The sequence below is a fragment of the Dipodomys ordii genome, unplaced genomic scaffold (assembly GCF_000151885.1).
Source record: "Dipodomys ordii isolate 6190 unplaced genomic scaffold, Dord_2.0 Scaffold46, whole genome shotgun sequence".
In the NCBI taxonomy this organism is placed as follows: domain Eukaryota; kingdom Metazoa; phylum Chordata; class Mammalia; order Rodentia; family Heteromyidae; genus Dipodomys; species Dipodomys ordii.
This window is the reverse complement of record NW_012267262.1, coordinates 3,358,534-3,430,622: the sequence shown is the minus strand read 5'-3', so window position 1 is coordinate 3,430,622 and position 72,089 is coordinate 3,358,534. Positions and strand designations below refer to the sequence as shown.

At 36.4% G+C, this 72,089-nt stretch overlaps 1 protein-coding gene across 1 annotated transcript; it reads right to left on the bottom strand.

Moving 5' to 3' along the window:
- Nucleotides 1-28,473: 28,473 nt before the first annotated feature.
- Nucleotides 28,474-70,060, bottom strand: Slc17a6 (solute carrier family 17 (vesicular glutamate transporter), member 6). Its single transcript, XM_013019599.1, has 12 exons — nt 69,817-70,060; nt 66,922-67,174; nt 65,359-65,477; nt 45,869-45,983; nt 44,683-44,770; nt 43,191-43,277; nt 39,957-40,099; nt 37,034-37,183; nt 30,819-30,951; nt 30,274-30,384; nt 29,738-29,865; nt 28,474-28,925 (listed from the first exon to the last, which is right to left on the bottom strand). The coding sequence occupies exons 1-12, from the start codon at nt 69,900-69,902 to the stop codon at nt 28,590-28,592; spliced, it is 1,749 nt and encodes a 582-aa protein (XP_012875053.1). The 5' UTR covers nt 69,903-70,060; the 3' UTR covers nt 28,474-28,589.
- Between the last annotated feature and the right edge of the window lie 2,029 nt (nt 70,061-72,089).

The window sequence follows — 72,089 nt, the reverse complement described above, 5'->3', positions numbered from 1 at the left end:
GCAGCATGCTCCAGACTTGCTCAAAGAAATCTTAATTTCTACAATTTCCAGCCTCAAATTCACTGTATTCCTATCCTGTAGCCTCTAATACAAGTAGTAACTTTTTTCCATCAAAAGGAACAATAAGTAAAAATTACATTGTTTTATTCAGCTGGTAATTACGATGTTGATGTTTCCAAACAGTGAATACAAAGTTTGACATAAATACATAAGATTCATATTCTTCCTTTATAATAATCTTTCGAATATTGACTTACAGCATTCACACAGTGCTCATTCACGAAACTGATGCCTAATTTGAAACATATTTTCCATTAGAGAAACGATTACAGTATGGGAAGGAAATAACTTCTTTAGTCCCTCTGTGAATATCAAAAGAGAAATCTGGAGCCATTATATAGTTTATGTTGAAGATTTTGATTAAAAGATACAATGAAAATCCCATGATAACTCAGTCCAAGGTAGAAGGATTTTAACCGAACATATTGAGAAAAGATCAGGTACCCAAATACCCGTTTTAAGTATCATTTCTTACAGAACTATGTAATAAACAATCACATGAATGTAAAAAGCAGCAACTTCCTGAATAACAGCCACATCTGTTTTCCAGTCAAACATAAATCCCCTATCAGTGAATTTGGTGAATGATTCCATTTTTTTTGAGCTGGAAAGAAATTTACTCTAGTTCTCTGATATTACCTATGAAAATTAGTCCAATTCTCTGATATTATATATGAGGAAGCTGAGGTACAGAGACTTCTTAATAATCCCTACTAATCCTCCCGGTCTTATCTTAAGAAGGACTCTTAGGGGAAGCCTCTCCTTCTTACTACCCTAAAAAAAATAAAAATGATGTCCCTCTCTTACTTATTCAAGCATTTGTCTACATTCTTTCCTTCATAATACTTAATGTAACTTTTGAGTATGTAATTAGTAGTACTGATTGTTTGCTGGGGGAGGGGAGCTGTTACTGGGATTTGAACTCTGGACCTCATTCTTTTGCTTGCCTTTTTTCAGTCAGGTCTGTTGCTGCACCACTTGAGCCACCTCTCTGCTTCTAGCTCTTTGCTGGCAATTGGAGATAAGATTTGAATGGAGTTGCCTGTTGGCGTGGTTTCAGACCTTGATCCCCAGATGTCAGCCTTCTGAGTAGCGAGGATTGTAGGCATGAGCGACAAGTGCCAGAGAGGAGTCTTGATTTTTTTTGCTTCCGAGTTTGTTGCCGAGAACTGAATTCTTACATTCTAACACGTGCCAAGCATGCATAAAGTAATGAATAAATATTTAATAAATTGATGCTTTAGCAACATGCAATGACACACATATGCATTACTTCCTATATAAAATAAAACATTATGCCAGGTGTCATCCTAGCTACTCAGGAGGTTGAAATCTGAGGATCAAAGCCAGCCCTAGCAGAAAAGTCCAAGTGACTTTTATCTCCAATGGGCCACTAGAAAACTGGAAATGGCACTGTGGCTCAAACTGGTAGAGCACTAGCCAGGAGCAGAGGATCCCAGGGACAGCATGCAGTCTCTGAGTTCAAGCTCCATAAGCTACAAAAATAAAAACTAAAAAATTAAATTTTATACCAATTCAGAAAGAATTTATGAATGTTTGCTAAATAAGATATTTCTCCTGTAACCTCAAAAATATCAGACCATGTTTCTAATGTTTCTAGTCTTGTTTCTCTGCTTAATGTTTAATGACTTAACTATGTTCCATCAAACATTTGAAAGTACATTAAGAGGGAGATATGGTGAAGGTATCTGAAAAGCTTGCTGTCCTTGATGTCACTTATGAGGCTTGACACTTCAGAGACTTAGGGTAAGGCCGTGTTTGATTTGTGTGAATTGCAAATCAGGGGGCAAGCACTCTTCTGTGATAGTGCTGAAGAAACAAATGTAATTGTCATTTTGAGAAGGATGCACATGTTCCCAGGTAGAATCATTCTGAAGCAAGCTCCTGAATAGAGATGCAGCTGAGATACGAACAAATATCACTTTCATTTATTACCTCCAGAGCAGCTTGATTTATTAGCAACAAAAGAAAGCTGAATAATTTGATTCTTGTTAGCATAGACTGCTGTAGGAAGGTGGATGGAAGAGAAATTAGGATTGTTTTAATCTACTTTGCCTTACCCTTCTTCAGGCAAGGCTGCAGGCTTCTCTTGCATTAAAAAAAAGTTTATTGGATTTTAGGTCATAATTTTTCTGCCTAACACCTCCTATTCTGTGAATCTCTCATGAAGAATGAACATTTTTTTGAATTAAGAGATGAATAAGACTGAGAGAATGGTGAAAATTGGACTGACTTCTTGAAACACACACACAAAAAGTAAGAAAAGTAAACAATTTGGAGCTAAATATGGCCTTGTACTATGCAGAGCCCAGATTAGAAAGGATATTTATGTTATGGTCTTCAAGCTAAATTTATACAGTTTGGCAACAATCAGGAAATATTAATTTTAAAAGGGATACATATTTGATATTTTAAAGGTGTTTCTGCCCTGATCAAAGAGCTATTACTCAGAATTGATAATATTAACCAAGCGTTCTTTAGTCCGTAAACTGATAAACTACAGGATAATACTTGGGTTTATCATGGACCAAGACAAAAACACCTAATTCTATCTGATGTTAGCTGAAGTGCTATTTGGTCAAACCCATTACATTTACTATGTCAGTCTTTTCATAGGATCCAGTTATCAGGATGACATCCATCTTCTTTCCTTCCTTCCTTCCTTCCTTCCTTCCTTCCTTCCTTCGTTCCTTCCTTCCTTCTTCCTTCCTTCCTTCCTCCCTTCCTTCCTTCCCTCCTTCCTTGCTTCCTTGCTTGCTTGCTTCCTTCCTTCCTTGCTTTCTTCCTTCCTTCCTTTTTTTTGTGTGTGGGGGGTCCGGTCGTGGGGCCTGAACTCTGGGCCTGGGCGCTGTCCCTCAGCTCTTCAGCTCAAGGCTAGCGCTCTACCACTTGAGCCACAGTGCCACTTCTGGCTTTTTTCTTTTTGCTCATGTGGTGCTGAGGACTCAAACCCAGGGCCTCATGTATGCAAGGCAAGTGCTCTACCACTGAGCCACCTTCCCAGCCCCTCTTTCTTTCTCTTTCTTTCTTTCTTCCTTCCTTTCTTTCTTTCTTCCTTCCCTTCTTTCTTTCTTCCCTTCTTTCTTTCTTTGTTTTTCTTTCTTGCTTGCTTGCATGCTTGCATTTCCTAACACACTTGAATTTTCAGAGTATCATTTTTAGAACCTTTCAAATTCCAGGCACTGTAATAGGAACTAAGATTATAATAAGGTCCAAATACAATAAAATAATTAGGACTTTCAGAGCCCTTGCTATTTGTGGTGGTTAATTTTATGCCAACTTGCTGTATAGTTGTTTAGTTCAACACCACTCTAGGTATAGCTGTGAAGACATTGTGCAGATATGATTTTATGTTTACAATCTAGTAACATTAAATGAAGGAGATTTTCCTCCATAAGAGCAAAATCTGAAGTTTATATTGAGAAGGAATTGTGTCTCAAAATTACAACATAAAGGTACTACCTGAGTTTCCAGCTTATCAGCATGGACTACAGATAGACTGCAATATGTTTTCCTTTATCTATTGGCTATTTTATGGTTGAGTTAAAAAAGTATATTTAGGTCTCTTGTCCATTTTTAATGAGTCTATTTGTTTTGTTTTGGTTTTGATATTGAGTTAGATGAGCTTCTTTTATGTTTCAGATATTAAACACTTGCCAGGTATGTTGTTTAAAATCATTTTCTATAATGCTTCATTTTGTGAATTATTTCCTTTGACTTTCAGAAGTTTCTATTTAATGAAATCTCCTTGTTTATATTTACTTTTGTAGTCAGAATCTCTGTTCAAAAAAATTGTCAAGGAGTTTCCCTCAAGTGTTGTCTGCTAGTTGTTTTGAAGTTCCATGTCTAAAATTAGGTTTGTATGGCCAGGCAAAGGGAGCTCACTTCTGGAATCCGAGCTATGGAGCAGTATGGGTTCTAGAAGATTGAAGTCCAAAGTCAGGCAACAAGAAAAGTCTGTGAGATTCCATCCATCCTCAAAATAGATAACATAGAATCAGGCTAGAGATATGGCTTAAATGATAGAGTGCCAACAAAGTGAGCAAGTGTAGACTTTGAGTTCAAATCCAGGTACCAGCAAGAGAAAAAAAAGGTATTTCATCTGTTTTGAATAAATTTCATGCATGGAACAAGATGATGGTCCAATTACATGGCTGTATTGTTCACCTTACACCATCCAAGAGACTATGTTATCTCTTTTGTATTCATGATATCTTTATCAAATATGATTGACTTATTTGTGCTTATTTCTGTTCTGTTACTTTAGTTTATGTGTCTGTTCTCATAACAGCACAGTACTGTTTTGATTTCTACAGTTTTGTAAAAGAGTTTGAAATTAAGAAAAATGATGTCGCCAGGCATTGGGAGCTCACGCTTGTAATCCTAGCTTCTCAGGAGGCTGAGATCTGAAGATCACAGTTAAAAGCCAGCCCAAGCAGGGAAGTCCGTGAGACTCACTAAAAAACCAAAAGAGTCACTGTGGCTCAAGTGGTAGAGCATTAGCTTTGAACTGAAGAGCTGAGGGACAGCGCCCAGGCCCAGAGTTCAAGCAAGCAAGCAAAGGAAGGAAGGAAGGAAGGAAGGAAGGAAGGAAGGAAGGAAGGAAGGAAGGAAGGAAGGAAGGAAGGAAGGGAAGTCATTACCTTACTTTCTCCCACTTTGCCTCCCCTACAGTCACCCTCAAACCCTCACTCCAAGTTGTACAGATCTTTTGTGTTTATACATGATGAAAAAACCTCATCATCATTAACCATCAGATAAACAAATAAAAACCACAATGTGATACTACCACACAGTTCTTATGATGGTTATAATCAAAAAGAAAAGAAAAGACAGTTGTTGATGAAGGTGTGGGGCAAAAGAGAGCATTTCCAGGTTGGGGAAATGTAAATGCATACAACCATGACAAACGGCATGAAGGCTTTCAGAAATTAAAAACAGACCTACTAAGCTATCAAGGGACCCTAAAAATCAGGCTCCTCAGAAACTGGGCCACTTTCAAGATGACTGAGGCCAGCGCAGACTCATCTTCCAAGAGAAAAATTATCTGTGTAATTACCTGTGAAGTTCTTAGTTTTTGCTTCAATTTTTCTAAAAGTTACAACACTGCTACAGGTATGATGAGGACAAAACAAGAATCCCTTTCCTTACTCTCAACCAAAACTCTGCTATTTCTGTACACATTATATCTTAGTGTGGGTGAACATTTCGATCTATAGCCAGGCTTTTCAGGCAGGGCTCTGGTATCAAGAGGACCCAGCAGTCCCTTTCTGCATATTTAGCCAAAGGAAATGAAATAACACTTCATAGAGAGATTAAAAATGTCCTGTTCATGGCCACATTATTCATAATTATCAAACAAGGAAATGTCTATTGAAGAATGGATAGGAAAATTGTGGCATCTTTATACAACCTGGCTGAAAGTGGACCACATTAGGCTAAGTGAAATAAGCCAGACAAAGAAAGAATACTGAATGATCTTCTTAAAGAAAAATTCACGACAGGAGTGTGAAACTGGGTCCTTGGGGGCAGAAACCAGATGGAGCAGGAAAAATGAAGGAAAGGGTGAAGGTGGTTATGACTGCAATCCTTTATATGTATGCATAAAAATATAATAATAAATAATAATAAATGGAGGAAAGGGTGAAGGTGATTATGACTGCAGTCCTTTATATGTATGTATAAAAATATAATAATAAATGAAGGAAAGGGTGAAGGCGATAATGACTGCAGTCCTTTATATGTATGTATAAAAATATAATAATAAAAGTCATTAAAATTTCAAGAGAGGAGGGATAAGAAGAAATAATAGAAAGGGTGAGTTTGACTCAAGTGTGTTAAATGCATAAATAGAAAAACCACAATGACCCTAGCCATAAAAGAAATGCAAATCTAAACAACATTGAGATTCTACCTCACCTCAGTTAGAATGGCTAGAATCAAGAACTCTGAAAACAACAGATGCTGGAGGGGATGTGGACAGAAAGGAAACTTACTGCATTGTTGGTAGGAGTGTAAACTTGTTAAATCACTTTGGAAAGTAGTATGGAGGTTCCTCAAAAGACTCCACATAGAGCTCCCCTATGACCCAGCAATCCCACTTTTGGACATTTACCCAAATGTTCACAAACAAGACCATACTAAAGCTACCAGCACAACTATGTTTATTACCGCATTATTTACCATAGCTAAGGTATGGAACCAACCCAGATGCCCCTCAGTAGATCAATGGTTCAAGAAAATGTGGTATATACACAATGGAATTCTATTCCTCCATCAGAAAGAATGGCATTGCCCCATTTGTTAGGAAATGGAAAGACTTGAAAAATATTATATTAAGTGAAGTAAGCCAGGCCCAAAGAAACATAGGTCCCATGGTTTCTCTTATTTGCAATAACTAGTATATGTCTGAGACAAACAGAAACTGTCAGACAAGATGATGTTAGGCAAAATGAACCCCAAGATAAGGATTCAAATGTTTTTTTCTTTCTTGCGATTGTTTCCAACATATTTATAAGATTATTTCTTTGTTGCTTTGTATGTACCTTCCCCAGGGTATAAGCCCTGCTTTCACTGTATTTGATGTTGGTATAATTTGTGGAGGGGAAGGGAAAAAACAAACTTTAAATAAGGTTACAGGTGGACCCATTACAACAATGAAATGTACAAGTCATTATGTCGAAAAACGGACTTTACAACTTTGGTGGGGTGGGGGGTGAAGAGGGTAGGGGTTTGAGGGGGTAGGGGGTGAGAGGGGAAGGGATGGTATGGGGAAACAAAGGAGGAGGCAACAATGCTTGATAAGAAATGTACTCATTATCTTGCCCAGGGAATTGTAACCCCTCTGTATGGTATTTTCACAATAATAAAAAAAAGAAAAGAAAAACCACAATGAAACTCTTTGTGCAACTGATAAGCAATTTCAAAAAAGTAAAGAGTTTAAGCTATTAGTAGGTTTCCTCACCAATCACAACTTTTCTCTCTCAATAATTACTTGATGAATAAATGATTGGATGAACAAATGAATATGCATGCATTCACATAGATCATGAATATCTTTCTTTTGTTTTCTTCCAGTTACCAAAACAAATATACATTTTGACAATTTGATGAAGAAAGATATATTGGCCACTGGAATCATCTAGCATGTTAAATAACAAAATTGGGTCATACAAACATTCATTATCAAACTCTAATTGGAAAGTCTTAGGTCAATTCAGGCTTGGTCCATTTCTTAATTTTTCAGTCACCTAAGAGGCATAGAATGCATCTGTTCAAGAAAAACATGCTATCAGAGTCTCCCCATACCATTTTTAGAATTGTAGCATCAGTTCTTTTTAAATTCTACTGAGATCTGTAGGTTTAGGTTGGATGAACACAGCCGAAGGTTATGAAAAAGCAGCATCCATTTGTGAAAGGTACTTTTTAGCATTAGAGGTGTGATATTTTATTCTCTGTTGGAAAAAGGATAATATAGACACAGGAAGCAGAATTATATCAAAGCGATGTGACCTAAAACATCTAAAGAATTCCTATCTTTGAGTTCTGTTCTGGGCTTTCGTGTTCAAGAAAGTATTGCTTGCAAACTCTGTCTGTCCTAAAGGCTAGAGGAAGAGAGGAATGAGCTGCTCCTCACCTTACCAGAGTGCAAAATTCTTGCTTTCATCAAAGAAAAGTCAGATTCATGTCTGGTGGATAAAAGATACTAAGCTAAATGCCCATAATGACCAACATTAACAGCTCAAACTCTGAGTAGGCCAGTCTTCATTGTACTTTGACTATGCATGGTGTTAACTGATACTCAAGCAAATTATGTAGCTATTTCCTCAACTGTGTCAATCTTAAATAAAGGTTGTATCTAAGTTTTGTGCCTGACATATATTTGCATCAGAAATATGTAATTTTAGCTAATACTTTAAAGACCAATGAACTGGACTGCTACTCTACCTGTCCTCTCCTCCTAAAAAACTCTCCTCCATCAGCAGTCATTCAAAAGGCACAGCATTCTTACACCTTCTGACCTCGGTTGATGCTATGGGCTGAGATTCTGGCCAACCCCTTTTCTAAGTTATTTTAGAAGTGGAAATGAAGAGGGAAATCTCTTTGAGTAACTAATGGTTAAAGATCTAAAAGTCAAAAACCAACCTGTAGAGAGGCCAAGATTTTCTACTGGAGCACAAAGCTGGTATCAATGAGAGAAGACAACCCATACATGCAAATAGAAATAACTATAAAAAGCAGTAGCATCCTGATGGTATTTGAGTCTCTTGATATCCCTTGATCCAGGGAACTAGCTATGGCTTCATGACCGCCATGTTTCAATAACCACCCTATCCATTGTTCGCTAGATTTCCTAACTGTGTATATCTATGAATAGAAACAATGGTATGTATCACTTTGCGTGTACTAGTTCATTTACTTTCCAGTTAATGATGAAAGATGACTATTATCCATATTTTACCTTATGAGGGAACTGGCTTCAAAATGGTAAGTGGTTGTCCAAGGTCAGTCCACTAATAACTGGGAGAATCAGGATAAATAAGGATATTATAGGAGCACTCTCTCTCTCTCTCTTCTCTCTCTCTCTCTCTCTCTCTCTCAATTCTTCCTTCTATCTACCATGCACTCTTCATTCTATCTATCATGTATTTTCCTTTTTTCCTTCACCTAACTTTCATGAAACTTTTCAGATCAACCTACAACTATGACTTAGGAAGTTTTTCTTTTTCTTTTTTTATTGTGAAAATACTGTACAGAAGGGTTACAATTACATGGACAAGATAATGAGTACATTTCTTATCAAGCATTGTAGCCTCCTCCTTTGTTTCCTCTTCCCATCCCATCCCCCCCACTCCCTACCCAACCCTTCCCCCCCCCACCAAAGTTGTAAAGTTCGTTTTCGACATAACGACTTGTACATCTCATTGTTGCGATGGGTCCACCTGTATAGTAAGTTTTTCTTGACTCCAAGGATTAGCTACATGTTTCTGTTCTATATTTCATAGCTTTTCTGGTTTTTCCTTATTACATATTTTTTATGTTCCACTATCTGAAGACCATAGAGCATCTTTCCCATCTCTGGTGCTGACCTGGCTAAAGTACACCCCTTATACATGTGCTTTGAAGTAAATGAATAAAGCATACTTTTAGAAGAGGTAAAAGGGGATTTCTTCATGTCTCCCAGATCATGAAACTGAGAAGGGGCACTCACATTCTCATACAATGGATTAGCCCACCATGCAGACTTTCTTTTCCTGGGCTTGATTCAACTGTCCTTTAAAATAATACATTATTCATGACTTTACTTCAATGTTTAAATTATCTTTATTTCACTTGTTTATCTCACTCTTGGTCCTCATAACAGCAGTGTTGTTAAAACTGAGAGTGGTCAGGGGGCTTTAAACCAAAGTCATGCCAATTTACTAGTATTTATTTAATAAATACCTTAGGCAAAAAATGTTCATAAATTCTGATGTCTTTCCTTGATCTCTCCAGGAATAAATACTATTTTAATTGATTTTTCCCTGCAAACATTGAAAAATATTTAATTTTGTGTTTTAAATACATACAAGAGGTCTGTGTAAGAATGAATACATATATTTTAAATAAAATAATTTAAAGATACCATAACAAAAATGTTGTCCAAGTTTTCCAAAATTAAATAAATGCAAAGAAGTAAGTTTTTAAAAAAAATATTTTAAAAGATACACTGTGATGAAATTATTTTTAAATTAAAAATAAATATCACCTACATTTTTAATATAAAATGAAGGTTTGCATCATATATAACCCAAACGTGTATGTATTACACCTTTTTATTTTGGTGAGTAAAACCATTTTACTTTCCTAGTAATTTTTTAAACACATAATGCATTGTCAATAACAACAATCACCATGTTTTGCATAGTGTAACAACCACCATCTTGAATATTTGATATTATCCTTTCTCCTGCCCTCAATTCTTTTGAAATCTTGTAATTGTCATTTTCTTCTTCTGAGTCTATGACAATTTATTAATGTACATACAAGTGAGAGCATAGGTATTTATTTCACATAATATTCTTTAGTATGACTCATTGCTACAAACGACAGAATTAATGAGGCTGAATACTGTCTTTGTGTATATTTATATGTATGCATGTATGAATATGAATCTCAGTGTATGTATACTATTTTATCTAGTCAATAAAGTCAATTCCATCGTATCTTAGCTACCATATATCTTAGCTATTAAATCGTACAACAAACAAGAGATTAAAAAATGTCCATTTGATGTGCTAATTTCATTTCATTTTTACACATATCTAATGGTGAGATTCCTGCAAAAATAAATAACTTTCAATTGCACTTATAATATGAGTATAAGTTATAATTTTTAATTATTACTTTACAATTATAGTACATTATAAATAATCATTGCTAAAATATCACTATCAATTTTTAAAGAACCTCTATATTACTTCCCATAATGACTTACTAATTAAAATTCCTACACTAGTCTGTACATTATTCCTAACACTAGCTAGATTTCATCTTTATTATAGTACCACTCTAAGAATTGTGTCTTTATTTTGCATTTTTCTGGTGATTTGTGACACTAAGCAGTTTTTTGTATTCATGTCATCTATTTGTATAGTCTTCTTTCGGAAATGTCTTTTTAGTCTCCTTGTCCATTTCTCATTTACTTTTAGGATCTTTGACACTTCTTTATAGGGTCTTTGCCCATTTCCTATTTTTCTACTATGTTAATTATGTGGTCTCCTTCTAATAATATATTGTACATAACTTTTGGAAATTAACCCCTTATCAGACATAAAGTTAAAAATATTTTAACACTCTATGTGTTTGTTCCCTCTAATGAATCCATAGTGCATCTCATTCCTTATAGGCTGTCTCTTCGTTCTATTGTTTCCTTGGCTGTGCACAAGCTTTCCAGTAGGATGTAATCCCATATGGCTCTCTTTGTTTTTGTTCTATTTGTTTGGAGTTATATCCAAAAACAAAACGAAAAAACAAAACATTATTTAAAGCAGTGTTATATAAAATTCTTTCTTTGTTTTCTGCTGGTAGTTTTGCAATTTCAGTATATTATTATCTTTAATATATTTGTACTCAATTTTGATGTGATGCTATCCTGGACCTTATTTTATGCTTCTGAATTGTGTGTTCTACTTTATCAACATTAGTTATCAATAACACTGTCCTTTTCCTATTGTATCTTCATAGAAAATTTGCTGACAATAACTTCAATGGAAATTTGTGCAATTATTTCTGCTCTCCATTCTATTCCTTTACCTACGTATGCAGTCCTACATGATCATTATACTTTCGTAGCAGATTTGGGAGACATATGACCACCTAATCTTCAATAAGGGAGGCAAACAAAATGGAAGAAAGATAGCCTCTTCAGTAAATGGTGCTGGCAAAATTAGTTTTACACCTGTAAAAAACTGAAGTTAGATCCTTATATATCACTCTGCACCAGAATCAACTCCAAATGCATTGAAAAAGGAGGAGGGGGAGGAAGGGGGGAAGAAGAGGAGGAGGAGAAGAAGGAGGAGGAGGAGGAGGATGCTACTTACTTACTCTCCTGACTTGATGGTTGGTGGAGCAGAGAAAATACTGAGGTTTTGAACTGAGGGCCTCTTGCTTGGTATGATGGAACACCAAACACTACCTTCAGTAATGAAATGCTCCCGACTTTCATAGGTTGGTTCTGTTTCCTTCAACTTTTCTGAAGTAATTTATTTGTTTTAACCTTTTTTTTCCATGGAGTCTTTAGGGGTTTTCTATATGTGAGATTATGTCATCTATAAACAGGGACAATTTAGCTTCTTCCTTTGCTATAGAGATACTTTTTTACTTCTTTCTCTGCTTGCTTGGACTAGATGATTACCAATACAACATTAACTAAAATGTTAAGAACGGGCCTCTTACTTGTGTTATTAAAGCTTCAATTTTTTTAACATCAAGTATGGTGTTAGGTATAACTTGTAGTATATGATTTTTATTGCTATTTTCTTTCTATACCCAATTTGTTGAGTGCTTTTCAGTCATGAACAAATATTGAATATTGTCGTGTGCTTTTTCTGCATCTATTGATTTGAACTTATAGATTTAATTGTTATTCTGTGAATATTGACAATGCTTTGCATATATTGAACCATTCTTGGATTGCAGATATAAATTCCAATAGAACAAAGTGAGTGATCCGGTGCATGTGCTACTGGATTCAATATGCTTGAATTTTGCTGAGAACATTAGTGTATATATTTATCAAGGATAAATATCTTTTCTTTGACTTTGAATGCTATGGAATAGACTAACCCCATAATACCTTCTTAAGTGTTACTTCTTTAATTTTTTTGGAAGAGTTTAAGGACTGGCTTTAGTTTCTTGTGTGAAGCTATCTTATGGGGCTTTGTTTGATGGGAGACTTTCTATTATTGATTGAATCTCCTTACTGGTTTATTTGTACTTCTTCTTGATTTGTTTCATTGCTTTTAATTTCCCATGAGTCAGTTATGGCAAGTTGTATATGTGTGTGTTTATAGGTAGCAAGTAGTTCCTTTCTTCTAGATTATAAAATTTCTTGGCCAGAACTCATTTTAATAGTCTGTAATTTTTGTATTCCTCTGGTATCTGTTATAATGTCTCCTCTTTTGTTTCTAATGTTGAATTCTGAAATATTATATGTCCGAGGAAATACTCCATTTACATTTCAGAAGAATGTGTTTTCTGATGCTGTTGAATAGAAATTTTTGCACATGTGCAAATTCCATTGGCCTAAAGTCTATGTTAAGTCCAATGCTTCCTTAGTTATTTTAATATCTATCTATCTATCTATCTATCTATCTATCTATCTATCTATCTATCTATCTATCTATTGTTCAGGATGATCTGCCTATTGCTGAAAAAAGGAAGTATAAATCTCATATGTTATTGTGCTCATTCTCTCTGTCTCTTTCTCTCTGAATCTATTTAGATTTAGATTTTCAGTGTGTGTATTTATTTATAATTGTTACAACTTTTTCAAACTTTATCCCTTTATTATTATATAATAAATCTCTTTCTCATTTTGCAGTGTCAAAGTCTATTTTGTCTAAATATAACTACTCGTGTGCTCATTCATTTCAGTGTGCTTAAAAGTTCTGTTTCTAGTCTTTCACCTTAATTTTATTCCTATCCTTAAAGATATGTCCCATGTATGCATTACCTCTTGTTCTGTTCCTTGTATTTTATTTTTGGATTGAAAAGTTAAATTCCAAGGTAATTACTAGTGTGTCAGGACACACTACTGTTACTTTATTCATTGTTTGCAAACTTTTAAAAATTAACTTCTTTTCTCACTGCCTTTCTTTGTAATAAAGTGATATTTTTCCTAGTAGTGTGTTTTGATACCTTACTTTAAATATATTTGTATATCCATCACATATTTTTGGTTTATACTTGCCAGAAGGCTTACATAAAATACATTCACTGTTTGGTCAGTCTATTTTAACCTGATAACAATTATGGTCATGTTTAAAGAACTCAATATTTTACACCACTCTCCTACTTTTATTTTTTTGATGTCATAATTTATACCTAATTATACTACATTTCACTCAAGAAGTTAAGTATAAGCATTACTATTTTGAGTAGGTTTTGTTTTTGACATTAGTACAAAGAAACAAATGATTTACACATCATTGTTATTATATTATAATATAGTCTGAATGTTTCCTGTGTAAATACTAAAACAATGAATTGTATACTTTAAGATAAATTTTTAATGAGTGTAGTGTGCACTTAATCAAACGTTTTTTTTTTCAAAGAAAATTTTCTCAGGCAATGGAAGAGCCATTGGTACCTGTGCTACAAAAGAGCTATCAGGTAGGATCATTTTTCTGTGTGTGCATTTCAGTTAGTGAGCCTGGCTTCACAGCTTGATAGAGAAGAAAGCATGCCTTTTTGTAGGGAGAGCATCCCAAAATTATTTTTGAATTATTAGGACTTGTGGTTAAAAAAATGCCTCTTTTAGCTTGGAGAACTGATCGGAAGCTGTGAATCTATCACTATCCTTATTAAATAAAATCCTGAAAGACCAAATCCTCCTATGGCTTAGAACCAGGTTCAAACAGCTGCTACACAGTAAGGGGTCTGCTTTGTCACCAATAGCTATCAAGGTGTTCTTTGAAAGTATTGTCTCCTAAGCAAATGGAAGAAAGGTACAAGAGCTCTCCAGCCCTACCAAGGACATGGCCAAACAAAAAGCTATGTAGGATGAGTGCTTTTAAAGTAGTACAGCTTCACTCAGGGACACTGAGACGTGTTGCCTGTCTCTTGTGGGGTGGGGCACGGGGAGGCACATAGTCAATTAACAGAATTAAACCAAGGCTTTCATAATGTGAGAAATCAAATTCACTAAAAAGAATATATTCTTCTATCACCCCCAATCATGTTTTCCACAAGAATATATTTTCAGTGCTCAGGCTTACAAGATTGTTTATACTGAAAACTTCCTACACGCTGTATTCACCTTCCATGTGTCTTTTTTCTTTCTAACCAAAAGTTGCTATTTCTAATTTTTAATGTGTTAAGAAGAATCTGTTCAATGGTAGCTCGTCGTTTGTTGATTCTATGAGGAAATGGTGGGTGTTTTACAGATTCAATTTATCAGAAAGGTGCTAACTCCAAGAGACAAATTAAACTGGTATTTGTATTTATTACCCTGAAGATGAAAAGAGTTACTTGGAAATAAGCTGCAAACCTGCTCCAATCAGAATGCAAGTGAAAATCAATAATTCATCCTCATATATCTTCCTGGACTTTGCTGGCAATTGCAGACAAAATTAACAGCAAGTCTGACAGCCAAAAGGAATGACTCTATGATTCCCCAGGGATAGAGGTAACACCATTTCAATCTCGGTGACATATTGTCCCCGTTTTCCACAGTCTCTGAACCTGTGGGTTTAGATATTTCTTGTGGCTTTGCTTAGTTTATTATTTGAGCAATTATTATTTTCATGTAACCCAAAATAACATGTTGATTCTTCTTGCAAGAAACAGTCATTTATTGGGTATCAAGTACAAAATTTCAATATGATCAAATTAGTAAAGGCTAATTATGAGCTGTGGGAAGAGGCATCAATATTTTACAGTGATTGTGCACAATGGGAGAAGAGAGATCATCACGTGTCATCCTCAGGAATTGTCTCATTTCCAGGAAACAAAACCTTGATGTCACTAATCTAGACAAAACAGAGTTTACAGTAAGGATACAGAAGCAATAAACATCTCATAAACATTTAGAATGAGAAATGTAATATATCCAAGCAATATAAATTATATGAACTCTCTTTCCCTCTTTCCCTCTGTCCCTCCCTTCCTCTGTTCCCACCTCCTTCTCTCTTTCTGTCTTTCTGTCTTTGTCTCTCTGTCTCCCTCCCTCCCTACCTCTGCACCTCTTTACTAAAAACTGGACCTTCTATCCAAATATTGGCTTAGACTTTGAGAATAATAATGTTATAGTTATGTATGAGGAGATTGAGAAGATGCGTTTTTCACAAAATTGAGCATTTTGACAAAAGTAGATAGCTTCTTCAACACTTCCAAAATGACATGAGATGCCAAGGGGTTAAGGGACCTCCAGGGTTTCTCATGGGTTGAGTGTTGCTAAGTGAGAGTTCTCAGAAAGTTTTCAACTTCCCACCAGTGTCAAGGGAAGGGAATTCTGGGCTTCCTTATCAACTTGCTAAAATGTGTAACAGGAAAGAAAGCAGAAGTTCATACAATTTCTTACATTTATTCTCTCTTATTGAGTCCAAATACCCTGTGGTTTGAGGGGTAAATACTTTCTATTAACTTTTCTGAAGGCCTGCTACCTCTGCAGTCTCTCTTTTTTTTCTGTGTATCTTGTAGGTCTTGGTTAATGTTGGCAAATGCTCTTATCTTGTAACTGTAATGCCTATCACCATGACTACAGATCTGTATATATTCTGCACTGTAAAAAGAAAAGGGAAAGGGAAAAATAAAGAAGCAAGAAGAGAAAATTAATCCTATGTTTGTATTTCTCCTGGGCAATATGTTCATAATGGACTATGTGGGTCTATTCCCCTGCTAAGCTCATGTAGTCTAAATATAGCCACTCAAGTACTAAAGGTCCTGTGGTTGAGGTCAGAGCCAGATCAAGTTGAAGAATCATTGTATGGACTTTGGTCAAAGAAAGTAGATAGCCTGGATATTTGGTCAACAAAGGACACAACAAATCGTTTAACTAGGGATACAGGTGGACCCATTGCAACAATAAAATGTACAAGTCGTTATGAGGAAAAACGAACTTTACAACTTTGGTGGGGGGTGGGGGGAGTTCGGGTGGGGGGAGGGGGGAGTATGGAAAGGGATGGGAAGGGGAAACAAAGAGGAGGCAACAATGCTTGATAAGAAATGTACTCGTTATCTTGCCCATGTAATTGTAACCCCTCTGTACGGTATTCTCACAATAAAATAATAATAATAATAATAATTGTATGCCAATCATAATGTGCTGCAATAATTTAGCATACAGGTAAAGGGATGATCATTGACTGCTAGTCTTAAAAAAGAAAAACTCTTGGGTAGCCTTCAGATTCTAACTTCAAGTGCCAGGACCAGCACAAAAGAAGCAGATTTGAACTAAAAATGTAAAATGCTAACACTTATTAACATGGACATATTAACATTGCATATGATTAAGGTATAAAGTTTGGTATATAGATATAGATAAAGATATATATTGGATAATGAATACTATACTCTAGATAATTATTCTAAATATTACATCTCTGTTGTTATTGTTTACGTATGATGGCAAGGTTTATTTTAAAGTCTATCTTTTTAGCAAATTCCAAGTATGGAATGCAACATCTTTAACTCTTTCCCTAATGTTATCTATGCATAAGAACGCCAGCACTTGCTCATCTGGCAGAAGTGACATTTTTAGGACCCCGCTCTGCCATCGCAAATTCCTGTCAATTTGTCAATAAAAATACATTCGGATTAAATAAAGTACAGTATATAAGTGCTTGCTTTGTGACTAACCACTCTACTGTTTAAGCTATGTTTACTTAATTCTTCTGTATTTTTTTCTATAAACTATAACTTCAACATGCTAAATAGACCTATACAAATGTATTGAACTACTTTAATGTCAGCCATTTGTAGCATTTCCTCGTCAGAATCTGGCTCTGTAATACACATATGAGCATGTATTTTACATCTATTTGCCTAATACCAGGAAATGTTCATTTGTTTTTCACATTATGTGAGATGAGCTAAAATTTCAACTGATTATTAAATTTTAATCTAATTTCATTGTCATTATAAAGGTGATGTACAAAGTGGTTACAGTTACATAAATCAGGTAAAGAGCACATTTCTTTTTTGGAAAATGTCATCCATTCCCTTGCTCTCCCCAGTTTTTCCCTCCCATCCCTGCCCATAATTTTTATAATTTATTAATTATTCTTATTCACAGCAATCAAATTGTAAGCATTGTTATGGTTATCCTTGACATCTGAAGGGATTAAATCCTATTATGTAAATGTCATTGGGTTAATCAGAGCCACTATTCCTAACATTACAGGTGGTTAGATATTACATCATTTATTTTCTCTTTATTATATTTCTTTTATTATGTTTCTTTATTATATTTTCTCTTATATTTCTCTTTATTATATTGAATATCTTATTTATAGACTATTTTTAACTAACTTTGTTTTCTACACACTCAAAGATTAGATTCAAAGAATATAGGAAGAACTGAATTAGTGAATTTCATTATTTCTGATAGTGTCTGCAGACATACCTTTGCAAAACTAAAATGCGAAGACAAGAAAGTGAAGAACAACACTGTCATATCCAACTTCTCATTGGCCTTCAGCAACACTGTTATTTTGACAAAGTCTTCTCAACTGGAACTCTCTCCTTCTCCCACAGCCTAACCATTTCTCATCTTTTAACAAAACCTATACTCAGAAATCTTATTTTCATTTAAGTTTTATGAACTGAACTTGAAACCCCATCTGAAACACTTTATTCCAAGACCCTTCTCTGTGCAGTTGAATCCACTTTGTACTGGCTCCTCAAAGATCCTCAAACCCAAGAATCATGTCATGAGTCAATAGATCCCCATTTTATACCATTAGCCCTCATTTATTGAGTATCCCATTTATTGAGTACCTACTGTGTGCCAGGCCCCATCCTTCACCTTTTTATACATAGCCTTAAATTGAATCTTCACGTTCCTATGAGATGTGTGCTTTTTTTCTCATTATGGTTTTATGGATGAGATTTTTTAAACACTTTGACAGAGCTTTGAAGTGGTCGACTCAATAGGAAATGATGTTGCATTATACACTTAAGTTCTGGATTGGCATTAGATGTTCAGGGCATCCTTGTTTAAAACATAACTTTAATATCAGGATAGTCTTAGAAAATATTCTCTGTCTCACCAGGCCTAGATTTCTATTTTCCATTCTAATTTTCTTCACAAGAAGAGAGCAATAATTGTGTGAGGCTACAGATGAATTGTGAAATTTCTCTTGATCATTATTTTACAGGCAATACCATTCACACCAAGTAGATTTGAAAAATGACTGAACTTTAAACTGTCTGTCTTAATCAAATCTTTATTTAAGTATACACTCTTCTCTTGTATTTAAAGAGCACAATCTCTGTGGTCCTTAAGCTTATCAAAAGGTCACAGTAAGATAAATTATAAGAGGAGAAACGTGGCAAGGAAAAGGAGTGGAGATTTGTAGCAAAGGAAAATAGCAAATCCAGCTACTGAAGAAACTTGAATCAGTCAGGGTTGATGAATGTAAAAAGGAAAGTAATCTAATTCCTGTACAGGCAGGTCCCGTTTCACAGTCCAGTTTTCAATAGGTAGTGATGTCCTGCAGACTTCCTTCACTCACTTATGACTTTGAAAGTTACCAAATGTACACTATGGACAAATTTTAGAAGCATCAATTTTTTTTGGGGGGGTCCAGTCATGGGGCCTGAACTCTGGGCCTGGGCGCTGTCCCTCAGCTCTTCAGCTCAAGGCTAGGGCTCCACCACTTGAGCCACAGTGCCACTTCCGGCTTTTTTTTTTCGGCTTATGTGGTGCTGAGGAATCGAACCCAGGGCCTCATGCATGCAAGGCAAGCGCTCTACCACTGAGCCACCTTCTCAGCCCAGAAGCATCAATTTTTAATATCCAATTAGCTATAAATAATATATAGTGACAGTTTGCTTTCAACTTTTTTCTTCCCTTTGCCTACTGTTTATTCCTGTCCTATCTGATTGTTTCTGTTTATCCTTTTCTGCTTTACTAATTGCCCAGAACCCTTCTGTGCTTAGGATGTGATCCTAGATAATTCCTAAAGCTCATTTGTCTACTTTTATAAAAAAATAGATATTATCAACTCTGTATATGGCCATCAAGGTAAACATTGTGTATGATGTATTTATGTATCAAATGATGGACTACTAACAGAACAATGTCTTTAACCATTTGGATCTTGTCTTTTCCTTCAAAGCTGGAATATGAGAGTGAAGGAACAGCATCTGTGGATATGTACTCATTCAAGACAGAAGGATAGAAAATGAATAAGCATTGTTGCCTCCTCCTTTGTTTATCCCCTACCATCCCTTCCCTCCCACCTCCACAACTGCAGGAAATTGACTCATTACCTTGCTCATGTAACTGTAATCCCTTTGTACAGCATTTTTACAATAAAATACGTACAGAAAGAAAGAAAGAAAGAAAGAAAGAAAGAAAGAAAGAAAGAAAGAAAGAAAGAAAGAAAGAAAGAAAGAAAGAAAGTGAATGAGTCCTCTGTTTTCTCAAATCACTCTGCTAGCCTTGGACTCCCTTGAAGGAAATGAGAAAGATGCAAATGTTGATCTTGGGTAAGCCATAGAAGGCATTCCGCTTGGATTTTCACAAGCAAGCCCGCAATGTAAGTGCGGTACTAGACATTTTTCCACTGGATTTGTCACTCTGTATCACAGAATCCTTAACTACAAATTAAGTTATTGATTTTTAACTGCCTAAAGGATGTGCATTAGATTTGTCGCCCTGCCCCCATATTTAAATAGGCTTCTCTTCATTTCAAAGCACTACTGGAATCTGTTTCAAATGTATGAAATCAACTTTAAAAAAAATCATATACCTTCTGGGAAAGCAGCTTAAAGATATAAAAGTTCTATAGATATCCAAATGGAGATCCTTTGGCAGAGAATTTTCTTTTTTTTTAATTGTGAAAATACTGTACAGAGGGGTTACAATTACATGAGCAAGGTAATGAGTATATCGCTTATCAAGCATTGTTGCCTCCTCCTTTGTTTCCCCTTCTCATCCCTTCCCATCTCCATCCCCCGCCCCGTCCAGTCCCCACCCCCACCCCCACACCAAAGTTGTAAAGTTCGTTTTTCTACATAACATCTTGTACATCTCATTATTTCAATGGGTCCACCTGTATTAGCAGAGAATTTTCTTGTATCATCTCCTTTTAACTCAGTCATCTTGTTCATGTTCTATGCTTCAGAAACTAAACAATCTAACAAACTTCTCACTCAACTTTTTCTGAACTATTATGTATAGACATTAGTCTGTTTTCCTTTTAGAAATTGTTTTAAATCCCAGAAAAAAAACTTTTAATTAAAATTCTTCTTAGGAGAGGAACAGAAAGGCACAGTGCCTGCATGCATCTGATCATCCAAAATAATATTTCTCAAAATGAACTCCAGAAAATGGAAACAACAGGTTTCATTTTTTTCCTTTTCTCTGTTTTTTTTTTCTTTTTTTTTTTTGTTCTGCTTGTTTATTTTTAGGTCTTTGGGAGTGTAAGAGGAAGCACCCAAATGGAGGGACAAGGGGTGAACAAATGCAGCAGTGGTAATCACTGGGCATTATTGAAAGTAAACTATACAACTTGTGGGTGTGGTGGAAAACCTGTGGGTAGGTGGATAAAACTGTGAGAGAGCAAAGGAAAGGGTGGCATTATCCATAATGAAATACACTCTTTACCTGACTTATGTAACTGCAACGCCTTTGTACATTACCATCACAGTAACAATTAGAATTTTAAACAAAAAAATGAGAGAGCACATTAGGAAAAATAAAATAAAATTAGATGAAATTGCAATAATATGAGACCTTGGGTCAATCATTTATAATACTTTTGTTTATATATTCTTGTTTTACTTCCAATTTTGTTCCAAGTTAATGTGATGTGTAGGATTTTACATTCAGTGAGCAGCTTTACATTGTGTCCTATTCAGGCATGTTCAGTGCCACATAACAAAGGAGTCTCCTTCACATGATAGTTAAATATGCTTTAATAGAGACATGCACTGCCTTCAGCCGTGACTCAGGATCCTCTCAACAGGGGTTATGTCATCCTGGGTTCTTTCAAACTCCTATGATAGATCTTGCCAATAAGTAGGACCTGAGTTAATATGAAGGCCTTAATTTCATAAGAGATTGTTTTCTTTATTGAGATTAAGTAATTACATAAAATACATAAATTTCACAGTATGGGGGTGATAGTGATAGTTAAAGTCACAAACATATTTTTACCTTCATAAGGCACCTTGTCATTATCATGGTCTATAAAGCTTATGAGCTTCCATTGCATGTTGGTCTCTTCCCTTCTTGCGGGGTTCATTTGCATGGAAGATCATCCTCTGTCCCTTTATTCAGAGTTTTTTTTATATGTTCTTTTTATTGTAAATATACTGTACAGAGGGCTTACAGTTACATGAATAAGTTAATGAGTACATTTCCTTCAAGCATTGTTACCTTCTCCTTTGTTTTATCTTTAGCTGTTAGATGAGTCTCTTGGAGACAACAAATAGATGGGTCTTCTTTTCTGATCCATGCTACAGTTCTTTTTCTTTTGATTGGTGAATTGAGTCCATTCATGTTTATGTTTATAGAAACATGTGTTGTGTTTCCTATCATTTTCTTGCTTTCTTGAGTTTTGCTTCTTTGTTTCTCCTACTAAATTGATCTCCTAGTGATATCTATCTGATGTGGTTCCTTGATCTTGATTGTTTTCTTGAGACTTTTAATTTTTTTTGGAATACTGGTTTATTGTTTATGAACTCATTTACTTTTTCTTTTTTGTTGCTGTTGTTTCTTTTTTAATTTTTAATATATATATTTTATTGTAAAAATACTGTACAGAGGGGTTACAACTGCATGAGTAGGGTAATGAGTACATTTCTTACAGAGCATTGTTACCTCCTCCTTTGTTTTTCCCCTACCATCACTTCCCTCCCCACTTCCCCAACTCCTCCCTCCCCCCACCCCGATATTGTAAAGTTAATTTTCAACAGAGTGTCCTGTACATCGCATCATCACAATGGGTCATCCTGCATCCCCATTTAAGCATTCCACTCTACCCCTTCCCCTTCCCAAATTACAAAAATGTATATACAAGATGCAGAATACTAGAATCAAATACAGTGAAAACAGGGGTTGTACTGTGGAGGAAGAACATACAAAAGAAACAAAAGAATCACATAGTGCATTATAAGTACATTAAAAACAATAGGAAAAAAGTAAAAACCACTTGTGTCCTGTCTTGGGGTACTTTTCTACCTCTTACTTTTTCTTTACTATTAAAAATGTTAGTTTCTGTGTCAAATGTGGATGCTAGCTTTGCTGGATATACCAGTCTGGGTTGGCAGTTGTTTGTTCTCAGGGCATTGGTGGTACTTTTCCAGGCTCTCCTTGCACTGGGGGTTTGTGTGGGAAGGTGTGCAGTGATTCTGATTTCCTTTCCATTGTAGTATAGCTCTTTCTTTAATTTTGCGGTGTGTAAGATCATCTCTTTGTTACTTAAGTCTAGTGTTTTTACTATGATGTCAGAAGAGATTTTGAAGAGGAAGGCTCAAATGTGATTCCTATAACTTCTATCTACAACACTTTTACCACAATGCAGTTACATTGGGATACCTAACTGCAAGCCTGAAGGACAAATTTTTGCCTTCACAAGATTTTACTCTGCTTGCATTAAGTTTTCTTTATGTTTGACCACACATAACAACAAAAAAAGATACTTCATATAGGAAATGTACGTCATTTCCACATGAGCAAAGTCTGCTGGGATTTTGGTGATGATGCCTTACTTTGGCTGATCAGTGTATTTTTCATATTCTCCTTCTGAAGTAAATGGTCTCCTTCCTTTGCACAAATGCTTGGTTTCTACAGGTTGTTGTGTTTGAAGTCCCCAGAGTGACCAGCTGAAAAATGTTTTTATAATCCTAGAATCTTTCCACAAAATACCTTTGCTAAGAACTTTAGCTTATCTTGATCTGTGCTATGAGCGTTTAAAGGAAAGAATGAAGTATCCTATACCTCAGTGAACGATTAAAGTAAAACCTCCCTGTACCAAGAGGCCAGATTAAAAGATCCATCAGGGTGAAAATTCAGCCAGAACTCTGTGTACCAAGGAACGTGACCTAGAATGATGCAGCTTCACCCAGAAGGAAGGGCTATGCTTTCAAAACTCATTTGCTTCTTTGTTATTCATTGTCCAATGGCCAAATATAGAAGCTGTGGCCATGGGACAGCAACACCAAGGAGGCCATCCTCTTAAATCAGGAAGAATGCCTGCAGGTGCTCTTAGTGTCACCAGAGGCAGTGGTTTGAAGGTGAATTGGCTTTCCAACACCTCATACAGCAGAGGCCTGGTAAGTAATCCTACTAGTCATGGAAGTCTAAGGTAAGCTCTTCAAGAAGAAAGCTGGTGACAGAAGTGGACCTTCCAGTGTGATTGTGAAGTGCCATCAGTAGTATTAGAACCTAAGTGGTTCTTAACATACTTTGATGATCTCATACTGAGGTACACACAATTATTTATTTTCTTTTAAATATTAAGGATGAATCTCAGGACCTTCTGTTTGCCAGGCAGGGGCTCCATCACTTGAACCATAGGCTCCAACTATTTTTGAGTAGGAATGTGACCACTGCACCCAGTCATTGTGTTTTCCCTGTTCTTGAGATAACAGACACTTGACATTGCACTCAAAAGTTAGTTGAGATGGAGTCTCATATACTTCTTGTTCTCAGGGCTGCCCTTGAACCACAATGCCCATATCTCCACCCAGTAGTGATGAGGATACTCTTGAGCTGCCAGACCTGGCTTTAATAGCTGCTGTTTACAAATAAATGCATTACTAAAAATATTTTTAAAAAAAGTTCTACCTTCTATATGGACTGAAGTTGTTATTATATTGAATTCTCTGAGTGATGTTAAACATCGACCACAGAGGAAATAAAAATCACCAAGTGAACAAAATCAGACTTCTGAATGATTTGGAAATCCAGTCACACTGCCAAGTACACTTGTTTTATGCCCTTGACTCCAGTGCTCATTTTATTTCTTGCCCTTTGCTACAGGAGTTCTGCCTTCTGATCCTTGGAGGAATTGACAGCGTGTCTTGTCGGACAGACTTCTTGTCAACACAGTGGCAGTCCAGAGTCTTTGTGACATCTTCCTCACTATCAGGAATCTGTGCTCATTTTTCCATTGCTTTTGCTGGCATTCCGGCAAAAGCAATGTTTATGGGGTAGAGGAATTGTATGACCACATTCCTTCATCGTTTAAAGACAATGCCAGGAAACCAAGGCACACACTAATCCAAGCCTAAGAAGCATGATCAAATTACCCATAATAAAAGAGAGTAAGGGAGAGGCTAACATTAAGAGCAAACATGTTGTGGTCACAAATTGCATAAAATCTTAAAAGCTAAGAGCCTGATAGATTCTCTAAGACCAGAGAAAAGCTATTATGTACTACATTGTATCTTCCAAAAATTTATGTTGAAATTCTAACCCTTTGTAACTTTAGTGCATGAGTTTTTTGGGTTTTTTTTTCCTGGAAAAGGGTCATTGTAGGTAGGCTTGGTTAAGATGAGGTTATACTAGAGTTGGTTGGGACCAATAATGATACCATTTTAAAAAAGAAAGTCATGTGAAGAGACAGACATGTCCACAGAGAGATTTCTGTCAGTACTGATTATGCTACCATTGAACAAGGTAGCATCCTTATGAAATTTCAGAAATGTTTGTTTATCTCTAGACAGCAGAATGATTGATTATCTTTATTAGTGGAGCACTGATTTTTACCTAGTGAAATCCCCAGTCAAGAAGTAACTTTCAATTAGATGGGTAATAATGGGATTTAAAAGTAAAAGAAACAGAAAGTACTTTTTCATCAAGGCCCCATAGTCTGTATTCTGCTTCATCCTTGCCTAGAGAACCTTTAGGAAGTTAAAATATACTCTCATAGACCTGGCCTCCTTATGTAAAGAATAGAATTTCTAATAATAAAATGTAGGCTTTCAATTTTACAAGGCAGATATGAAAGCTAAATGAGATAATGTATGGGTAAGTATGTTGTGAACTATAAAATTCTAGATGTATATGATAATAAAGATTAAGTGAGGAAAACGTAGGATGGGAGGAATGAGAAAAAGCAATGTAATTACTGTAGGATTAGGGAATGCTATGGAATTGGGAAAACAGTGCATTAGTTGTGACATTTTCACTCTTGCCTTCCTCCTTACACAGAGGAGGATAGGAAGGGAAATACATCCCCTCTCTTTCCACCAAACAAAACTCTGGGACTGGGCTGGGAATGTGGCTTAGTGGTACAGTGCTTGCCTAGCATGCATGAAGCCCTGGGTTCAGTTCCTCAGTACCATAAAAACAAACAAAAAAGCTGGAAGTGGTTCTGTGGCTCAAATGGTAGAGCAGTAACCTTAAGCAAAAACAAAAACAAAAAAACAAAGAAGCTCAGGGACAGTGTCCACGTGACAAAAACAAAAAAAAACTGGGGCTTATTTTAGTGGGATATGGAGATAGTGATTGGAGCAATAAATACCTGTTTAAAGTGATCCTACTTTAGTAATAACCTGATATATAACCATCTAGTTCTTCATCACGTCATTTTCTATATTGACCTTCAGTGTCATCTGCTGTAAGTAATGTCAACAAAATTAGCCCAAAAGTCCTTTGAGCAGCACAGTTTCACAAATCTCAGATTCTATAAATGCTACATGTACAGAATATATAAATCATATAATAGTTACATAGTTCTCTTGCTGCACACATGTAGAAGGACCAGAGGCTATTTGATCACCTTTCTAGTGACAAAGCTATCCTATTGGGTGTTCAGCTTGCTGCTCATTGTTTTAATTAACATGTTTTAATATAGTACCACTATACTATTGTATTTTGGCAAAGTCATTTGAAGTCTAAATTTCCCTTTTTCATTTGTAACCTGGAAATTAATGGATGTCTACCTCAGGGGGTCATTATGAAGCCTCATAAGATACTGTACAAAAAATATACCTGCCAATAACCGGCATAGGCTAAGTGTACAGTGAAAGTTAAATCATGGTACTGATCTGAGAACTTCAGGTTTATTTCACAATATTCCTCTAAATTTAGCCTCAGCAAAGATGGAGCTCAACTCAGAGAACTACTGCTTAGCTTAAAACTCTCACTACAGAGCTACACCTCACACAATCTAGAAAATATCATGTTCTTCCATTAAATCCCAAGAGGCTAAAGTGGCTGTTACTCTTGAGCTTAAATTTAGCTTCATTGGCACATCCACAGGAAAATTCACACTAAAGCTACAAACTAAACAAAAACAAATTAAGCCCAAGTTAATGTGTGTTTTTTTAACAAAAGGATAAATAGAGCATTTTATTAACACTTTTTGATGCCACAAAATGACAGTCCACATATTTTTATTCAACACAACAAAGTTATGGTCACATGATATCACTTTGAGACACAAAGCATAAAGTATTTTTTATTTTCTTGAAGTTGAGAAGAATTTGCATTTTAAAAAAAAACAAACTTTATGTTTCATATTTGCAGTAGCAGGGTCTCCAGTCACTACTAGCACAATACAAGAAACAGACCAAATATCCAAAACAGACAATTAAATACACCTATAATATTTTGTGTTGACTTGGGAAATGCATTAGTATTTTTTAGAATATTATAAAGAAATCTGATGTTAGCTTTTTTTTTCAAAGAAAATAGTCATTCCAACCACCCAAACAGCTACGATGAGCAAAATGAAGTTACTATACAGAGAGGAAACTTTATGCATTGCACTTATTGCTTGGTACACAAATGTTGCAATTCCTGTTGAGTTATATTAAGAAATGACAAGCAAAATGCCTCTTCCTCATCTAAAATTGTGACTCTATGAAAGTAGAAATTGCAGTCCCCTAACCCAACATTAGGTGTATGCTGTATTTGGTATTGTGTGAAAATTGTTTATGTTTTGTGTGTTTATGGATATGTATAAGATATACAGATATAGATATAGACATAGATATAATTTTAATATAATTTATTGTCCTATCTAAGACAAATATCTCTTTAATGGAACTTTAAATAATAAAATTTTCTACTTATAATATCTCTATTGTTTATTTTCTCATATTACATAGAGTTCTGTGGCACAACTTTCATATAATATTTAATTGTTAAAGAAGGACTCTAAATCATCGTCTATTTCTTTTGGGGTTAATATTGCATTTTAAGGGCTATATTTTCATAGTAAATTCTTTCTTAGAATCTTTATGGTGTATATTTATATATTTTTTTCTAATGCAAGTTACAACCAGTACAAAGTTGTAATAAAAATACATTGAAGTCTATTGATTTTTATAATTCATTTTTGCAAAAAATTTCTGTAATATGCTACATGTAAAGTTGATCTTTGTTGAAATGCAAAGTGTTTCATACTGTCAGGTAATGAATGGAAGAACATGAAGCATACCCCTCACTTTACAAATTTTCTTTCACAAAAATAAGTGTTTGTGCCCTGGCATCTTATATAAACACTGCAAGATATTCTTTTCTGAGGCACACAAAATATCCCAAACTATTTAATTAATCCTAAGAATTGCCTAGTCAGTACAATTTGCTGGCTGTGAGTGTACCATATGCTTCTTCAATGGAAATACATCTTACTTCTCCAGCTTACTAAATATTGCCAACAGCTGATGCAGCCAATTTGAAATTTGCATTATTTTTTTAAACAGGACTTCTGCATGATATCTTGCAATACAGTGTAACAAATATATAAGTGCATTTTGCATGATCAAGTAGCTTTGGCTTCCTAACTTCTGTAGGATGAGATGTGCCAACTGCTGTAGTTGTGCTTTCTTAAATGGTAATGAGTTTCAGTTCATATGAATCCAATGAAGAACTATGCGTTTCTACACTGATCCTGTAAATCACAAACGGAAGAATGATGGCCTGAAAGGAAAGGATGAACTTCACAACTTCTACAGCTTGCACTTGATGGTAATTTCATGGGTTTGTTTGGATTTCATTTTTATAGCAAGACTTGCCTGGTTGATATGTGTACATTGTTTACACCACTCTTGGTTATATTTGTGTGCAATCACAATTAATTTAATCACAAACACTAAAAGGACACCCAGTAGTAGTTTTGTTATGAATAATCATCTCGGTCTTTATAGGTATATGCATCTTGTACCTCCTCTTGTACAAATTCTTCCTTCTTTTCCCAACCATTGGGCCAACCTCCATTGGCCTGCGTTGTAGCTCCGTAAGATTTGGCGGTACCATAATTTATATAATTTTGAGTAATATCCCCTGTTTCTTCATCAAGTTCATCTTCATGGATAAAGCCACACTTTTCTTCACTTGTTTCCTCAGGGTCTGCCCATGGTTGTTTCTCTCCTGAGGCAAATATTGCATAAAAGATCACTCCACCATAGTGGACTAGGGCAGCGATCAAGAAGACATACTGCCATTCTTCACGGGACTGTTGGGACAAAAAATGAATTGTGATAATACCCACCCCATGACAGCACTTCTTTTCATGAAATGTTATCTTTAGGAATAGTCAAAGCATGATTATATAAAGCCATCATTCTTACAGAACCTTTCTATAAAACTATTTGCTATTATTTAATATACTATGATAGTAATAAAATGTTATGCATATCTATGTCTTGCTGGTATGTAGATACCAATAATTCCTTTCCATTTCCAGTGATTTATCTTTTCATTAATAAAAATTGCAAATTCTTCCTATGTAGCTTATGCTGCTCTGGAACTCAACATCCTCTTCTCTCATCTCCAGAATGCTAGAATTAAAGTATAAGTCACTATACCTGGTTTTCCATTAGATTATCTTTTAATCCCACTTCTTTCCTTTATTGCCTTCTGTTTAATCATAATTTTGACCCTCTATATATACATGAAAGGACAAATATGACAAAATATTCTCCCCTGAACAACTGAAAATTAGTAAAAATGAGGGTTTGCAAATAAAGCTGTGAAAATGTTCTGCCATTTTAACAACCAAGGGGAAAAGTTCTTTTCTTTGTCACACAGATAGCATAAATTGTTGTTATATTTAAGGCCTAAATCTGAAAAATAAGTAAGTGTTGAGAAACACCTTGCTTATAGATTAGGGAAATGGGAATATCACAGATCCTAGGGAAATAACTTCTTCTAGGCCACATTTATCTTTCTTACTTAGAAGGAACATTCCAGGGAGAACACAATAACTCTTTCTCAGCCATGGCAGAGGGTCTTCTATGACTGAACACCTATCTTGTTCTATCTTACCTTGTTTTTGGTCATCGCGCCAACAATGATAGGACAAACCATCCCTGACAATGTGCCAACGCCATTCGAAATGCCCATTAAGATACTAGCATATCTTGGAGCAATATCCAAGTGGTTCACATTAAAGCCTGAAATACACATACAATCTTTGACTAAAGGAATCATAAAAGTTTATGAGATAAAAGCATCACCACATAACTCCTTAAAATATACCGAGTACATAGCGTGTGTTCGACAACTGCATCATTTGGCTAGAAGACATATGGGACTGGAATGAGGCATATTTTGTCATCCATTACTTAACATGAGATGTTCACCTCACAGAGTGAAAAGGCTCTCTTCACAAGCAACAAACAATAACAGAAACAGAGAGAAAAATAGTAAATGGAGGGAAGAATGAGTAATAACAAATCTAAATGTTTTCGAAATGTTTTGATTGTCTATAAGAATACATATGTACATATTGATCATATTACATATACACATAGACATATTAGAAAGATCATAATGTCAAATGTATAAAATATATATCTTACCAGATATGGCAAATCCACTAAATCCCACTGCAAGGACCAAAAATGAGATGGCTACACCTCTGGTATGAGAGTAGCCAACAACCAGAAGCAATGTGGCTTCCATTCCAAACCCTTTGGAAATAAACACACGGAAACACTTTAAGAATTTGTATGAACTTAGCCCATGAGCCCAAACTGCTATAAACACCTATACTTATTGATTTAAATATTTTGGTTCAGAAAGCCTATATCAAAATAATAATAGTAAAAGTAATATTCAATGCCAGAGGTTACTGAGGTCTTCATGTGTTTAATTTTTAAACCCTCAGACAACCTAAAACTCAATGGTTGTAAAGGTTAAATTAGTTAAAATATAGAATAACATTATTATTCAATGATGAAAGAGTTATGAAAAATTGAAGGTGGGAAAATGGTTGGACATGAGCAATGCAAGCACAAATTTAGCTGCAAATAAATTGCTTGATGCATTTAGAAGCATTATTCACTTGGGTAAATGAGAAGTTAACAAGCTAAATATATGTCTTTGCTGCCATGTATCTACTTACCACCACAATTCATGATCTTTCTCACTGTAGTAGTTGAAAGGATTTGTTTGCTTCTGAGAAAATCTGCAATTTGTCCTCCGATGGGCACAATGATTGTCATGACTAAGTGTGGCACAGCAGAAAGCATGCCAACCTGATAATGAAGAAGAAGGTGGGAAATATACATGAGCATAAATAATGTGAGCTGCTTGCTGGCTCTGGTGTCTTCAATCCATCATCAACGGTTTATGAGTAAAAAGGCAACGTGGTGAATCCAAATAACTACTTATTCCTAGAATGAACCCTGACTTCCACAGAATAAACAATGAAACCTAATTTTTTGTTGCTATGACTCAGTAAGTTTTGAATTCATGAATCAACTGTCCTGAACCTTATGATTCACCCTTGTTTGTGCATTTTATGCTCTTGAATGTGCTTGCCCAAGTTTATCCTCAATGTGAGGGAAGAAGAGGGGAAAGAAAATACATAAAAGGGACAAATGAATTTATATACTTTTGTAAGGTTGTAAAGTTCATTTTTAATCATAAGGTTTAAATTGAATATGTATTGTGTAAATGTACATATATGTATATGTATGTATATGTGTGCATATGAATATGTGTGTATACACACAACTTTTATAACATGAATTTATTTCAATAAAATAAAAGTTCACGTTATTCAAATAAGTTCTTTAATTTGGGATATTTTCTGTCAGAATCAATATGTGGTCATATTGTTATAATGTAGTTTCCCAACTAAGTTCATAGTAATTATCCTAATCTAAAGCCTAACCCCAAAGCATCAAAACATATTTTAACCATTAATTGTGGACAAGACTCTGTTCTCTAGGTATTCTGAGGATACAAAGTACAAATAAAATTTATGTAATTTGGATATTAGCACATATATTGAATGCAAACAGACAAAGAACTTTTATAGATCTTTCAAGTATATGGAACCAGGCACTGCTGGCTCAAGCCTGTAATCCTACTCAAGAGGCTGAAGATCTGAAGATTGTAGTTCAAAGCCAGCCCAGGCAGGAATGTCTGTGAGACTTTCATCTCCAATTAACCACAGAAAAAGCTGGAAGTGGTTCAAGTGGTAAGCTCTAGCCTTGAGCAAAAGGATCTCAGGGACAGCACCAAGACCCAGAATTCAGAAAAAAAAATTCAGGTTCAGAAAAAAAAAACATATGGGTACATATTGGATGTTTATTATTTATGTTTAACAGCTGTCCAATTAGACTGATGGTATTATGAGGCAAAGATTACTTTTGATTTGACAGTGATGTAGATTGCAGTGTAATAGTCATGATTTACATTGTTGATGACTAATTGAAATACTGAATGACTTTAAGTATATGCTCAGACTTTTTAGCTATCTCTCTCATACAGAATGGAAATTTTAAGTTTTATTATTAAATGAAGAAAATGAGACTTAGTAGGTTTAGCTTTTGCCAGGGACAGGTTTTAAGCCAATTCTATCTGAGTGTAAAGACTAAGCGCTTAACTCATATGCTTAGTATAAATGCCATCTGAGAAAGGAAAACAATAAAACAATACAATATATGTAAAGGTGTTTGGTTTAGCTTAAAATAGGGTATTTATTAGGGGTTTAACAAATGTGAGTTCAAAAAGACATTAAATAGTATGCATATGTGCATACTCAAAAGGATATGAACTTCAACTGTGAATTCATTATGATTGTTTCTGTATAAGAGATGGCTTTTTATTTATCTTAATTTTCCACATTGTGATATTCAATATATATTTCTTTGGGAGCAGGAATGTGTAACAAATGTTATGTTTTAAAATGTTTATTAAAGATACATTCTGGATAGTAAGAAAAAAGACATCAAATATAAAATCAACTTCTGTATGTACAAGAGTAGTTTTATAAAAAATAAAAATAACTTTCAATAACAAAAAACCATCAAATCAAAAATATTAGGCAAATATTGCTTTGGGGATATCATCTTGAAAAAACACAGTAGTTCTTTGCTCTTTGTGTTAGTAGATATATTTCTAATAGTGTATAAAAATATATTTTTTTATTATCTGTGCTGTACATTGGTGGCTCATGCCTATTATCCTACTCAGGAAATTGACAGCTGGATCTCAGTTACAAGTCAGCCTGGGCACATGGATTCAAGACTTTTATCTCCAATTAATTAGTAAGAAGCCACAAGTGGAGGTGTGACTCAATTGGTAGAGCCTTGAATGGAAAACGCCAAACAAGAATGTAGGCCCCTGAGTCCAAGCCTCACTACCATCACCTACACCCACAAATACCTTAAACACAGCATGCAAGGATTTGTATAGAATTACAAACCATGATTTTTTTTTTTGCCAGTCTTGGGGCTTGAACTTCCAGCTTTGTCTGTTTATATGGCACTGAGGAATCAAATTCAGGACTTCATGCATGCTAGGCAAGCACTCTATCACTAAACCACCTTCCCAGCCCCAAATCATGCTTTTTATATTCGTAATGGCAGCCAAAAATCTTGAGAGAGGATGTATGTCCTAAACCTACGTTAATTGTCTTACATTTTGTCTCAGTTTTGAAACATCTGCCAAAAACACCTTTGAAGGCAGCATTGGGCTTTGAATTCAGACTGCACAACTGCCAGACAGGTACTCTACCACTAGTACCTTCCTCCTCCCTATCCATTTTGATTTGGTAATTTTTATATAGGGCCCCCTTTTGCCATGAGCCAGTCTTGGGCTGTAATCGTATATATGAGCTAATTCTATATCCCCTTCTTCCAATATCCCCGATCAATCCCAGTAGCTAGAATTCCAAACATAGTCACCAAGCTCTTACCATCTTCACTTATTAGTGAAAAATTCTTCACTTGGATATCCTCCATTTATTATTTATTCCAATGAATATTTTGGTTACTTTGAATAAACAAAATTTAAGCTATGATAATCATTTATTTTTATTATTTCTTTCTGAGAATATTGTGTGAAAAACACTACAAAAATGCAAGGGTTTGAGAAGGTGAAATATTTAACACCACTAGTTAGAATTTAAATGTATGCCATATCATAGTTTCTTAGGAAACAGGTGGATATAGACTATATAATCTCAGCAAGCTTGGAGAAGGTTGCAAACTTCCTGACAATTATTTTAAATGTTATCTCAAATTTGGGGATTTATCATAAGCAATCACTTGCCACAAGATTAAAGTGCACTACTGATAATAATCACACAACAGTTTGTTCATTATTTTAAGGTTTTGCACTAATACATTAATTTTCTGAATCTATAAGTTAGTTTGCATAGAAATTACTGATCCTTAGACATTGGTGCCTCTGTTATGTTTCTCAGGGACAAAGTTAGGATTATATCTCTCTGCAGTTGATACGTTTTCACAAATTAGGAATCTATTCAGAAGCAAGGAGCAGCCAGCCACTCAATCTGTGATCCCTCCCATCTATATATGATGCTCAAAGAAACAAATGACTTCTCTAGATATTGTGATGTTCTCTGTATTCAAACCTTTAAGAGTGCTCATTGATCTTTGCATGGCCTTCCTCAAAAAGCCATTCCCAAGTGGATTGGAAACATTTTGCATATAATACAGACAAATTTAATATACATATATACACATAGATGGGTATGCATTAATATATAACAATATATTAATATATTGTATATTATATATAATATATATACTATATACATTATGTCCTATATAGTATATATACTATACATAGTATATGTTATACAGTATGTATAGTATATACCATATATACTATACAATGTGTATACTATATGTAGTATATATTATATATAGTATACATAATATATATTATATATTAGTATTATTACTATATACACTATTCATTTACATATTATGCATAATACATATTCATGAAATATTATATAAACTTCATAGGGTAATAACTCATGTATCAATGGTTGTATAAACACATTTTTATATTTGTATGTATATACCAATACTTCACTTGAAGCTTAAATTCAAAGCCACATCTATTTAGATGCAAAACCCAGAGGTTTAATCCTCCATTTCCTCCTCTATACATATTTCACATAAATCCAATTATTTTTTGGTGAGTCTTATCAAAATCTTGCTGGGCACTGGTGACTCAGGCCTTTAATCCTAGTTACTCAGGAGGCTGAGTTATGAGGATTGCCGTTCCAAGTCAGCCTGGGTAGAAAAATATATAAGACTTATCTCGCCGGGCATCGATGGCTCACGCCTGTAATCCTAGCTACTCAGGAGGCTGAGATCTGAGGATCGCGGTTCAAAGCCAGCCCGGGAAGGAAATTTCGTGAGACTCTTATCTCCAATAAACTGCTAGAAAACCGGAAGTGGTGCTGTGGCTCAGGCGGTAGAGCGCTCGCCTTGAGCTGAAGACCACAAGGACAGCGCCCAAGCCCAGAGTTCAAGTCCCACGACCAAAAAAAGAAAAAAAAGACTCTTATCTCTCATTAATCTCTCTCTCTCTCTCTCTCTCTCACACACACACACACACTCACACACACACACGACAGAAATGGAGCTGTGGCTCAAGTGATAGAACACTAGCTTTGAGCAAAAGAAGCTTAGGTACATACAGTGTCCAGTCCCTGAGGTCAAGCCTTAAGACCAGCATAAACTAAATAAATAAATTTTGAAAATAAAAATCTTTACACAAAACTGTTTGTATAGAATGTATCCACACTTTTATTTTAAAAATACAATATGTAAATCAAATAACTCATGTGTACCATATGTTTAGGGTTTTTTTTCTTTTAAATATCATTGATTTCTTAAAGCACTTCCAAATAATTGGAGATACAGGGTCAGACTGATCGCACAGTTCTAAGAACATCAGCCAGCTCCTTCTCTTCCCCACCATGAGACCTGGCTTTATTAATAGAGTCTCAGTGTCATATTTGTCCTAGATTATGAAAATGGACTCACACCTCCAGCATCCTTTGTGGAGAAGTGTAACACCTCTCAGAGCTCCAAAGGCTACCCTGGATGTTTGATCTGCTTCAGAGAGAAGAACCCCGTCTAAAGCAGCCATTCTTCTCAGGGATAGGTACCACAGTTTCCTTAGAAACGGGGATAACAAAAGAGCTCTTAGAATAGCTACTCCTAAACTCAAGTTTCCTTCAGTTCCAAGCTTCAGATAGTCTTTTAAGCAGGGATATAATATGAATAGCAAGAGCCCAGCTGGACTTATGTAAGGACATGAAGAGAAATGGCAAGACCATTGGCAGTGCAGACAAGCGCATTCAGGGCTCAACAAAAGGATTGGCAAGGAGCTGGCATTTAGTAAACCTTCATAAATGAGTGAATGAGTCCGTGATTTACCTGAATTTGAATGGCATAGTAAAGAGAATTAACACCACAATCAAATGATCACGGCCTCAGTTCTGTCATTTACAAATGTGATTTTAGGTATATTTACATAATTTCAATAGCTCTGTTTCACCATTAACAGAATAGAAATGATAGTTTCCCACCTAGCCAAACAGGACGGCCTGTGAAAACAAGCAGACTTTCAAACCCTGATATAAAGTCACATTTCGAAGTTCATTTATCCTCACAGAAAATCTCAAGATAATTTTATTTCTTAACTAAGCTTCTGGGGCACTCAACACATTGTGCTGTAACGGGTAATTTCATGTTTTGTCTCTGTCAGTAAGTTATGAACATTTGGGAATAAAATCATGATTTTCTTTCTGAACCAGCAGAAAGATTCATTTATTATATTCAACAAATGCTTGCTAAAATAAAAATTGAGTACAAAGAATATAAAAACTTACATCTATTAATGGAACAGGTATCTGAGAACACTGAAGAAGAGTTAGATTGGCAATTGCCAATTATTGGTAATTCTTGGTTCATTATTCTATGTACAATTTCAGTCGAATAGTATATACTTTTTTTTATTACAATGTTTGCTCTACTCTGAGACTTAAAGGAAATGACATTCATTTACAGGAAACTACTGTATGGTTGCTCAGAATTAAGACAAAAATTCCAGAAAGGGAAATTCTAGATTTGTTTTGCTGGATTCCCAGCACTAGAGAGCAAATTCATACAAGTAGTAGAATAGAATTAGGACAGGCAGACAGCCTAGCCTGTTTCCCAGCAGATAACTGTTGAGTAAATAAATGAAGGTTAGAATAGAAACTCTTTGCAAACAAACCTAATACCTACTTATGTACAAAAATGGTCAACTATTTAAACTAGGCCAATTGTTACATACCTTGCTGATTTCAAATCCAAACACTTCCTCAAAGTATGCTGGCTGACTAATGAGCAGCAGATAGAAAGTCCAGCTCCTGCAGAAGTTGGCAACAATGATTGCGTAGACTGGCATAGACGTAAAAAATTTCCTCCATGGAGTCTTGAATTTCTGAAATCCCCAAAAGAGAGTATTCTTACTATTTTTTAAAATGTTTTTGATACAAATGGGATATATATTATAGTGCATTAGTAGGGGGAGACCGAACTGATTCTTACAACCACTCAGTTAACCTTAGCTATCTGAATAAGTATTGAAAAAGCAAAAAATAAAAGATCAACCCTTTTTTCCAATTAAATTGTTCTAGCTTTAAGAATTATGCAGAAGTTCATGTTTATGTCTCAATTTCCAAAGCATAAATTCTGGTTTCTAAGATTATTTCATGTTTCAGCTAAATTATCACTGCCAAATCAGTAGTCTGGCATAATTGCAAATATTTTTATTTAAATATAATATATATTTCAGGAATGTGGTCTTCAAAAATGCCTCCTAAGTCATTTATGCCATTACATATGCTTATGATCTCTGAATAGTTATGACATCAACCTTTGGTGACCCTGGTGTGCAGGACTTACAAAAGTAACATGGCATGCAGCTAGGTGTGCCACCCAGCAAGCCCTAGCACATGACAACCAGTTGTTTAGGATATTTGAGACATTAAAATTATGAACCTGTGTATGATTGGCCTAAGTAAGTAGCTGTATAAAGCAATAAATTATAGGAAATGTAAAATTGCAAGTTATAGTTTTATCAGCCTACTTGTTATTCTTTGGGGGCTTATTTGGGGCTTGTATTTCACAGATTAAATTCCTAGGTTTTTCCCCCCCAATTATCTTTAATACTTTTATTTCTTTTTCCACTATGCCATGCTTGTTCTCCATGCTTAAAATCCATGACAATAGACTGTAAAGTGTAAAAAGGATTTTTTTAAGCTTGAGCATTACTTATGAAAATAAATGTTAGCCTTAATTATATTTTCTAAGATGGTGTATAATCAATTACAGTTAATACTTCAGCATTTAAAATATTAAACTTTTTATGAATTTAATTATTAAAATAAAATCGCATCTTTATATTGGTTTTATTACTTTGTAGTATTTGAGAAGCACACAGTGATACCTACGTTTGACATGTCTAAATATCCATTCTGGACATTGGAATAATAGGCTTGAAATAACTGCATAACACTACATTTATAACTGAACCAATAAACTTTATTTGGAACAGTAGGTAAGAACACAGTTTTGTTGTTGTTGTTGTTGTTTTTAATGGAGACTAACTTTTAGCTAGAAATTGTAGTTAAATTCAAGAAACCACCCAAAGACTAGCCTGTATTTAACTTCTGCTCACAATCACTGCAGGTAGGGGGCGCTAATGCACCCATCCCAGTCCTGAATCATCAGTATTTTTTTTTTATTGTGAAAATACTGTACAGAGGGGTTACAGTTACATGAGCAAGGTAATGAGTACATTTCTTATCAAGCATTGTTAGCTCCTCCTTTGTTTTTCCCCTACCATCCCTTCCCTCCCATCTCCACAACTACACTCCCCTTCCCCCCCTCCCCTCTCCCCCCCCTAAATTGTAAAGTTGGTTTTTCAACATAGTATCTTGTACATCTCATTGTTACAATGGGTCAATGTAACAAACTCCAAATGGTCTTCCTTCTGTAGAAGGGTGTTATAATGCTAGCCTATCAAGTTCTTGAACTAAAATGTAGGGATTTTTTAACCATGAAAATTCACTTCTGGATAATATTTCATAGGAAATTTCTCATATTAACTAAAGACCCAGATATACTCAGCAACAATAGGTGACCATCTTTTTATCTAGGATGAAATGCAAATTACTTAAAGACACGTATCACAAAGAAAGGATGCTTAGAATAGAGAGAGCAGTATTTAAAAGAGGAGAGGAAGAAAAAGAGTTTCAATGTAAAAAAATTGTTGGTTATTGATTAAGATTCTGAGGTACTCAATTTGTTTCTCAGTCTGTTTATGCAAACTAGTTTTTCCCTCTATTAACTGTCTATTAACTTCTATGTACTAATGGTACATGAAATGAAAAATTTTCATTATTGATATGGAACTGCATTTTCAGTGCAAGCAAATCCAAAGAAATCAAATAATTACAAGGAGCCTCAGAAAAATATATTTTAATATTTGACATTCATAATAAGAATCCTTAAAGATATTATTTGATTAAAAGATAAATATGTAAGAATATGTTCCATATAAATTCTCTTACTGGATGTTTCAGTATTCATAAAACATGTACAATATAAATGCACATGTATAAAATCTACATTTAGAATATTTAAATAAAATAGTTCCTTTCCATAACTGATATCAAATTTTCCAAAATTCAAAATTAAATATTGATTGATATTGTTTAAATCATGTTTATATTGAACTAATGTTAAAGCTCATTTTGCTTTACAGATAGTTATATTTCAGTTATATTTCCCATGTTAAAACTCTTAAGGAAGCCGGGCACTGGTGGCTCACACTTGTAATCCTAGCAACTCAGAAGGCTGAGACCTGAGGATTGTGGTCAAAGCCAGCTGGGGAAGGAAAGTCAGTGAGACTCTTATCTCCAATTAACCACCAGAAAACAGGAAATGACTCTGTGGCTCAAAGTGGTAGAGCACCAGCCTTGAGCACTAAAAGCTGAGCTAGTGCCCAGGCCCTAATAAAAGATGAGAAGAAATTACGAATAGAGGATGTTGCAGTCATGCTTAAGTGAGTAAAGAAAGATCAGTGGATATAAAATAAAGATATAATGAATACCAGATTACTTTGGTTGCATAAGGACTTACAAAATTTTCATCAAGTATGCGGAGATGGGCAATAAGAAGGGGAATAGACACCATAATAATGTTCTTACCTCCATTGCACCTAAAAGATTTGCACTCTCTCCAATACTTTCTTCTATGTATCTTCGTTCTTCATCTGTAATAGTGGGGTGCTTTGCAGGGCTCTCATAAGACACCAGAAGCCAAAACATATACCAGACCATTCCAAAACTTCCTGAGAGAAATAATTTAAAAGAAGCAAGTCAAAAAAGACACACGAATGCTTAAGCAGTTACATATTAAAATACTACCATAATCTCAAAACCAACAAATTCTATATGAGGAGAACTCTTATTTGTGTTTGTCCAAATGACTATAGCCATTTCTTCTTGCCTCTTGTCACCAGACTTGAAGTGTCCCAAAAGCTAGGTTTGTAGCTGTGCCTCTTCATTTCTATTAGACAACACTGATAGGCAAAAATCTTTCAAAAAGTCAATAGCGAATGCTGTCATTTGGAAGGTATTTATATGTCCAATAAACAGTCCCTGAGAAATTCCTATTCCAGGTACTCTGGAAATACAATAATTGAGATGAAATTCTTGCCCTCAAATAATTTTATGCAGTTGAATGCTTTTTTTTTATTTACCTCCTTTGAGTATATGAAACAATCTGCATTTCTGGAGAGGAAAAGTAGCTCACTGCTATTTCCTGATAGCTCTTACAGACGTAGCAAAACAGGTTCTTAAACAAAATCCAAAACAATATTTTATCCTAAGTGGATATAGTAGATGAAGAGGAGCTACTAATTTACATGGTAAAATCTTACACTGTAGGTGCCTACATATTCCATTTTGTTTTCTGTAATACTATTGCCTAATGGTTATTATTTGGGAAAATTAAAGTTATAAAATCCAAGGCCATAAATTGTTTGCACATCCTTTTGATCACCTTTTTTATTTAGAGTTCTCACTATTAAAACATTTTCTTATTTTGCAATATAAATCTGTAAGCACTAATAATAGAGAAAATTTCAAGTGATTTATTCTATTTTCCCAGCATCTTGTGGTTTTGGTTTTCTTTCACATTATTCTCATTTTCCCATAGGTAACGATTTAAAAGCCCCCAATCACTATAATACTTTGTCTTTGTTTATTCAATCTCAAACACATGTTCCTTAATACTATACATACCTGCTGATATATTGAATACTGAACACAGAAGTATACATAATTTGAGGTAGACATCATGTGAAAATATAATGTATAATGTAGTATAGACTAAGAATCGCCAAATTCAAATCTTGGCTCATTAGGTATATGATCCAATCAGTAGCAGAATTGATATGAACCCTCACTGTCAAATGGAAAAGAGATTCGGTTTTATGAGCTTGTGGAAAGTTAAAAGAGATAATAATGTGTAAGTCATCCAGCATGGTGGGTGGTTCAAATTAAGCACCCAGTACAAGATAATTTATTTAATTCAATAATCATTGTCCTAGTTGTCATGTCCAAAATGAGCTTTACAACAGTGCAGGGGGGGGAAGGGGGGGAAGGAGAAGGATTGGGATTGGGGGGGAGGGGGGAGGCTGGGAAGGGATGTGAAGGGGAAACAAAAGGAGGAGGCTGCAATGCTTGGTAAGAAATGTACGCATTATCCTGCCCATGTAATTGTAACCCCTCTGTACAGTATGTTCACAAATAAAATAAAAAAAAATAATCATTGTCCTTCTGTAGCAATTCAAGTAAAGTGTCATATGTCTTCTTAATGTTTTTATGCATTATTAGATTTTTCAGCTTACTCTACTGTATAAGTTTTGTCTGTTAATTTTTGAAGCAAGAATTGAATGCATAGTCCAATTACAGAGCAGAGAATGTAATCCAGAGAATTACAGAGAATAAATAAGCATGATTTACTGTATGGTATTTTCACATTATCTAATGTTTTGGCTTTGAATTTTTCGTTCAACTATAAATATTAAATAAGATGACTTGAAATAGAGGCATGTGTAAATTACTATTTTTACTGTAAAGAAATTATTGTTTGATGGGTATTTATTACTTCAAAGTTTCATAATATTTTCAATTATGTAATGAGCTAAAGCACAAGTCAGAGTATTTCACTCACAGCCAAATAATTACCATATGCCCTTTAGGCAAATGCTTCCAAGCTTTGTTGAATTTGGACTCCTCTGAAAACTTGCCTAGAAAAGTTGTATACCGATACATAGGTGGCTTACAATCTAGAACATTCATGGGTCTAAAACCTATCTATTACAAAGAGAGCCCACTCTAAAGCAACATTTGTCATCACTCAGTAAGAAAAGTAGCTTGCTATGATGAGAACACTTCAAAATGAGAAAGAATCAGGACAGATTTGGAGGTAGCCAGATTGTGCTCTGCAGCATGGCTTCATTCATCTTTCAGATACTCATGCTCATACTTAAAAATGACAATAATCAATGAAACTATCTGTTGGAATCCAGCTCTCTAATATATGTCCTTTCCTAATTATCCAACAGGGCATCTTAATGAGAGAGACTTTAATGAAAGAGACTTTAGAGTACTTGGAAGCAGTAAACTTTCAGTCTCTCATTTCCTGTTTAGATGCATGGTTTAACTCTTTATTTTAAACACAGAGCATTCTTGCTTTAATTCTGGGAAATGAGGAACAAGATGTGCTTTGGAACCAGGCAATTGCTTATATTTGCTAAGGAATGGATTTAGTTTTGTGAATTACTGCTACTTTTCTCCAGTTTTTTACCCTTATTTGGGCTGAGAGAAACAGAATCCAGAAAATGATCCAAAAATGCAGCAAAATGATAAGCAAGTTTCTGTCCACCCTTTTCCTCTACAAGTTTAATAAGGAACAAGCTTTCCCTTGTAGTCAGATATATAAAATACATTTTATACATTGTCTTGAACCCAGGGCCTGCGAACTGTCCCTTAACATTTTCTTTTTCTCAAGGCTAACATTCTACCACTTGAGCCAAGGCTCCACTTCTGGCTTTTTGGTGGTTAATTGGACTTTCCTGCTCTGTCTGACTTTGAACTATGATCTTCAGTTTCCTTAATAGCTAGCATTACAGGTGAGAGCCACGAGTGCCAGGCTATCGTTGACTTTTAAAACACGAAATTACAAATCAGGAAAAACAATGGACATAGAACATCTACTCTGCTTCTTCTGAGTCTATAGGAACATATTCTTGCAACAAGAAAGTAAGTTGCACACACAGAAATGCAGTCAACGAGCTATCTCTGAGTGTAAGAGAAATCATGACTCTCTTACACACATTCCATTTAATTCCATCCTATAGAAATGTAACATACCATAAACATAGAATACTGAAGACCAGCCAGTGTACTGCACAAGAATACCAGCTAAAGGCATTGCAATCACAGCTCCAGCATAGGAACCTAAAGGAGAAGGGAGGATGGGAGAAAAGAAGAAAAGTAGGTGAGATCGGTAGAAATTCTTGACTTCATCTCATACATTTGGATTGGGTCACATATTTGCACACTCAAATGCATACATACATGCGCTCACATTCACATTTACCCCCTCTCAGGCCATGTCTGCACACTCATACAGAAACACAGGACCACAAAGAAGATAACACCCATCTACCCTAGACAAAACAGATTTTAAAACAACAAGAGCATTACTAGTTAGTCTCTGTCCTGCACAGGCTTACCGTGGCAGGTGACAGAGTGGATCAACACAAGCTAGACTCTGGAAGGCTATTTCTGAAACTCTAGTGTTTCCTCTCTTTGTATCAGAGGCATGAGATTGAGATTTGTGTAGTGTTTGTTGGCTTTATTTTAAAATTGATCTAATATGATTCTGAAAATAATTTCTTACAAGTGTAAGTCAAAAAATGGTACTACCTTTGACCTAAGATTTAGGTCTAAATGTTTATGAATTTAATATCTACAGGCAGTAACAATACTAATCCTTCACTGTAGTTTACTGTAAAAGGATATTAAATAATTGATGAGATTGTTTATAATCGCTCTAATACCAAAATTTAAAAATCAATTTATATACTCTCGTCTATTTCGGAAAAAAAAATTATTTTCTTCCTTATAGGTTTAGTATCAAAATGGGATACCATGGGTACTGTATATAGTCAAAATATATCCTTAAATCAATGAATTGTCCTAAAACATTTGCAAGTTAAGTTAGTTTCAGATTAGCTGAAAACACTCCCAATTTAAAAGTTGAAACTGAAGTCTGTTAACTCGGCTTCTTGAAAGATCAGTAAGGTCAATTTCTGTCAATAAGGTCAAATAAGAGTTTTAATAAGTAGAAAATTATAGCAATAATTCCTTGAAAAATCATCGGTTCTATGATTTGGATTTTATCACTTTCTCCTACAATAATTTTAACATATTTGTATCTAATAAGAATTCTCATACACAGTTAGATTTTAGTACCAGACAGAATTCAAAATAAATTGAATACTTGCAATACTATAGTCTTTAGTTCTTTATAGTTTATAGACAGGGTTAAAAGTTACATTCTTTGTTTTGTATACATTTGTGTCAGATCAAACAGCATGGACATGCTCGAGAAAATAAGAAAATGGTATTATAAAATTCAACCATGAATTTTATGAAATGGATCAGTTCCTAGAAAACAATACGAAGCACAGAAGAAAGAGAAGGTTGAAGGACAGCAGTAAGAACTAAAGAAAGGGAAATAGTGACGGGAATATTGGTGTCCAGCCTCAAACCTGCAAGGTGAGTTTATCAATCTTTTAGTTCCAGCCTGATTTCATTAACCTTCAGCACAATGACTACATCCACACCCAAGACTCACCACAAAAGGATGTAGTCGCCAGCCTGCTCCTCTCCAGAGGAGGAGCCCATTTACTCCATATCCCATGACAGGCCGGGTATGTGACCCCCTGTGTTAGAGAGGACAAAAATCATCGTTTAGGTTGCAGGGCCACTGGTAACTTAGCACAGGCCTTCTCTGACACTTCTTCCTCTGAAACTGCTACCAGGTGTTAGGGAAAGCTGCTACCCATTGATTTCAAGGAATTCCACTCAAAAACTTTCATTTCACACCACATATGATACCGTAGTCTTTTTAGTGACATATTCAAATGGCTTTATCTTTTAGGTCTTTCTTCCATTTCGAATTCCTCCAATTAGAACAAAAAGAGGAAGGAGGAGGAGAAGGAGGAGGAAAGGGATCTCCCTTGCGTGAATCAATTTTGCTGAAACTCTTAACATTTTGTGAAACATGGGAGACCTTCTTGTGTATTAAGTCTGTATAGGAGGAGGAGGTAAGGCTTACATCATTGGAACTCACCCTTCCTGAAAACAACATTTAAAATTGATTAGTCTTTTTATTCTGTTATTTTTTCTTTTTTTAATCAGATTTTTTTAAGTTCCTTAATAATTAATATTATTTATCTATCCCTGCTCTACTGTAAAAGAGAAGGCATAACAAGAAAGCCAGATTCAAATTTTTAAATGTTATTTTATTTGAATTCTGAAGACTTATCAAATAAGAGCCGATTATCATATTTATTTATTGTTATTATTATTTTCTTGGTCATGGGGCCTGAACTCTGGGTGCTGTCCCTCAGCTCTTCAGCTCAAGGCTAGCACTCTACCACTTGGGCCACAGCACCACTTCCTGCTTTTTCTGCTTATGTGGTGCTGAGGAATCGAACCCAGGGCCTTATGCACACAAGGCAAGCACTCTACCACTGAGCCACCTTCCCAGCCCCTATATTTATATTCTTAAAGAATATACTCAATGAAGTATTAAAGTAAAAAGTTATACCATGATTAAATGCCAAGATAGATTTAGTTTAAAGCTCCTAAAGACTAGTAGCTTAGTTGAAGAGTGTCTAGGCTCTGGGTTTAATCTTCCAATACCTGATCATCTAACATTTTCAGTATTTCAATAATTATTTAGAAATAAAGTCACACATAAGTTGATTGTACTTATTATCACCAATTTAAAATGATGCTCTCTTCTTGTTCCATACCTCAACCAGTCCCTGTAATATTCTTACAAAGATGACACATCCATAATGCACTCTGGCTGCTGATGGGATTAACATATTTAGGGTAGAAGTAAGAAGTATGGCCGCTCCAAAAACCCTGAAATAGAAAAGACAGAAACACAAGAAACACTGTTTAAAAGAGTCGATATTTTATTGACACTGATCCAATTTTTTCATGTCAAGTTAAGCAGTTAGGACAATCAACCATTGCAAACAATCTTAAACAAGGCTTTTTCCTACAACAATAAATACACTCGAGATTGATTGGTTGACCATTGTAAATGCATGATTGGACTATCTAGAAGTTATTACACATCATTTGCATTATAAGAAATACAAGAAAGATCCAATAAATGTGATTATACTACCTTATAATTCCTTAATTGATGTAGTTACAAGCTGAAAATACTTAATGAATCATTTCATAAGTGTTTGGTCAAAATTCCTTTCTACCATGTAAGTTACTTATGGGCAAGAGATTCTTTTTAACATCAACCTTTATTAAATTCCCAGCACATAGCACAGTGCCTGGCACACAGCCATGGAGAAACATTGGGAAAAAATAACAAATGCATATTATTTACCTTTACAAACTGTGTAAAAGACACACACAGAGAAAAGTTTTATGAATTAGATCTTGTTTTAACTATTCCAAGTAGTTTCACATTTAGATCTTACAGTTTATTTTTGTTGTTACTGTTTGTATTTAAATTTATTATCTTTAAGTAGTTGTGCAAATGGATTTCAAACCAACATACCCATTTGTGACTAGAGTGCACCTCGAACAATGTCACCTTTTCTATCATTCTCCTCCATCACAACACATGTAAGTCATTGCATTTAGTGTACCTGTTTCAAGTTTCCCTTCACCCCTCTCTTTCCCTCTATTCTGCTTGTGCTTTCTTTGTGGAGTGGGGTCATGGGCTATGTAGGTGGGTTGACTGTTGGAGGCATACTCTAATACTTTATATATACACAAATATGTATACATATATATATAATATGGTTATATTCTATATAAATATATTATTTTATATTTCATATTTTTAGAAATTATATAGTATGAATTATACATTATAATATATTATTACATATTATGTACATTAACAATTCAGGAGTGCTAAAGGCTATGGCCATTTGTCCCATCATTTTAAGAAAAAATTTTGTGTAATTTTCATGCTGAGAATGAAAAGTATTCCTTAACTGGGGAATTTTCATACCAGTGTCTTGCAGAGATGTTTTGGCTCCAGTTAATGAACTTAATCTGTGGATTTCCCACAAGTGTTACCAAATCACACACCAATTCTTCAGTTCAGTCAAGGTTGGTTACCCAAACATAGCTGTTAAGAACCTAGTTTCTAATGAACCTGCTATTGGAAATTGACTGAAGCAGAAAAGCTATTTTCTATCAATCGTAGAAATGTGAAAATATATGCAGCTTCTCTCTGCCTTCTCTCCACCAAGGTAAACAATCCCTCCTCATGAGGACATTCATTCCCGTTCTTCTTCGGTCATGTCTGCTTTTGAGTCAAAGTCCAGCATGCTAAGGTTGGAGGGCAGGCGGGGGAGGGTGTCATTTTTAATCCACATCTCTACAACATAGGCATCTTCTTGCAAGTATTTTGGAGGTATAAAACGTGAATTTAGTTTTCTATGAAGATAACTTTCCCTCACCACCTTTTCTCTTTTGTATCACGGTTTTATGCAATGCTGTTGTCCTATAAGCTGTGAGAAAGGAATTTAACCCATTTGCTGGCTTAAGATTTCTCAGCATCTGCTGCACAGATACCTTGGACTGAATAAGCTTTGCTCTGAGATACCTGTGTGGTGTTTTGTATGATGCTTAGTAGCATCTCTAAACTTCATGACTATGTAGCTGCCAGTAATGTGTTTTCTCTGAACCCCAAGGTATGAAAACTAAAAATGTCTCTAGCAATTGTTAAATGTTATGTCCTGCAAAAGACAAAATCATTGCCCTCTAGGACTGAATTAATTATGACCTACTACCTGTACACCTGTTATAACAAAAACTTCAATTAATGAGCATTTATTTACTTGGTGAGAACACCATGAAAATATTTCACATGACATAAATTCCACAACCACTTAACAATCCAATGATATGGGTATTATTAATGCATTCTATTATTCACAAAGTAACTAAGACTTATGTAAGTGATGCCTTTGTTTTTAATTTGTTAAACAACTTAAAGTCATACCTGTTCTAATTTTGTCTTATTTAAAAGCCAGGGAGGGATTTCATTAATTTTTACAAATGAAAATGTAACATATGCATATTTGAATGCATATTTGAATTTTATAATGCATATTTGAATTCTAACTATAAAGTAAGGTAATAATTTTTAAATATTTAACTGCATATGGCGACCTATGCATATAATCCAAGCACTCAGGAGGCTGAGGAGGATCAAGAATTCAAGGCCAGTCTGGGCTGCATCAAAAGTAAAATATTTACAAACCTGCTTGACTATTAGTGATATTCCTTAAATAATACATTGATTGATTTCATCTTGTTCATACTTCTCTTGAATAGTGTTTGCATGATCTCATAACATGTCAAAATGCTTTTAAATTGAATAATTTATTTAAATATTCATTTTGATTATTGTGTTCCATTATTTGGGAAAATACATTGCCCTTTCTCTGGCTAAGAAAAAAATCCATCAAACTTTGTATAACAACATCTTGTTTAATTTTACATAATTTAGAACAAATTCACATCCAAGTAATAGGATGTAGATTATCACAACCCTTGTCCTATGTGGGAAGCATCTATACTTTCTCTTGCCACATAGCCAACACTCATTGATGCATGCAATCAAACCTTTGCTAGAATCTATTTCATGCCAGGGGACAAAGATTATATTTATAGAGCACCTCCTCTACTTTCCCATCCATAATCATCCATAGAAATGTCACAGTGAAAACAAAACAGGCTCTGCTCAGGGGCAGAAATCATCTGAAAGAGGGATATGGGGAGAGTAAATGAGAGTGAATATGGTCCAAATACTTCTGGAAAGAAGACAAAAGAAAAATCCTGTTGAAATGATTTTAAGAGATAAGAATATACAAGAGAAGGATGGGGAGGTTAGATTGGTAGTATACATTGTATGTATGAATGAAAATGTCATCATTAAAAGAGCTTGTGTGCCAATAAAAATTAATTGAAAGAAGTAACAGTGATAAACATCAATTTGTACAACTAATACCCACTAATAGTTATAATAAGAATAAAAATGTTTGCATAACTTTAACAGAAAAGAGAGAGTAGAATTGTGTAATGGTTAAAAAATTAAAACTCTCCCCAAATCAAGAACCTGGTGGAGAAGTGAGCAAATAAACAGAACAGACATTTCTTGAAAACAGAAGTACAAATGACAAAAAAAATATGTGAGTAAATGTTCAACATACCTAGCCATAAATCAAAACACTATTGAGATTTTTGAGTCAGAATGATCAACATCAAGAACACAAATAGTAATAAATACTGATAAAGATTCTGGATAAATGAACCTACATACATTGTTGGAATGCAAACTAGTCAGTAACCACTATGGAAATTAGTATTCGTAGTATCAATACTACCATATGATCCAGTGATTCCTCTCTTGAGCATTTAACCAAAAGACTTCAGGATACACTATTCACAATATTGAAGCTATAGAAACAGTCAAGATTCCCTACAACTGATACATGGATCATGAAAGTGTGGCACATAAATACAGTGATCCTAAAAAAAAGTGAAGCCGTGTTAAATTACACCATTCGCAAAGCAACACATAGAGATGGAGATTATAATGTTAAGCTAATAACCCAGATTGAGAATGACAAATAGGTGTTTTCTCTCATATTCAGTTGTTAAAACCTAAATAAAAAACAAACACATATGCAAACATGTACAGAATTATATATCATCTATATATATATCCATACATATGTTTGTATATCTCTAAATTCAAAGATAGAGATGGAAATGAATATACATAGGGAGAGGGGAGAAAGGCTGGTAAAGGCTAAACAATAACAAAAGATAATATATCTGTGAATGAAGATGGCTAAATGAAACTCATGAAGGCTGTTGAATAACATGGGGTAGGAAAAATGGGGAAAACGAGTAAATGGGGCTTCAATCTGATAAAAAAAAATACTGCAGGTATATGTGTGAAACAGCATTGTGAGTGAAGTCACTTTAACAATGGGCACACATGTAAAAAGAGAGAATAACAAGAATATAAAGCAGGTCCTGTGTAGGGTGTAAAGGGACAAATGAATAGAGAGGGTGAAGGAGGGTGAATATGGTTAACATACTGTATTTACATGTGTGAAAATGAAACAAATGTGGCTTTTAAAGATTGGTTTGTGAAAGGAGAAGTAAGAATAAGGGAGAGAGTGATGAAGAGAGTGAATCTAATCAACATATAGCATATGCATAAATGAACACATCAAAGTAAAACCTCTTGAATTACAATTAACTGTTGCTAATAAAAAACATAGTGGGTGGGGAAACAGTGGTTTCAGCAGAGGCTAGATTTTCTGGGTTCTAATTTCTTCTCTGCACTTATCACTGAAGAGACTTTGAGTATGTGCTTCATCTCCAAAATATTATCAAAACCAATGTACTATTACATAAAAAACAAATAAAGAAGAGTGTGGAGGACATCCTAAGCAGTTAAAAGATATTAGAAGCTGGGTGCCAGTGGCTCACACCTGTAATCCTAACTACTCAGGAGGCTGAGATCTGAAGATCACCATTCAAAGCCAGCCCAGGCAGAAAAGTCTGGAAGACTCTTATCTCCAATGAACTACTTAGAAAAAGCTGGAAGTGACACTGAGGCTCAAGTGGTAGAGCACAAGCCTTGAGCACAAAGAGGCTCAGGGACAGTGCCCAGACCCTGAGTTCAAGCCCTAGGACCAGAAAACAAAGAAGAAAAAATAGAACTTGGACAGCAATGCTCAGTGTATTATATCTCCAAAGACTGTTGTGAAATGACATGAAAGCCTTCTGTCTGGCACATTAAAAACTAACCCAAAAGTATGATGCAAAGCATAACAATGATCAATAAATGCTGAATGGGTGGAGAATCCTTGCCACTTCTAGATTCTCATCTTAATCTAGAAACATTATTAGAAAGGTTCCTTTGCTATTCCCTGTTTCACAACTGGAGTCACCAAGGCACCGTGGGTCAAAATAATTTTCCATGATATACAAATAAAAGAGTAAGATGAAAGCCTTTGTATTTGCTCCATCTGGTTGATGGCTCAGAATGTCTAATCATTAAGCCCTATTATATTTAACTAGCATCAGTAAACATAGTAATAACCACTACTAATAGTGTCAAATACATGATTGGCAGGAATGTAAATTAGTGCAGCCATTATGGAAATCAGTTTTGTGGTTCTTCAAGAAACTCAAACACCAGACCTAATATATATAACCCTCATATGTTGGTCCTGGGCATATATGCAAAGAATGTAGTCAGCATACATAGAGATAACAGCTCTCCATATTTACAGCAGCACTGTTCACCATAACCAACCTATGCATTCAGATTTGGTGCCATTGACCAATGAATAGAAAAAGAAAATGTCATATTTACACATAATTTTTAAATGTATTGTAACAGAGAGCTAAGATGAGAAAGACAAGTATTGAATGTTCACTCTCATACGTGAACTTAGATGCACATACACATATACATAAACACAAATGATATGAGCATAAAGCAGAGAGCTTAGGAGGAGAACCCATAGGAGGGACAAATGATATGGAGGCAATTATAATCAATGTACTTTATTTGCATGCATAAAAATATAATAAGGAAACCTATTAAGATTGGGGTCAAATACACATGAAGAAATGTTCAACTTCCCTAGCCATAAAAGGAATGCAAATCAAAACAACAATGAGATTCCACCTCACCCCAGTTAGAATGGCTAGAATCAAGAAATCTTACAACAACAGATGCTGGAGAGGATGTGGCCAAAAAGGAACCTGACTGCATTGTTGGTGGGAGTGTAAATTGGTTCAATCACTCAGGAAAGAAGTATGGAGGTTCCTCAAAAGACTATACATAGAGTGGGGAGGCTGGGAAGGGATGTGAAGGATAAACAAAGGAGGAGGCTGCAATGCTTGGTAGGAAATGTACGCATTATCCTGCCCATGTAATTGTAACCCCTCTGTACAGTATGTTCACAAATAAAATTAAATAAATTAAATAAAAAAAGACTATACATAGAACTCCCCTATAATTCATCAATGCCACATTTGGGCATTTACCCAAATAATCACAAACAAGACTATAATAAAGCTACAAGCACAACTATGTTTATTGCAGCATTATTTACCATAGCTAAGATATGGAACCAACCCAGATGCCCCTCAGTAGATGAATGGATCAGTAATATATATATATATATATATATATATGTATTGGAATTCTATGCCTACATCAGAAAGAATGACACCACCCCATTTGTTAGGAAATGGAAAGACTTGGAAAAAATTATATTAAGTGAAATAAGCCAGACCCAAAGAAACATAGATCGCATGGTTTCCCTTATCTACAATAACTGGTATATGTCTAGGACAAGCAGACGAGGTCAAAAGCTATGTACATATTATCATATAACCTGATGCTAAGTGAAATGAACCCCAAGATAGGGACACAAGAGATTTTATCTTTCATGTTGTTATTTTTATTTATTTTTAAATAATTTTTATTGTGAAAATACTGTACAGGGGGGTTACAATCACATGAGCAAGGTAATGAGTACATTTCTTATCAAGCATTGTTGCCTCCTCCTTTCTTTTTCCCCTACCATCCCTTCCCTCCCGTCTCCATGACTACATCATACCTCCTTTCCCCCTACTTCTTCCCCGCCCCCCCCACCTAAACTGCAAAGTTCTTGTACATAGTGTCTTGTACATCTCATTGTTGCAATGGGTCAACCTCTATCCCTATTTAAACAATTTGTTTTTTCCCTTCCACTCCCCAAATGTGCTTACAATGTACAATGTGATTTTTTTTGGTATGTTCTTCCTGCATCGTATAACCCCTGTTTTCACTGTATTTGATTCCAGTGTCCTGCATCTTATATATACATTTTTCTAATTTGGGGAGGGGAAGGGAAATAACAAAAAGCTGAAATAAGGATACATGATGACCCATTGTAACAATGAGATGTACGAGACACTATGTTGAAAATGAACTTTACAGCTTTGTGAGGATGGGGAGGAGTTGAAGAGGTGAGAATGGAAGGGTTGGTAGGGGAAAAATAAAGTAGGGGTTAACAATGGATTCATTACCTTGCTCATGTAACTGTAACCCATCTGTACAATACCTTTACAATAAAAATATATATTTAAAAAAAAGATTGGGGACAAATTAGATCTAATTACATGATATGTGTGCATAGAAACACATAATCCTAGCTGTTCAGGAGGCTGAGATCTGAGGATCACAGTTCAAAGTCAGCCTGGGCAAGGGAAGTCCATAAGAATCTTATCTCCAACTAACCACCAGAAAATTGGAAGTGGTGCTGTGGCTCAAGTGGTAGAATGCTAGCCTTGAGCTGAGGTAAGGGACAGTGCCCAGGCCAAGAGATCAAGCCCCACCACTGATGAAGAAGAAGGAGAAGAAGAAGAAGAAGGAGAGGAAGAGGAGGAGGAGGAGGGAGGAGGAAGAGGAGGAGGAAGAAGGAGGAGAAAGAGGAGGAGGGGGGAAGAGGAAGAAAAAAGAAAAGAAGTACCATAAAGAAATCCCTATCTTAGTATCTTAGCTTTGGTGTATAATGCTATGATAAACATAGTTCTGCTGGTAGCTTTAGTATAGCTTGTTTGTGATAATTTGGGTAAATGCCCAAAAGTGGGATTGCTGGATCATAGGGGAGCTCTACGTGTAGACTTTTAAGGAACCTCCATACTGCTTTCCAAAGTGCTTGAACAAGTTCACACTCCCACCAACAATGCAGTCAGTTTCTCTTTGGGCCACATCCCCTCCAGCATCTGTTGTTATTAGATTTCTTGATTTTAGCCATTCTTACTGGGGTAAGGTGGAATCTCAATGTTGTTTTGATTTGCATTTCTTTTATGGCTAGATAAGTTGAGCATTTCTTCACCTGTCTATTGGCCATTTTTATTTTCTCTTCAGAGAAGTTTCTCTTTAAGTCTTTAGCCTACTTATTAATGGGGCAATTGTTTCTTTGAGTATTTGTTGTTGGGGGATTTAATTTTTTGAGTTCTAAGTATATTTTAGACATGAAACCCTTGTCTGTTGTATGGCTAATGAAGATCTGGAACCAACCAGATTCCCTTCAGTAGATGAATGGATCAAGAAAATATGACATTTCCCCATTTGTTAGGAGATGGAAAGACTTGGAAAAAAATTATATTAAGTAAAGTAAGCCAGGCCCAAAGAAACATAAGTCCCATGTTTTCCCTTATTTGCAATAACTAGTATATGTCTTGGCAAGCAGAAAAGGTCAAAAGCTATGTACATATGACCATATGAGATTATGCTAAGTGAAATGAAACCCAAATCACAAAAGGTTTTATCTTTGTTGCTGTTGTTTTGAATGTACTTATAATGTATTATATGATTTTTTGTTGCTTCTTTTGTATGATCTTCACCCATAGTATAACCCCTGTTTTCACTGTATTTGATTCCGGTGTCCTGCATCTTGTATATACAGTATTCTAATTTGGGGAGGGGAAGGGAAATAACAAAAAGCTGAAATAAAGATACAGGTTGACCCTTTGTAACAATGAGATGTAAAAGACACTATGTTAAAAGTGAACTTTACAACTTGGGGGGAGGATGGGGGGATTGGGGAGGTGAGATGTGAAGGGATGGTAAGGGAAAAACAAAGGAGGCAGTAACAATGCTGCATAGGAAATGTACTCATTCCCTTAGTCATGTAACTGTAACCCTTCTGTACAGTATCTTTATAATAAAAATATATTGAAAAAGAAATCCATTTGTGAAGTTAATTTACAATGATAAGAAATAAATACATAAAAAATTACTTAAAGTAGAAGCAGCAGATCAAATACAAAAAAAAAACCCTTTATAATATGAAAGACTAATGGAATGAGGGACAGTAGTAGCAGTGACTATGACAGTAGAGTTCCGTCACTGTTTCTTATGTTTTGAAGTTAGTAGTTTAAAAATACAGCTGCTTATTTTTGAAGAGATCTGCATCTTGTAAAGAAAATCTGGGTGTCAATAACAAAAAGGAAAAAGTAGGAGCACTGCATGTGAAAAAAAATGTTCAAAATTATAAAACATTTAGCACCACTATTTCCTATAAGCCAAGGGCTTCTTAACATGGGAATTTCCAGGCATTCACTTCTGGTTCAGTAGGTCTGTGGAAGCCTAAGAATTGCATTTCTAACATGTTTCCTGGTGATAAATTGGCTTTCTAGTCTTGATGTGAGATTTATTGGTCAGCAATATGAAGCCTTGTTCCCGGTCAACACAAAAGACAAAGATATGGGAGTGTTCAACTAGAATACATAGAACTGGATATGGCAGAGTAAGTTTTCACTGTGGAGGAGAGGGGAAAGGATAGGATAGAATTGCTTGCTGAAAAAGAACTCAATTTTAACAATACAAACTGAAATTCAATTTAAAAAAAAAGAAATTCTTTGGCGCCATTTCCACTGACCTCACTGATCAGATTGAAAGAATAAGTGTCATGCTCTTTTTTGAGGGCAATTCCACAGCTCAACCTAGTATTAATTAGAAATACAAGTTCTATAATCTGAGATAATTCAAATTCCAGCTCTTAATAACTTGTTAGGTATGACCTTGGGCAAGTAGTCATCACTCACATTGTCTAAGCCTTGTTTTTTCAGTCTGTAAAATGGAAATGATAAATCTCTCCACTTCAACCCAATTATGAAAGGAAACAGTATCTGCATCATAGGAAATGATTTCTAAATGATTGTTGTTACTGTAGAGAAATTTCCCATTCTTGGTTGTAGTTTCCAGAGAATGATTATTCTTTACCCTTTCCTTCCAGAATGATTTTGCCCTGGTTATATTATTTCTGAGATTATGGATGTAGAGTTGTTCCATGTCATACTGAAGTCCTAGCTGCGTAGTATGCATGAACAATTGCAATGGGAATTCTTTCTCCCATACAGCAGTCTTGCATGATTGGTGGAGATACAAAAGTCTCTTGATCTCTACTCCAGGATTCCATCTAAACTATCTCAATAATTTTAAGAATCTGACAGTCTTTTCTAAATCTCTCCTGCTATAGTACCCTAATTTTTTATTCCTTCCTTTCTTTTTCACTTTTTCCTCTACAAACACACATGCACACACATACACACAACACACATTCACACACCTTTTCTTTCCTGACTGATCTCCTCTAATGGCTGATACTAAAGCTGTGTAGATCTATTTATAACTGAAGAGGTCACGTGATCTACCACTTTTTCTATTGTGTTCCTTGGAGAATGGAATCCAGGTCTTCATTTCCTCAATCCCCATGATATTCATAGACTGCTTTGTCTATAGGAAATGAGCATCAATTACTTTTTGCCAAGGCCTTAAAGAAAAGATCCTTCCTGAAATATACCTCGATGACAACCAAACTTTCTTCTTAGAACATTGTTTATCTCAATACTCTTTTTAATGAGTTGACTATTTACTTTTCTTTTTTTTTCTTTTTTTTTTAATTGTGAAAATACCATACAGACAGGTTACAATTACATGGGCAAGATAAACTATTTACTTTTCTTGAGCCCATGAAGTAGATAAAATACTATTCTGGTTCTAGTATCCTATCAGTTCTATAAAACAATATTTGTACCAAGTGAGTAAAGATTACAATCATGGGATAGAATTTAGAATCCTCCTGCAGGTAAATCCTCACTTGGGATAGCTGCTGAGTTCAAACACATGGCCCATTCTGGCCAAGACCTCCAAACAACATTTAATTTGCTGTATTGACCACAGCATAGAAAGCAAAGTGTCTGACAAGAGGTTTTATCTTTCTTGCTGTTGTTTTTAATGTATATATAATGTACTATGTGATTTTTTTGTTTCTTTCAAATGTTCTTCCCCATGTTATAACCCTTGTTTTCACTGTATTTGATTCTGGTATCCTGCATCTTGTATATAGATTTTTCCAATGTGGGGATGGAAGGGAAATACCAAAATGCTGAAATAAGCATCCAGGATGACCCACTGTAACAATGAGATGTACAAGACACTATGTTGAAAGTGAACTTTACAACTTGGGCAGGGTGGGGTGGATTGGGGAGGTGAGGAGTTAAGGGATGGTAAGGGAAAACAAAGGAGGTGGTAACAATGCTCAATAGGAAATGTACTCATGACCTTACTCATGTACAGTATCTATCTATCTATCTATCTATATATATCTATATATATATCTATGTATATCTATATATATCTATATATAGATATATATACATATATATCTATATATAGATATATATACATATATATCTATATATATGAAAGCAAGGTGTCTGAGCCTCTCCTCTCTAGTATAAACTACAAGGTCAGGCTTCAGATGTGATAGAGTATGCTTTTAATGTCAACCACTATGGTATTTGATGTAATTGTGCATATTTTATTATGCTTTCTTGATAACCACCATTTTTGTTTAATCTGATGATAAATTACAAAAACACTACAATGTAGCATACTTAAAATACTTCAAAACACAAAGGAATAGATTATGTGGAAACATCTTAATATTCACATGAATTTTAATACTCTATCATAGTTTTAATTTGACACAAACAAGTAGGTTTTACAGCACTAGTGTTCTCAAAATAGTTTGCACCATTGCAGATACTTCAAGTTTGATCCTTGATCAAAAGACTTAATAATAGAAAATATAAAAAACTTAGAATTATTCCATACTTCTATTATCTTTCCTATGGATCTATCTTAGAATTGGATAATATAGTAGCTAACCAACTACAAAATATCCTTTAGTAAAGCAGACTATAACTGAAAATAAGACATCCTGGTTTATATGCCCTAACTCTTCCTTTTATTTTCTTAAGTACTTAAGAAAATAAGTTGGGGCTGGGAATGTGACTTAGTGGTAGAGTACTTGCCTAGCATTCATGAAGCCCTGTGTTCGATTCCTCAGCACCACATAAACAAAAAAGGCTGGAAGTGGTGCTGTGGCTCAAGTGGCAGAGTGCTAGTCTTGAGCAAAAGAAGCATAAAGAAAATAAGTCAAATAATTCTCTGTTCAGTTTTTAAAGAGTAAAAGAGGCATCTTGATGCATGTCTTTCAGGATGATTGTAAGGAAGAGAGTATACATAAAAACTAAAGTGATAGATATATGTAATTATTATTCCATTCTGAATACAAATGCCTCCTCAAATGAACCGTACAGTAATTAGAAAGATGATTTATAACTCATATCCTCTCTCTTCCTATCCTCACTAACTCACTAACACTCTACTTTTAAGAAAGAAGGCCATTTTATTGCTGAACAATGTGTTCCACATTGCCTGGAAAGTCTCTGTGTGTGCACTGATTGCCACTCATTTTACCTGTCTCTTCTGTGTTGCGCCGGCATTGAATTGGCTTCCTGGTTTTTCCTCACTTTACTCTAAAAATGTTTGGGAGAGCAACTAAAACCACTGCTGAGAACCTGCACCACAAACTGCTGAGGGATTCACATCCAAAGCTGTCCAAACTGGCTTGGCTGTGAAATTCTCAGTTATATTCCTATCTATGTCTTGTAGCAACAAACACCCTGGTGAATCAGCTCTAGCCCAAAAGGATTTCCCTGATAAAGTGACAGGAATATGGGTGACATGCCATTTATTCTGACGATATCCATTTTTCCTAAGTTCAATCAATGAATTTCCATTTGAACTGTGGCTTGTCTAGTGTTCTTCACCCCAGGTGGGAACTAATCCTCTCCTAGAGGTCTGCAGGAGTAGACTGATCCAGTCTGTTTAATCTATTTAATCTAATCAAATCAGGGTCTGGGTGCCTCCCTTTGTCACATCTGAGGTCCCATTCCCATATTAAAAAAGGACTACCCAGGCACAAGCCAGCTCCCTGTGTCCCTTGGTACATCATTAAGCTGTAAAAATGACTTCATCACTCATGACAGAGAAATTAGAATGCCCCAGTGGTGGCATATGGCAATGGAAGAATTGCTGTACCAGCTGCCCACCTGACTCACTCTTGTGAAATCATGGCCCTCTTTTCCAGAAGCAGCCTCTGCACTGCAGGCGTGGAATGCTGCAGCAGCAGAAATCACAGCAAGGGAGGGGTGACAGACAGGAATGGAGAATGGAAGAAAGAAAAGCTCTCCCCAGCAAAACATGTGAAAGCCTGGGAGATGTCTCCCTACACACACACACACACACACACACACACACACACGTTCATATATATATATATATATATATATATATATATATTCACACATATATATATATGCATTCATCATTCATCTGTGGTAAAGGATACTTTCTTTTGTCAGAAAAAAATGTAGGTTCCATTAATCCAAATACCTGACCTATAGAGCCCACAATGAGAAGGAAGCTAGAGTTCTGACAAGCAGCTAAATGAGTGTGATAGAAAGAAACATCTCTGGCTTTAAAAGGAGAGGTGACTACATACAATTTCATCCAGGGTTGATGGTGGCCTTCTGTAGCAAGTTTTATATTGTCTGAATTATTTTCTGATGAAAGAAATTTGCAATATTTTTACTGAAAGAGTTAAGAAACCCCTTCTTGCAATAGATAAGTAGAGAGGAAAAATTATAGATCAATACAGAGTGTATATTGGGATGTGTGTGTGTGTGTGTGTGTGTGTGTGTGTGTGTGTGTGTGTGTGTGTGCTTAGCTATATGTCTGAGGAAATCTCTTCCAAGTCTTATTCCAAAATATATATTAAGCACATTTGTATTGTTTGATTTCTGTGAAGGAAAAAGAGATGAAGCAGAAAAAAAAACTATTTCTGAGCCTAAAATGAAAAGATCTTACACTTAAAGTATCATTTTTTTAATCTTTCTTTAAAACTCAAATTCATGGGATGTTGGTTTTATAATCAGTAAAACCAGAATATTTACCTGGAATTGGCCAAATTTTATTTTACAAATAAAAATGCACACTAATTTTTAAATCATGTATTTAGATACTTCCATTTCTTTAAGAAAACATTACTTCCTTCTGTATTTCAGAAGAGTGATTGAATTATGTTGTTGAAATCCCCAAGGAAAAATAATCCCTTTTTTTTTTTTTGGTCCGGTCATGGAGCCTGAACTCTGGGCCTGGGCACTGTCCCTCAGCTCTTCAGCTCAAGGCTAGCGCTCTACCACTTGAGCCACAGCGCCACTTCCGGCTCTTTCCTTTTTGCTTATGTGGTGCTGAGGAATCGAACCCAGGGCCTCATGCATGCAAGGCAAGTGCTCTTCCACTGGGCCACCTTCCCAGCCCCCCTTCTTTTTTTTTTAACCAACAAAAAGTCTAAACTACCCTCAGTCTTACTCTAATCTCTACTATCTTCTAGAAGCTCAAGCTAGAAAAAATGCTGAGGAGGGAAATAGTCCTAAGCACCATGTATTTTCCTGTTCATTATCCTACCACTTGTATAGGCTATCATCAAAATGTGGAGTTTTGTCCATTACAGAGTAAAAGAACAGGATCACTCGTGATGTAAGTAAATATCATATGGGAGCTATGTACACATAAGTATGTACACATAAGTAAGTGTGTGTGACAACACAAACCAAACAAAAACAAAAACTCTTAAGGATCTCTTGGGTCTACTATAGGCTTTTGTCTCTTAATTCATGGATTTCTCCCCTGGATTTAGTGAATGATAGATTGTGGTCATCCATTCAGAGAGCAGATGGCTTAACATGTTACTGAGACATGTGTTAACAATTCAGCAGCCAATGTTAAGCAAAGATGCAGTGCAAGAGTAGCTTGTAGTCACACATCACAAGACACCTGAACTCCAGCCACCATTCCGTGGGGAGAATGGAAAAATCAGCACCTCTCATTCTCTATTTCCTATTCTAGTTTGTAAAATGGGCAGGTTGGAATAGATGAGCCCTCGGCAGGTTTAACCTGGGTTCCTGTTAAGGGAGGTTACTATATACTCCAGCCAAATGTAATTCTCAGACTCTTCTTTAAACATATACACACATACATGCATATATATAAATATTTCTTTATTACCAACATTGAGTTAAAAATGCAAGAAATATCTGAACAAAATGTTGTATTTTCAATCACCTTGACTAAAGAATAGGTGTAATGGAAAAATAAAACCATAAGCTTGCAACAGACAAATCTAAAATTAATTTTTCTAAGTATACTTATGCTTGGCTATAATTTAAAGATTTTCTACACTGAATTGCTATCACTACTCTTGACTGAAAATATATCTAAGATAACTCCTCAAAAAATTTCAAATGAGATTTAGAAAATTTTTGTCTGAACAATAGTTTCATTTCTAAATGTACAAGTGTATTCACAATAATGAATGACAGCATCTGATAGTTACCTACTACTAAGCACATGAAAAGATTTTATGCATATCTCCTACTGAGCAGAAATATGAAATGGGTACACTGCTATTTACAGAAACCTAAGCCAAGGACCAAAGAGACTGAATTATAACTTGTGCTATTCAGTTATTAAGGAACAACTGGTCATTCTAAACTCACATAGTTTGGCTTTAAAGCTCAAGTTTTGCTGCTATTAAGATCCCAAATATCTTACTGTAATGTTCATTTAATTAATTCAACAAATACCATATACCAGGCTATATTAGCAATAGAATAATGCATGCATATGTATGTATATGTATATATATATATATATATACACACACACACACACACACACATATATATGGTCAAAACTACCTGGATTCATGCAGTTTACATTTACTAGGAGAAAGAAGACACTAGACAAAAATATAAAGAAGCAAAATATTGGTGATAAGTGTCATGTAAAAATTAAAACAGCACAAAGAAAATACCACAGGAATGAGGTAAGGAAGAAAGTTTGCATAGGTTGTATGTAATACACTAGATAAAGATGATAGTCTTTGTATGTATACTGTTACAGATTAAAACCATAGTATTGATCAAATTTCCTTTGTTATGTCAATCCATTTATCATTATGTCCCTGGCAAAATAATAAATAAACAAATAAATAATAAATGTCTCTCATAATCAAATGCCGTGCTCAATTTCATTTCAGAAGTTCAAGTGCATGGCAAAACAATCATAAGGAATTCAATATTTGCAAAATTTTAATTACAATTAACTCCCTGACTTGTATTTAAAAGAAAATTACAGTCTCTTCATTACAAGAGTAAATATTCTCTCATCTTAAAACATTGTAGATTGCTAAAAAGGAGCCTGCCTTTGTCTTCCTATTCTCCTCCTATGACATGCAGGAACTCTTAAGAAAAGACAAAGGATAACGGTTGTAAGAGATCTTTGCTCCCCTCCCCCAACTCTTCCTCTCTGTGAGCCACAAAACAAAAACACTTAGACGTTAATAGAAAGAAGACTTAGAATCTGTATTCTAACCCAGAGTGGGGTCTCTTTGTACTTAATAAAAGTAGAAAAGCCAAATCATGGCTGTTTCTTTTTCATTGAGAAATTTGTCAGGAAGTAGAATCAGGAGCCTATCTCTCCTGAGGAACTCTCTCCACCCAACTCAAGTTCCTCTGTGCCCATAGCAATGATGGCAAACAGTTTCCAAGGTGAGCTTCTTTCCCAACAACAGAGAAAAGAATATGCCCCAGAACTCCACCCAAGGGAAATTGCCTTCTACTATTAAATTACCTATATGGAGTAGTTTATATGAATGGCCATGCAGTGCTTGTAGGTGAAAGATTTGTTATGCTAGGTTGTTTTTTACTGTTTTGGAGTAAAAATCCATCATAATAGGAAATGTACATTGTAAATCAATTCTATAAATATATCATATTTTCATTTATAGAAAAGTTTCTAGTATAAAATTTCCTAAGCTTTCTAATGTATAATTCTAGGATCAATTGGAGATCCACAGCTTGTTAATAAGAGGTACATTTGAATATTGCATTATTTATGATTTTATGGTTTTATTTTCTGGTAATTTTGGAATTGAACTCAGGGCCTTACACTTCTTAGGCAAGGGCTCAACCATTTGAGCCTTTACTTGACAGAGACAGGGATGTAGCTTGAAAAACAGGTGCTTGTCTTGAACCATATCCTTATGATTTCTGGCCCTGGAGAATCTGGAATTACAGGTATAAGTCACCATGCACTGCCATATCCTGAATGTATTTTTCTTACTTTCATAGTCAGATGTTATATGTGTTTAAAACTTATTTTCAGAGTAAGCTTCAAATGTATTTGTAATGGTCTGCTATATCTTTTAAAGGAGAGAAACTATATCAAAATGCTCAGATATGAGACCATGAAGTCTTCATATGAAAAATAATATTTCACCACAAAATTTTAACATGTAAGACAATATACATACAATGTGCATGAAGTTATTAAGTCCCTCTCCTTTGAATATTCATTTAAAGGTAAAGTGAATTTGGACCCAAATGAAAACATTAAAAACTTTTCTTTGAGGAGAATTAAGTTAAATCAATTTAAAACCTAACTCACCATTTTTCTTTTCAGTGCTGAATGTGAAATAAAGGATAGCAGCAAGCTAGCCTTAGTTTAAATGAGGAAAATCTGTCTATTGACCGCCCCCCCTCTAGAGTCACCGGGATAAGAACATCCCTGGTGAGTTTTCCTGGCAGGAACAGGTTAGCATTTTAGCTTTTGGCAAGCTGAAGGTTCTGACTTGGAAACAAGTCTTAAAGGTACCTCCATTATAAACACACATTGCAGCACATTGCATGTTATATCATTTTATTTTATTTTTGTTGTCCGTGGTGAATTCTTGGTTGAATGATTTTTATCTCCTTGATTAATAGCATTTCCAATATGTACCTTTAGACTACCTTCCTGGATATTTTATTGTGTTTTAGGCAATAAGTGTTAGGAATAAAAAGATAGCAGTGATTATAATAGAAATGTCAATATAAAAATATACCTGTCCAAAACTAGTAATAATAGACAGAATTCATATTTTTCTCCTACTGTCAATTTTTCTTTATCAGAGTCACAAAACTGGACTCTAGATGGCTAGTCATTTTATCCTAAGTTGATTCAAATGTTTATCTCCTGCTTAAGTGTTAATCAGCCCAAATTGCCAGATAAGGACCATATTCAAAAAGGATTATCGCTAATCTAACAGGCTCTTGTCTGGACCTTTTAAAAATCCAGCTCCCAAGCCCTCACTCTAGCACCAAAAAACTCTCAAATAAATTTCCCAGAATTCGTGTGGAGGACGAGGGGACTCTGGGCTAGAAGACGAGTCTCTGACAAGAGGACTCTGGCTGCAAGATGTTAGCGATGGGGCTGGGAGCTTGCACTTACCCTGGGCGGCGGAGGGGGGGGGAAGGGAGGGAAGGAGAGAAGATGCTATAAAGAAAGACGCTTGGAAACTGCCAGTGCTTAGTGCCTTCTCCCAGTACCACGGGAGATACAAGCCTGAACCAAGTCTCTTAGTCTTTGAGGTCTCTAATCAGCCAGATCCCTAAGGAAAATGTACATTGTTAGGTCCACACTTAAGATTGAAAGAGTAAGGTTTAGTGGTGGTTGTTGTTCTTTAATCCAAATACACACAATAAAGACGCGGGGGCTGGGGGGCTGGGGGGAGAAAGCTGTCCCTTGCCCTGCACTGTTCAGGCCTCGCTGCTGTGACAGCTCTGAGGTGTGGATGCTAGGGGGGAGGGGAGGTGCTTTGTGGAAGCCGGCTCTAGGACCTAGGCAGCGACCACCTCGCCCCAGGCGGGAGGCCCGGGGCACAGCAGAACCGCCTTTCCACACACACACACACCCCAGAAGGAGCAGAGCTCATTAACAGGTGGAATCGCACCCTGGGAGCCTGAAATCCCGCCTGCCTCCACAGAAACACACCCTGTAGATTCTGAGCACCATCTGGGCGGGCTCCTAGGCTGGGAATCCTTCGGCACTACGGAGAGCTTGGGCACCCTGGAGAAGCGCGGGTGACCGTGCAGTCAGTGGAGACTCTCCGTCCCCACGTTTGCCCCGACCCCAACAGTACGTCCTGGCTTCCGACTCACAGATCTGGCCTCAGCTCTTACCCTGTCTTACAAGCCAACCATCTATCTATCCCGAGAACCTGCTTCAGTCCCCAAGCAGGGAATTCACCCAACCGAAATCTTTGGGGCTCTCGAAGGAGAGACCTGCCGTGTTATCCTCCAGTAGGTGTGTCCCGGGCTGGACGATTTCTTCCAGGATTTCCCAAAGGCCTCGGAGCCGTCTTTGAAGGATACAAACACCAACCCCCAGTACCCGACCCCATGCCCCTCTTCCCCCCCATCCCGGCATTACCTGTTGGCTGCCAGGCGAGATGCGATGTATCCACCCGGAATCTGGGTGATAATGTAGCCCCAAAAGAAGGAACCATGGATCATTCCCACGGTTTCTGGGTCCCAGTTGAATTTGGCTTTCTACGGTGTGAGAGAAAAACAAAGAAAAAGAAAACAACACCCTGGTGTGAGGTGGGCAGAGTCAGAATCAAAGATTCCTCTCGGGCACTCTGCGGGTGAGAACTCTAAACATGCAAGGCATTTCTTGATTTCCGAGGTGCGGGGAGGGGAGGGAGGGTTCCTGGGGCTCAGTTTTTCGTTTCTAACAAACCTGTCGTAGCTCAAAAAGCAGGACTCATGAAGAAAATGTTTTATGAGGAAATACTAAGCCAGTCGTCCTAGATTCGCTTCCTGATTCCTGCCCGGCTGGTAACATGGACTTAAAATGGGTGAGGAATCTTTAAGACCCTTTTCTTGGAAATTCAGACTGCTCGCTAAGATGTCCCTTAGCCAGGTCGGGATAGAGCCTTCTGATGGATTCTCCAGGATCCATTTGATCAAGGCAAAGCTGTGAACACATTTGAGCAGGTGTGACTTGCAGAAAGAAATTCATCCCGTGTGATCTAATTTTGGGAAAGGAAGGTGCAGGTTTGCAGGCCCCGAAAAACTCCTTGTCTATAACCTCGGGGATGGGTTTGAACAAAAATGAGTTGGAATCGGTGACTTGGCAAATTTGAGGGAGGAAGAGGATCAGGATTGTGGGTGAGGGCCAGGTCTAGAAGTCAAATCTAAAGCTGGGGAGTCCAAACAGCTCTGTGGAGTGAATCTGGAAAGATACTGGGGCAGAATATCCGCATCGGAACGGGGCAATCGTTCGTCTGTCTTGCAGAAGGAACGAACTGGTCCCATTCCCCCCCCCCTCTCCTTTTGAGTTCATTTTAAGACCAAAGGCATTTTTTCCCCAATTTGTAATTCCCAATTTGTCTTCTCAGCCTTTTTCTAACTGAGTTTACTGGGGGATGGAGGATTGGATGTTCCTACACAAAAGGAGCAACGGGTTTCTATGACCTTGAAGTGACCTCCTATCTTTTGGCATCACTGCCCAACACAAGCACTGTACGACAGTGGAGTGGCTGCCCTAGGAACCCGCCTCGCAGGCGATGTAGTATCTCTCCCGGTAAGTCAGGCGGACCCTTCCAGAGGCCTCTCTCAAACGTGCTCACAACGCGTTTCACTTCCCTAGTTTTGTTTGATTAATCACAATGGGTGCAATCTGGAGGAAGTCGGGGAGAAGTATAAGTGATAACGCGCTACTAATTGTTCCTCTATATTTCCCACTAACAGGAAAAAATATTTCTACTTAGATTGCATTGGCACTATCAGTCATCAGCTTGTAGTAAATCATGTACAGCAAGCTGGAGAGCTCATTTCCTCTTCCTAGATGCGGACGGGAGAGCTAAGGTAGAAAGTGGCTTAGAGAGAACCCAGGCCTCCTCGTGCCAAGTGGGTGAATGGGGGTACACACAGGGGATGCTGCGGCTGTGTGTGAAGCTGGGGGCATCTTGGCATGCCGGTGGTCGCCCACCTCCTTGATGACTTTGCCCCCGCGGTGGATCGTGCTATTGTTAACCATGTCCACGATGGCCACGCCCAGGTTGCAGCGAATTCCAAAGGAGATGCAGAAGCCCAGGCCGCTCATGATGGCGATGATGTAGCGGCGGGGCAGGCCGAAGCAGGTGCAGTCGCACAGAGGGGCCTTCTTCTCTGACACCTCCAGGGGCTTCCCATCCTCCGTCAGCTCAATGGTCTCTCCACCCTCCTGCTTCTTCTCCAGCACCCTGAGGATCAGATTAAGGAGGAGGCAAAAGGACCGAGGGTTAGGCAACCTCTCACCCCCAACACTTGTATATTCGCGTTTTCCCAGGCGGGTCGAGGGTGACCAGAATCGAACTGACCACGCCTCTGCCTGAGGAATTGCGGTGGCGAGGCATCCCCCCCCCCTAGGGCGTCTGGCATCCGCGGAGGCTCCCCAGCGCTCACTACTCCCCCTCCCTCCAGAGTCCTCAACTCCTAGACCTTGAGGCTAAGGCATCTAATCCCTATCATCTTGGGATCCAGCCTCCAGGGTCTCCATTTAGATCCTGGCTACTTTGACCTAACTTTCAGGGTCTACAATTTGTTAGGGAACAGGTTAGCTGGGCGTGGCCTCCCGGGCTCCTGGGTGAACAGCTCCCCATCCTCAGATGCTAGGGCTCGTGACTCTGGCAATGGCCCTGGGTCTTTTCCAACCCACACAGCCTCTGGTGTGCAGCGATTCCTCTTCCTTCTCGACCAAGCTGAAGCTTTGGAGGGAGTGAGGGTGAGAATACGGAGATTCCCCTCCCCCAGGAGGCCCCAGTCCCCCACCCCACTCCCAGTGGGGGGAGGCCTATCTTAGTGGCCACGCCGCCGCCAAGAAGGGAGGAGGCATCTCTCCCGGAGTGTCCAGCACTCTATTTCCTTTTTCTCTAAACCCAGGGTGTCTGATCAATGTTAATTCCCCCATTACACATCGTTTTATTTTATTTTTTCTTTTTACTCCAGTTGGAAACAAAGGCCTCCGCAGCATATGGCCGACACCTAAGCTTTCTACTGCTAGAACATGAATAATTAATTATCCACAACCTTGCATCATTACTATCTGGATTATAAACACAGAAAGATCTCATGTGCTCATTTCCAGAGACATAGAATGAGAAACACCCCCACCCCCCCTACAAAGCGTCTACACGAACTTTTGTTATGATGTGCCACACTGAGGTAGAAGATTTCATGTTAAGAAAAATGAGCATAGTATTTCACAGGATTCCACCCATATGATTTAATTCTTTCTGAGCTTTGGTCCTTGGGGAAGAGAGAAAAAGAAGGGAAAAGGTTTTGTTGCTATGATTCACAATCTATCCGTGAATTTTGCAGTCTTTAAAGTGTGTGAAAGAGAATAGTTCTATAGTATCCTGATATTGATTCTTTTAATACCTGATCCCTCTGGGCTTACAATTTGGATTTATTTCCCCAACCAACCACAGAATTATTTCAAAACTGTGCCCTTTCAATATGGCACGCTAGTGAACACACACACACACATTAGTGAAGCAAATAAAATTTTAAGATCAAGGCTGCACATCTCAGGATCCATTGAGGCTGCCAAGGAATCTTCCTTTGAACACTCCCAAATTCTAGAAAACATCACCTGAGAATAACTCGTGAAGGTGTTTGCATCTAGGTGAAGGTATATCGCTGCAGTCCAGTTCCAGCCTTAAAAAAATCATTGAAATTTTTGAGAGGGGAAAAATTAGCCAATTTGTACTTTTCCATGGTCTTTATATACCTATAGATGCAAAGCGGGACTCTGCACCTGAGCTGCCCACCTGATAGCAGCTGGGCTGGGAAAGAGACGCCCTTTGCAGGGTGGCTTTGGGACTGCAGGGCGCCTGCGGTATCTACTGCGGCATGAGTGGATGATGGTGCTTATGTGAAGCCCACCAAAATGCAGAGATTTGGGAGACGGGGGATTGCACTGGTCATCTTCTTTACATGCCTTATAATTTACAAAGGCTTCGTTTTTCCAAGTGTGAAAATTAGTTCTCTCTGGGAATCGTTTGTCCTTTTGTATATGAACTTTCTCACTGATTTTATCCCTGCCATTAACAAGAAAATGGTGTTATCAGAACAAACCAGAAAAGATTTAATTTTTTTTCAATTTCCAGCATAACTAGCACCATCAATAAAAGAAGAATAAAATATTTAAAATATTTTCTGGTACCTTCAGGGTGATTTTGACCAATTATTACTATTATAGTTGTTTTTTTAATCAGCATGGTTACATGTCCCAAGCAAGAAAGAGACTTCTAGAAGATACTTAATAAATAAGAAAACATAAGCATATTATTTTAGCTTCTGAGACAGGAACTACTTTAGCTGTCAATTATCAATATATTTTCACCCCTCTTCTGTCAGTACCAAAGGAAGATTGCATGGCTAATTCTCTAATGTAGTTTGAAGCTGATTCCTTGTTCACTTTTCTTTTAAACGGTTGGCTTTTGATACTTATTTGTCTCCATGAAAGCAATTTAATTTTCTGCAATGAATAAACACATACACACCAACTCTTCGACCAAGTACCAATCATTTCTTAATTTCAAGGAGGCTATGTCCTAGGTGGGAAAGGATGGGAATCTTCAGGTACCAAAATAAAACTCTCTCACACACACATACACGAACACATGCACTAACAGATAGGTTCATTTAGTGTAACATTCCTGCATTAATAAGCAGGTTTCCAGAGCAGCCTTCTTCCATCAGAGCAGCAAAAAAAAAAAAAAAAAAAGACCTACCGATCATATTACAATCTCTCTAAGCAACCAAGATTTTACGGAAATGGCCCTGACGATTTTTTTTTCCATGAACAGCCCCAGGTAAGCATGGGTTTCCTTTCTCTTACCTGTAGATCTGGCCGAGGGATTTTCCAGCAAAATTCTTTAGCCCCTCTGTTCCTGGGGCCAAAATCCTTTGTTTTACCGACTCCATTCTTGCAAAGACTGATGACCAGGTCTTGCCAGTTTGAAATAGTGATTGCTAAGAGAGAGGAGGGTTGCGCATATTGTCTTACTCGCTTAGGGTAGGTGTGAGCTTTTTTCTTCTCAGAGGAATGGTACTGGTGTGCCTCCAGCGAGAGTGAGAGTAAGCGCGGGGAGGGAGCGTGAGGTTGAGAATACAACGGAATAGCTGCATACAACCCACGGGTTTCCTAATAGGAGAGTTGGTAGACACAATCAGAAAGTCTCATTGGAAGGGGGAGGATCCGGTGGCTCAGGGCGCACGCAATGCCATGGTGTTTGGGCGGGTGCGGAGGACTCCTGGTCTTGGAAGTCAATTCATGGGGAGAGGGGGGGAGCCAACGATAACAACAATATACATTCCCGATTTTTTTTTTGAAAAGGCTAATTGCAATTCAACCTTTTTTTGCTTTTAAACCGAGGAACCAGAAATGTTACAGAACCCTTTGGAAGGGGCAAAAGCCAAAGAATATTGCTCTTAAGAATGGTGCCATTGCTATAAGAAGCTAAGCGCCCTTCAAAACTCAAGAGAGCACCTCAGGTCTCAGGTGAGCCATGCCGATGTTAGTTATTCCTCCCTTTCCGATGGTCTCCTCCCATCACGCCGGCGCAATTCTGCTCTGCGGTAGAGTCGAATTAAGATGGAGAAGGTTAGTTGTTCCTTGACAACGCGAGTATCTAACAGATGCGCGGCTCTAATTTGGGAAGAAGCATCAATGAACAATTTTCAGAAACGCTGACCGCGCCCTTCTGGGCTAGCCTCAGCGTAATGTTTCAGCACCACGGACAGCGTTAAGTTTCAGGAAAACAGGATGCTGCTTTTGGCTAACCCGGTAGCCAACTTTCTGCCCACCAGGGGGGCTGGGCAGCTAGCTCTGAGCAAAGATCATTGTGGGGTTCTTCAGGAACGGACGTGTGCTATAGAAACCAAGTGGGAAGATGTCATCCTCTCAAGCTTTGCAGAGAGAACGCTGTACTGAGCTTCGCTAAGAAGGACTTCATTAAAAATGGACAAGTTTCTTCCAGTTTGCTACATTTTGCCCAGTATGCTGGTTCCAGTTCTGACAGTTTCGCAGGGAAGGAACATCATAGCATATTTCACTGTCTGAGAAGCTTCTATAATATAAAATGTATGTGCATGTAAAGCATAATTACATTGTTCCTGTGTTTGATTTAACCAAGAGTAGGAAGGAAAATAGGTGGGTAAAAACAAAGGGAGACAAATAAAGAGATGGGGGCAGAAAAGAAAATGAGAGAAAAAAAAGAACAGCTATCATGTCAGAATACTTAGTTAAATTAGAGACAGACCATTAATATTAAATTCCTTAGGATTTTAAGCTTTTTATTGTGCCAATTTACAATACAATATGGATATATCAATGTACCAAAGAAATGCGTGCCTCTAGCTTAAGCCAGTCAACACATTAAGACTGATTTTTTCATAAAAAGTATACACCAAATGGGAAAATTGATAATTTTTAAAAGACCTATATTAATGTAGTTAGAAATCCATTGAAGTCTTATGTTCACTCCTCTGTGCTATGTTCTCCTAAGGCAGAATTTTTGAGTCATGTGAAAATTTGGTTTTACTCATATAAGCACATTCTCAATGGATTCATTTTATTTAGCGAGACAAGCTCTGCTAAATTAATGTTAATTATTAATGCCTTTCACATTAATTACAACACTCACCTAACTCAGGAAAATACTTATAAAACAAGCTTGCCCTTGAACCATATTCCCAAGGTCAAACCCTTGGATGTTATTTCAGCAAGAGAGGTGAGTATATGATGAGAACAGAAGACTGAATCTCAGAGCTATGGATCTAAGTACAGAATCATAGAAGAATATTTCTGAATGGCTCTGGAATGCCTTGAACACAGCCAGTTCAGAAATGAAGACATTTAAACACACACACACACACTCATTAGGTGACTTCCTTGCAAATAAAGTTCCAGCTACTCAACACACTCAAAGATGCTTGTCAAAAAAATCTGTGCCTTCTGACTCTTTAGTGATTCCAATTAGACCTAATTCATTGAGTACTATCCCTGACTTTTAAAGTCTAGCTATTTGAATTAAATTTAAAAAATAAAATTTAACATGTGTTTGTGAATCTGAGGTAGCAATTTAGCAATCCTGCTTAAGTTTCTCCCCC

Excerpts from the sequence above, each read along its gene's own strand:
- Slc17a6 (XM_013019599.1), bottom strand. The coding sequence starts at position 69,902 with ATGGAGTCGGTAAAACAAAGGATTTTGGCCCCAGGAACAGAGGGGCTA. Across the intron at positions 45,984-65,358 it reads TCTCGCCTGGCAGCCAACAG|GGTTTTTGGAGCGGCCATAC; the intron begins GTAATGCCGGGA and ends TTTCTATTTCAG. Across the intron at positions 40,100-43,190 it reads TTCAGTATTCTATGTTTATG|GAAGTTTTGGAATGGTCTGG; the intron begins GTATGTTACATT and ends TATTTCTCTCAG.